The sequence below is a fragment of the Falco rusticolus genome, chromosome 2, assembly GCF_015220075.1.
Source record: "Falco rusticolus isolate bFalRus1 chromosome 2, bFalRus1.pri, whole genome shotgun sequence".
Classification (NCBI taxonomy): domain Eukaryota; kingdom Metazoa; phylum Chordata; class Aves; order Falconiformes; family Falconidae; genus Falco; species Falco rusticolus.
This window is the reverse complement of record NC_051188.1, coordinates 31592179-31651304: the sequence shown is the minus strand read 5'-3', so window position 1 is coordinate 31651304 and position 59126 is coordinate 31592179. Positions and strand designations below refer to the sequence as shown.

The following is a 59126-nucleotide window of genomic DNA, read 5'->3' as shown; positions in this document are numbered from 1 at the left end:
TGCACGGTGGGGCTCAGTGTCCCAAGAGCCAGCCGGGGGGCAGGAGAACAGCAACGGGGAGGGCTGTATGGCAAGGTGCCTGGCTCCAGTGCTGGGATGCTGAGGAGGAGGAAAAGCAACCCCCTTGACAAAACATGCTTTGAATAGCAGCGTACATCACCTGTCGTCCCCCTCCGAGCCTAAGTTAGAGGCAGGTTTTGATCCCCAGGGCCCCTGGAGTCTTACATCTTGCCTATGGGAAACCCATGATGTGTGGAAACCTCTTCTCCCTGCCTCTCTCAGCAGGCTTCTCTAAAAATCCTACCCCTGTGCAAAAAAACTGAGCCGCTAAGGGCTGCTTAATGGGAAATACCTGACAATCTTCTTCTCTCTGGGGATAGCAAATGCCTACATTTATTTCGGACCAAGGGAAGAGCCCCCTTTCTCACCCTGGTGCTGCTGCGGTCTCCCATCTATCATCTACTTCATCCCTCATGTCCACCCCTGAGTCTGGGATGAGGACATCTCTCCAGGCAGGTTTACCTTGCCCTCTCAGATCTACACTGTCCATCCAGCCAAAAACGGCCCCTGCGTACATGTGCATGCCACACACGCAAAATACACGGTCATTCCACCCGAGGGAAATGCTGCGTTCACAGTTTCTGCCTGCAGTTTCCCCTCTCTGGCTTACCTCCGTAGGGGGGTGGACTAGATGACCTAGGGGGTGGACTAGGTGATCTCCAGAGGTCCCTTCCAACCCTGACCATTCTGTGATTCTGTGACTCTCGAGTCAAACAACGTAAGGGAACAGCAGCTGCCTTTTCAGAGCCACCCCTCACGTAAGGCAACAGCGGGTCCTACACCTGAAAAGAGGAGTAAGCAGTGTAGGGGCGATGATCTGGTAACTCCCCCTTGCTGGGCAATAAGCTGGGGTGACATCTCCATCGTTTAACACTCGAGATATTCTCCTTCTCTGCCAGCACTGGGAAATGCTGTGACCAAACCGAATGGGTCCTAGGATGCTGTACCTTTCCCACCCTGTATTAACTGTCTAGGTTCACGAGAGGAACAGGGCAGCCAGATCCGATCAGGAACAGGATCTGACCATTAGTACCAAAACAAAGTAGCGTGTTTGCATTGCAGAATGCTTAAAGAAGCAAAGTCTATGGGTATATGAGCACAGGAAGAGGGTAACTGATACTGAGCTGAATTGGAAAAATCATATTGGGTCAGGCTGTGGGTCCAGCCCACACAGTGTCCCATCTTTGGCAGTGTCTCAGTGGCGTTTTCAGAAATGGCCTAGGAAACAATTCTTCCTGCCTTCTGCAGTCTGTGAGTTCAATAACAATATGGAAGACACATCCTTAGCGGGGCCACAGTTGGTTGTTTTTTTTCAAATCTATCCCTATTTCAGCTAGATGATACTCACTTCCCCATCAGCACATGCATTATTAAAAGCAAAGACTACACATTTGGCTTTATAGAACTTTTTATTTGGAGACACTTCTCACGAATATTGGTTCTTTATTAAGGCAATTCTGAAAGGATTGAAGGGGAGGGAAGGGGAGAGGGAGGGAACTGAGACTGTCAATGGGATTGCATTAAGGCAAAATTCCCTCCTTCTGTATTTCACCACAGTAAAATCCACGTGAAGGCCAGAACAGTAAATGACTCATTCCAAGGAAGAGATTCAGTGCAAATATATCCCACTGACTATCCGTAGATGGGGCTAGGCCCTCGACTGAGGCAAACCCACAGTCCCTTGTTAGCTGCAAAGCTATGCTGAATTAGCTCTGTTGAGGATCCCTTCCCAGTGGGTTCAGGGAAGCATTTTAGTTTGTTTCGTATGCAAGCACAGGTTTAAATGCTTTCCTGCATCAGGGCCACAGCCCTTTGAGTGCCAGTCTGTGAAGTTAACAGAGTTTAATTTTTGTTCACTGCATAAATACGTCATTCTGGGTCCCTTTGGTTCACTTCCTATTGTATTGCTGCTAACTGAGTACATCCCCTTAGTTTCTTTAATATGGTTTTCATTTCTATCACGCTTTGCAATCTGCTTAAGTTTTAAATGTGTTATGACATAAAAATGAATTATCCTCTGGAAAGCATTCCTTGCAAAGGTTCCAGAGTTTGGGTGTTCTTGGAGGACCAGGTTATGGTGTGTTTTTTCCAGTGAGTAGTAATGTGCTCTGTGAGTAATGCCAGGGGTGGCAGAGGCATAACTTGCAGGGAACAATACTGCTCAGTTCACATACCAGCAACACATTGCAGACCCCAAACGCTTCTCTCTTTCCACAAGATTTCCTAAGAGGATCCTACCATTCCAAAAATATAGTCACTAATACTTGCGTTGGCTTGGAGAAACTCCTTTTGTTATCCCAGGTGCAAACTGAAGGAAAGTATGGCAGAAACGCTACCAAAAGCATGAAGACATTTTTCAGGCAGAAGTAGTATATAACCTTTCACAGTCCTAAAAGCTGTCTGTGCTTCCCAAGACAAAGATCTCCAGGTGACCCCGGACAGAAAACTCTGGTATCCATTAATAAAAGGATATGTATAATCTTTGCTATTGAAAACTTATTCAGGAATATGAAATGGTTATATCTAGCAAAGTGGAAAATAAGGCAAAGAAATCAAGCACATATTACTGTTCAAAACAAGACATTTCTTGGATACACATGGAGACTTTTGTATGAACTGGAACCACGTGTGACATTCATGCCTTAAAAGCATGAGCACCCTGCATATTTCCTTGATACAGAGAGGAGCATCCAGTTTGAGGGAATCAAAAGGGTGAATACCAGGCATCAGTACAAGTCTTTTATGCTTTAAACTTTCTTCATGCCTTTTCCCATAAGGCAAGCAAACACTGTCATGACCATTTTGGGCTTTACTTCAACCAGGTCTTCTGGAAGGGCATAGACTCTTGCTCCAATTTTTCGTGCCATAGAGATGGCATACCTGCATTGCATGAGTGAAAAAAAAATAAAAACAAACAAACAAACAAACAAACAAAGAAGTTAATGCAGTAGCATTAATTTTCCCTCTACTAGAGTAGGTTGGGAACTTTCTTACTGACTCATCAAAATCAAATTTCTATAGAAGTGTATGAGACAGGTTCTCAGAGAACATTTCTAGTAAAAGGTAACAGTGTATTCCCTGATGGTTAGAGCACTGATTACTGCAACACAGGAGACTGCAGGTCAAACTGGTATAAAACATTTAGTCTCCCATCCCCTGAAAGATTATCCTCACAACCAGCCATTCTGGTCTTGCTCCCCCTCCATCTCTGTGACTGTCTTTGCACACAAACAAATTCACAAGGGTTGAAAGCGGAAGGCTGATGTTGGTGGACATCAGTGTTGTTGGAAATCAACATTCAGGGGCTTCTCTTCAGCTTGAGTCATACTCAAAACATGCAAGCTAACCTTCCCATCTCCCTGCTCAGAGTGCACTGTTGCATGGCTACTACTGACTGTTCTCCAGGGGGTATGTCTCTTCAATTTTTAATGAAAAAGCTAGAAAATCTCAGGTTATTCCCACTGCAGAGCACATACATTTCTGAAATTCTGTGCAAAATGCAGAAATATGGGGGGGGGGGGGCGGGGGGAGCAGAAAGAGACAGGGAAAGAGGGAAACATCAGTAGAGAGATGAAGAAATTAAGTATGAAGAAAAGTACACATAGGACTGCAAGGAAAGAAAGAGAACAGATGGTAGGAAATGGAAGGGGAAAAGAACAGTGGAAAAAGTCTATGGAAAAATTATGGCAGTTCTGCTTGCCTTACCGTCACCCTTTTCCCTTTTGTAGTTGCCACATAGCAAAGGAGAAGCTAAACTGATAATCAGACTGAGAGGTGATCTGTATAACTCTGAAAGAGAGATGCCCCCAGGATTGCCTCTCTGCTAGGAAATGGTTTCCACCCAGGAAAAAAAAATCAATATCCACATCCATAAAAACAGTTTTTCAGGCATGAATCCTGTCCTCCCCCTTCTCTCTTAAATATGCCCTTGTCCCACCTGTATGTGACTAAAAGAGGTACCATGACCTCTAATCACTGGTTTCCATGGCTCACTATTGTTGGCATTGTTCCCTGATCTCTGAATGAGTTTTAAATTTAATAAGAGAAAATAAGAGCTTGTGAAGCCAAGTGATTTTGATCCCTTCAAAGGGATTATAAAGCAGGAATTATAACATTACACACTTCATTTCCATTGATAGTGGGTTTTACTGCCTAACTCCTAGTCTTCGTGCTTTTAGCTCTGGAGGTATTTCTCTAGTTGAGGTTGTGCCAGATGAGAGTGATAGCAGAGCAGTTCTCAAAGACAGACCCAGGCAAGCCTTAGCAGGTAGCTTGTCTTGCATGCCACTTAGCATGAACGTACTTAGCATTGTTTAGTTTCTCCTCATCATTCAGGTCCTCTGTCTTCAAGAGGTCATATTTGATTGACCCTGGTTGAATGGCATCAATGAGATCCAGTACTGGCATGCTGGTGCTGATTTTGCTATCCTGCATAGATGTAAAATAAAATTAGATACAAGAACACGATGACAATGGACAGCTCAGTCAAATACCATTCAGGTCTTCATGAAGGGCTGCTTAGCATAATTTTTCATCAAAGGCAGACTAAGAAACCTTTCAAGGATTTCCCCCCCCCCCAATGGATGAGATATCATGGAATCGTAGAATCATTTAGGTTGGAAAAGACCTTTAAGATCAGCATATCCAACCATTAACCCAGCACTACCAAGTCCACCACTAAACCATGTCCCTAAGCACCACATCTACATGTCTTTTAAATACCTCCAAGGATGAACACTTCCCTGTTCCAATGCTTGACAACCCTTTGGTGAAGATATTTTTCCTAATATCCAGTCTAAACCTCCCCTGGCACAACATGAGGCCGTTTCCTCTTGCCCTGTCACTTGTTACCTGGGAGAACAGACCGACCCCCACCTGCCTACACCCCCCTGTCAGGCAGCTGTAGAGAGCGATAAGGTCTCCCTGAGCCTCCTCCTCTCCAGGCCGAACAGCCCCAGTTCCCTCAGCCGCTCCTCACCAGACTTGTGCTCCAGACCCTTCACCAGCTCCGCTGCCCGTCTCTGGACACGCTCCAGCACCTCAGTGTCTGTCTTGCAGTGAGGGGCCCAACACTGAACACAGGATTCAAGGTGCGGCCTCACCAGTGCTGAGTGCAGGGGGACGGTCACTGCCCTGGTCCTGCTGGCCACACTATTCCTGATACAAGCCAGGATGCTACTGGCCCTCCTGGCCACCTGGGCACACTGCTGGCTCCTGTCCAGCCGGCTCTTGACCAGCACCCCAGGGCCTTCTCCACCGGGCAGCTTCCCAGCCGCTCTGCCCCCAGCCTGTAGCGCTGCCTGGGGTTGCTGTGACCCCATGCAGGACCCGGCACTTCTCCTTGTGGAACCTCATACAATGGAATCAGCCCATCGGTCCAACCTGTCCAGATCCCTCTGCAGAGCCTTCCTGCCCCTGAGCAGATCAACACTCCCACCCAACTTGGTGTCATCCGCCAGCTTACTGAGGGTGCACTTGATCCCCTCATCCAGATCATCAATGAAGTTATTAAACAGGACTGGCCCAGCACTGAGCCCTGGGGAACACCACTTGTCACCGGCCACCATCTGGGTGTAACTCCCTTCACCACCACCCTCTGGGCTCGGCCAGCCAGCTTTTTACCCTGTGTAGAGCACACCTGCCCAAGCCACGAGCAGCCAGGTTCTCCAGGAGAATGCTGTGGGAAATGGTGTCACAGGCTTTACTGAAGTCAAGGCAGACAACACCCACAGCCTTTCCCTCATCCACTAAGTGGGTCACCTTGTCATAGAATGCAATGTCATTAAGCAAAGATGGGGTGCTGGGCTGGTGAATTTGCTTCCTGTGAGGAGATAACACTGATACACAACTACTGATGGGAGGTGCAAGGGGCCCCGACTGTGTAACTCCTGAGCTTATTACATGAATTCTGATGGAGCCATCCTTGCCTGGTGTAAACTGTTGATTTACATCCACTGAGTGTTTCCCAGCTTGGGAAGCGTTGCAGATGCATTAGCAAAAATAGAAGCCCTCTGGAACTGGTCTGTCTTTCTGGTTATATGGTACCTTGCAAAATAGGGCAAGGTACACCTGCAAGGTACTACCAGGTTATAAGCATATTTCCATTTTTTTTTATATACTTTAATACTGTTTTAGTAGAATTTTAATATTGACATTTGTAATTGCTGTTGTTTAATAATCAACAGCACAGCAGCTCTTGCTTAATTTTGGTCATCATTCCTGGCTCCATACTTTGATGTCCTATGTCAAACTGGCATTCAAGGTGTTTCCTGTTACGTTCATATCATGTTTCTGTTACCTTTTCATAATAAAGCCTCTTGAATAAAATCTGTATATTTGAACATGCCTTTAAAAGGGAATGAAAAATAATCACACTGTGTCACTAATTATATCATAATGTAAAGTGTGCATGTATATGCATATATACATCTATATACAGGCAACATATATAACATACACTCCAACACATGGAAAAAGAGATTCCTAAGAGACTTCTAACAAAACTATACCTTGAAACTGGAGATGGTTGAATCCTTCCCAGCTGCAGTCAGCGTTTCATTGACCCAGCTGACAATGATTTCATCATTGACCTTCTCTCCACCACCAATGTCTTCAAGGATATTCAGGGTGTACCTTAAGAGGGTAGCCAGGATAAGTGCATTTGCTCAAAGTCTACTATAACCTCAGAAGTATCCTGTATGTGTGCCACTTGACTGGGATCACCCAATGGTCCTCTTAGACCTGATACTCTCCTGCTTCCCACACACTCACAATGTATATGAATTATATTATAACACGATAATTATACTAATGGGTCTGATTCATCCCCAATTCCGTAATCCCTGTTCTAGGAGTGTCAAAATCTTTTGACACTCAAAACTCCTAGAAGGTCTCTCTTAGTGGATCCTGGTGTAAATGACTAATTCTCATAGTGTTTTAAAAAGTAATCACTGACTTTCAGGCCAGAAGGGAATTGTTATGCTCATCTAAGACTGACTTTCTGCATAAACACAAGCCTGGAATATTTTGCTTGCATGTCAGCATACACCTTGGAAAGACATCCCAAACTGATGGCAAGTAATCCACATCCCTAGATTAATTATCTGCCTGATAAACATATACCTTGCTTTATAGACTGAATTTAGTCTCTGTTCGGTTCCTAACCACTGGGTCTTCCCCCCGCCCCCCCCCCCCCCCCCCCCCCCCCCCAGTTATGATGCTCTTAAACACACACACATACACACAGAGAATTACATTAAAGTGGAGACAGCTACTGAACTGCATCCACTTCAGGTAGCAGATTACAAAACTTCTGCATCAATTCCTTGTTTCCAGTACGTTCTCCCCATTTCCTGATACAGAGACCTCGCAACTTCTTTTTCTCTCTTCCATGCAATGGACATTTATTCATGCTATACAGATAGTGACAATAATAATCTTCTGCATGAGCTGATTGCAATGGCCTTGCCCACAAGATAATGTGCTCCTTGATTGCATCCTTAACTAGGAGTGAACAAAAGGTTACTCTGTCTTTGCATATATGTGCAAACAGAGGAGCGAGAAAGCTGTAGCCTGTAAATCCTTCTCAGTGATAGCATCAGGAAACTATTATAATGCAAACTGAGTATACCAAAATGTTCTAAAGTTTGTGTCTGACTGCCATACCTTCTCATCAACTGCCAGACTAAGGCCAGCGTGAGCGTACGGTTTCCTTCATTCAGATCTTGCCCAGCAATGCCAACAAGGGAAAATTTGGCTTGATTCTTTCCCAGTTCCACTGCGTAGTTGCAGTTCTCAAGCTGTTAATGACAGGGTCAATTAGTGCAGCTCAAAAATACAGCAAAAAAAAAGAAGACAAAACACTGTGACTTTAATTTTTTTTTGGATCACTTAGCCCAGATCCTTCTGGGCAAACAGGAGCTTTGGGGCTCTGTATAATACAGCTGTTTGACTACCAGCAGCCATCCATCCCAAAAATACCATCGTAAAGAGTTAACACAGAAGGAAATGTTATAGTTCATCATCAGGGACTGAAAAACAGATTACCCTGGAAAATACAATTCTAAGCTCATGGGTACCTCCAGCACCATGGCATTGCTCTGAGGCAAAGGATTAGTGTCCCAGTCAATACTTTAGGTCAGTTAATCAGTCTGGCCTAACTGGATAGAATTAGCCATCCAGGTAGCTGGGAGAAAGCTTTGTATTTAGCAGCAACTCTGTGATCGGTTCTTGAGGCATCTGGTCAAGAACACTTATCATCACTGTCTTCCTTTGTTGTGGAGGGCAGTGATCCAGACAGCTGCAATTAAGCTGGTGCCATATGACTCACGGTCAAGATGCATTATAACTGGTGACTGAGACAGTAGTAAAAGTGGTCTGCAAGTACAGTTTTTAAATATTGACACAAAAAATTGTCAAGTCTTTTTACTTCACAAATATTGTTCACTTGTCAACAGAGCCAGTGAGTCAAACATCTTGTTCCTTTTTCAGGACAAAAAATTATTTATTGACGGAAAAAAGTAATTTAATGTGCTGTACTTGGGACTTGAGAGCAACATGAGTGGCCACATTGCTGTTTGAATTGATACAGACATCACTACTGGAACTATTCCAGCTTTTTGTACCTTCTTCATGTTGCCACCCAGTTTAGGATATGGTGGTTTGTTCACTCTGTTCCAGTCTACTGGCACTTTGATCTTTTCATAGAGCTGGAAGATAACCAAGGCATCTGACAGGTCACTGAAAACAATAAAAAAGATGTATTGTTAGACAAAGAACAGGGGAAGGGAACTCAACTAAGCTATTAGTAGAGGTAAACTTAGTTTCCTTAAGAAAAGGAAAAAAAAAAGTAGCATATATTCTTATAGGGTCCAAATGTTTTTATGTTTTTGTAAACAAATCGCTGGCTCTTTATTATCCGATGGAAGTGCAGTACCTCCTCTTACCTGTATAAGTGATTTACACGTGGATTAACACCGAGGGAGTTCATCCAGTTTCTGAATGTCCTCTCTTCCCTTGTCTCACCTAAACCAACAAATACATCAATCAACAGGCCTGCAAAAAGACAACTGTCCAGTAAAATCGGTGTCTTGCGATGAAACTATAACTCAGAATTTACAGCGCACTGAACCATAAACAGAAGGCGACCCTGGCTGACAGGTGAAATAAGAGAGTATGGTGCAGCATGTAATATTTCTTCATGCCCTATATATTACAGTATTTAGGCAGATTGGCTTGAAACACCTTCAAGAATTCAAGAACAGCCTGTGCCTCAGCATGAGCAGTTGCACTATGAGGCGGGGAAAGGAGGACCTGAAGCTCAGCAAATGATCCATACAAGGGTGGTCCTGACCCCAGCCCAGAGCAAGCAGGCAGCATGTTAATGCAAGATCTGATTTTTAAATTATATTCTCAATTAAGGGAATGTGAGATTAACTCTAGATTCCACTAACAAGCATGCTCAATAGTAGGATGTCTAAACCAATACTGGTTTAGACATCCCACAAACATTTTTGTCTTTTAACATGTGCTATCCATAGGACAGACCCCTAAAATGTGAGAAGTTACACACAGGTAAAGAGCAGCTTCCCCTTCTCAAGGCTGCCTGTGCTAATGGTGCAGTGAATATATGTCTGAAGGACGTAAGGTTAAGTTAGCGTATCATCGACTCAGAGCTGGGGATACTGTGGCACAGGTGGCCAGAAACATCCTTTATTTGCATTTTCCTTACCTTCAATGGAGCTCCAGTCGATGTCCTGGTTCTCTGGCTTATGAAGGGCAGGGTATTTGTTGAACAAGTTGGCAATGAAGGCCAAGTTTAGCTTCGGGTTCCCCCGGACGACGTCGGTGGCTGTGACGAACTGCCGGCAGCCCAGGCGCTCTGCCTGCTGCAGCATGCACTCTGCTCGCTGGACGTCATCCTTCTCCTGCACCAGCAAAAAGTGGGGCCATCAGCCTCACCCTACCGCCTGGCACTGCACACAGGACCCGCTCAGGATCTCTGCATGTGAGCAAGGTGTGGGGCTGTTCAAGCAGGTCCCTGTCAGATCTATAGCTATTTCCTTTCCCACTTTTAGTAATGGCAGGTCTGTGTTTTCAAAAGGGCTTTACCTACAATGCAGAGCCATCTCACCGTATTGCTTTTAGTTATATTCCATATAAAAGAGGATGGTTTGATGAAACTCCCAAATAAATGTATTTAAATACACTTGTTACATGTTAGTAGTTTAGCAGCATGGTTCAATGGTTGTTAAAGTTTCAGTGATAATATCTAACAAAAGGCAAACCACATCATTTAATTATTTGAAAGTTTGGATTTCTGAAATACAAGATCATGTTGCAATGCTAAAAAGAGTTTGCTTGTTCTGACATCCTGGTGCAACCCCGTGTTGGCCAGCAATGCAAGTAACAGACAGAAAATACCGGCATTTACTCTAAACTTATCTCATCTTACCCTTAATCCTGACATGTCAATAGTGATAGCTGGAATGCCTTCTTCATCTCCCTTGGGGGCAACTTGGTTCAGCAAATGGTAATAAGCTCTTGAGTCCTGTGACAGACAGAAATTAAAGGGAAGAAAAATTACATCTAAAGCCAGGTTTTGCATGCCAGTGCTCCCCTGAACAATGGGCCTGCATGCTTTGTTTTTATTACATCAATCATTGGGCTACATAATTAAATTAATTAAGCTGGAAGCACTTAGCAGTTCCTACTTTATGCTGTATTTGCTGGATCTGATTCTTCCCTAAGCCAATATATATATGCTGCAGAACGCTCAACACACGAGACAAAATGCTGTGTGTTGCACTCACAAAAAGGACAGCAACAACAAAGAGAGATTAGAATTGAATTAATCTGAACATTAAATTAGAGATAAGAAAATGCATACCTTTATAATACTGTAGAAGTCAGGCTGCTGAGCATTTAATAAAAGAAAATGCAGAAGGAGAAAGCAGATGTTTAAAAGCAGATTTCAAAGCAACACTGGAACAGTTATGGAAGAGAAAGCACAGTATTCACAGACAAAGTTAAAACTGACAACAGTATCAGCATTTTTCAGGCAAAAGAGCAGGAACCAAGACAAGGATTTAACATGTCGTGTCTTTAATCTTTTGTGAAATGTAATGTTGCTTCCCTGTGTGGAAAATAATCTTATTTCAGAAAGAACTTAACTGAAAATAAAGCTACATGTTAGTATTTAGGGACTTGACTAACTAACCCATACTCTTCAAAATATAAAGCTGATTACCCGAATTGTTTTAAAACTTATACATATGCATTACAACCCACATATCAAAAAAGTGGTTGTTTGAGGTGGGGAGACACAGTTAGAGAATGACTATAAAGGCTAAAGGCTTGGCCTCTAAGAGGTAAATGTGCCTTATTTCCCAACTGTAAATATGGTAGGTGTGATTTAGTGATTTATCTTTCAGCTGCAGATAGGATTTAATCAGTTGCATTATAGTCCTCTCGGCCAGCATACAGAAAGATGGGAAGACTCCATTCCCTTCCCTTTCCATCGATATTCTCCAGTCACTTCCACCCAGTGAACCAAAAACCTGTTACAATAAAAACTGTATTGTCAAATGTGACTCTCAGACTCTCCTGTTGCCTTCCTGGGTGTGTTTTTATGTATGTCAAGTAAGTCACGGTAAATGACTTCTTGTGCTTCAGTCCCTGGTGAAGCTTACAACCAGGCATCTCTGGAGTGGGGCTTTTCCCATGCTCTGCTGGGAGTGGGAAGGTCAGGTCATGGCTAGGGAGGTCGGTGTGCTGGCTAGCCCCTGGCTTTCCTTCAAGCCAGCTCAGACACCCTCCCTGATACACCCCCCACAGCCCTGGAAAGCTGTCTGGGCCTTTCACTGTAGCTTCAGTGCCTGCAGCTCATCAGTGTGCACCATTCAGGTTCAGCTACCTCTGTCTGGGAAGAGTGAAGGTCCTACAGAGAAAGCTCTGCACCCACAAGCCCATGAAGTCCCAAGTGCATGCAATACGCTGCATGGACTAGGAATGCATCCTTGCAAGTGCCTCCTCATCTAGCTATGTTATTTTGAATAGTCCTACTGAATTAAAACTTGCAGGTTAGTGCATGCAGGTTTATAGCAAAGGCTGGGAGGTAGAAGCACATAACCCAGGTGCTGTAGTGAAGAAAAGATCAAGTGGGGGAACTGGAAGAGCCCATCCTCTTCCCCTACACCTGGTTACATGTCTGGGTAAGGTCCAGCCTTTCCAAACCAAAGCCAGGTCAAGAAACATTTAAGGACATTTAGGAAGGAGGACAGCAATAGCGGCAGGGAACTGAAAATACAGCAGTAGAGCGCGTATGCCCTGTCCAGAGCCAGCCAGCCATTCCTTTCCCAGGCGTTTGGTGTACTAGGGCTGGCCGTGATGCCTGGGAGGTCAGAAGGAGGAATACTACTGAGTGGAAGGGTAAACCCCGCTGAAATGATTTTCTGTGCCCAGCTCTATGTGTTTGGCAGAGCAGTCTCAGCTGCTTGGATTGCTTCAGTGCACAATCCCTGTTTGGAGGACAGGGATTTGGGAGTGGACCTGCTGTTTTGCTGTTGTTGGTCAGTGTTTCTCATACCTTGATGTCTGAGCTGAAGTTGTTGACTTTGTTGCATCCTGCATTCTCCAGGTGATAGTTTGCCCACCTCAGCAGCAGTTCCTCTGGAGACAACTTCATGAGATCCTCCAGGCTCTCTCCTTCTCTCAGAAGAGCTATCAAGGCTGAGCGAGGAAAAAAGAAAAGTAATAATGTTGTGAATACTTGTAGAGGAGAATGTGGAAGTATTTTCTCTCTTACACATTTTGCTACCCTAGTTTCTAAAAGTGAGTAATCAAAGCGTTGACAAAACCCAAGCTGTGTTAGGATGACAGAGGACATAAACAGAAAAAGGGTCTCATCAATAAAATGAAGAAAAGGCTGATAGTTGTGGAGCTAGTAGTGGATCATATAGAAATGCAAGACAATTTCAGTGTGGTCTAAGAATGACTCGATTTCCTTGCTTCAGGTCTTAATGAAAAGATGACCATAGAATCATAGAGTAGTTTGGACTGGAAGGGACCTGTAAAGGTCATCTAGTCCAACCCCGCTGCAATGAGCAGGGACATCTCCAGCTAGATCAGGTTGCTCAGAGCCTCGTCCAACCTGACCTTGAATGTTTCCAGGGATGGGGCATCCACCACCTCTCTGGGCAATCTGTGCCAGTTTCTGCACCCTCATTGTCAAAAATTTCTTCCTTATATCTAATCCAAATATATCCTCTATTAGTTTAAAACCATTTCCCCTTGTCTGGTCACAACAGGCCCTGCTAAAAAGTTTGTTCCCGTTTTTCTTATAATCCCCCTTTAAGTACCAGAAGGCTGCAGTAAGTTCTCCCTGGAGCCTTCTCTCCTCCAGGCTGAACAAACCCAGCTCTCTCAGCCTGTCTTCACAGGAGAGGTGCTCCAGCCCCCTGATCATCTTCGTGGCCCTTTTCTGGGCCTGCTCCAACAGGTTGATGTTTTTTCTGTGCTTATGGCTCCAGAGCTGGACACAGTGACATTGAGTACAGAGGTAAGATGGGAATGGGAAAATGAACACAGACTCTCTGCAGCTTAGATGAAAGAAATCTCAGTGACCTTCACAGTGAAACTGGATACACACAGGTATTCTACAGATTTTGCGCATGACTTCATGGGTTCATGGGCCGGTAGAGTTAACTCACCTGTCAGTTGGAGAAGGTAGCCTATTTGCATAGAAAAATTAACACAGCTACGTTCATAGAAGGAGAAAGAGGCAGGAGGGAAGGACTGACCCTTGCAACTGCAGGATGTTCAGCTGATCCTGGAGCATGAAAGACTGGAACAAGTTTCAAAAAGAACAACTAATAACATGGAAACTTATTGTTAATGTGATAAAAAGGGAGAGTGTGTCACACTACTGTGATCTCCTTGTGATATCTTTTGTCATTCCTTGAAAGAAATATGGCTTGAAAGAAATACGGATTTGCTATATAAAGGAAACAGTGAAGACCTACTGTATCTGGAATTCAATAGATAAATTGATATAGAGTGCTTTGGGGTTAAACTGAACCAGAAAGGGGATAATAGAAGCATTTGAAAGTAGGCAGTGGATTTTATGAAGAGAACAATGTTAACATGGAGAGAAGTAGGCTGGAAGAAGGATTCTTGTGCAGTCTTGATCATGGATTGATTTTTGGATTAATGTTTTTCTTTTTGCATCAATTATCTTGGCACAAATACTAGCAATGTGCTAAAAATTTGATGAAGATATTCACTAGGTGGCATGGTCAATACAGAGGACGATCAGGAAGTCACACAGAAATAGCTAGATGACACTAATAAAAACGGAATGTAATTTAATAGTGCCATGTTCAAAGGCATTCACTAGGGAACTAATATGAATAACTGCTGTTAGCTAAAAGCTTATACAGACAAAGGATGAGAACAACTTGAGTGTATTAGATGTCTCCTGAGCTATCTGAGCCACCATGTGATGTGACCAGGGGAAAACCAAACACAATATTAGTGCATCCTAGTTATTTCCCATAGAGGCTGGGATGTATTACTGCCTTGATACCATGTGCTCATGAGAGCTCTTTGGAAATACAGTGTCCCATATTCAAGAAAGGGCAGTTTCACCTGGAACAGCTGCAGAGAAAGGCTATCAGGGAAAGAGAGAATCTGAAAAGAAATTTAAATTATCTTGGCTTATCTACCCTGACAAACTGAAGTCTGAGATGAGAAGTGAAGGAGAAAATACCAGAAAGGGAAAAATAGATATAAGGTGGATAAGGCTACCTACAGAGGAATGGGGACTGGGAACTCTGGAAACTGGTGGCTCTGGCTATGAAAGGGATAGAAATGTGGAAGGAGTGAAGCAATGAAGGTAACACCTGCATGGTAACTGGAGGAAAGAAGTGTCACTGTTGGTTGAGCAGACTACCCAGAGGCACAGGGGACAAAGCAGCAAGATGAGGTATGTGTGGACTGCATGTACACATCCACAGCCTCATGCTAAAGCTACTTCATGGAAAATTTTGGCATCAGGAGTACTGTGTCCAGTTTGGAGCTCCCCAGTACAAGAGAGACACTGACAGACTGCAGCAAGTTTAGTGGAGGGAGACAAAGATGATTGGGCTGGAGTACATGATATTTGAGAAAAGGATGAGAAAACTGGGTTTATTTAGCTTCAAAAGAGGTCTGAGAGAGGAACAAGTATTGTCTTCAACAACTGTAGAGAGGCCAGAGCTGTGTTTCCCCAGTATGTTACAGTCACAAGGTGCAGGAAGATAAATTCAAACTATTAAATGTAAGAAAAAAAATGTCTCAGCAAGAGTAGTTTGGCTGTGGAACAGCCTCTCCAGAGAGCACTGGAAAAAGCACTGAGCAACCTCATCTAACCTTGAGACTGGTACTGCTGTGAGTGAGTAGTGGGATGGCTGAACCAGAGGAACTCCAGGGTGGACCTCCAGAGGTTCCTTCCAGCCTTAATTATTCTGTGATTCTATAATTCTGATTTCACAAAGAAAGAGGAGATGTTTGGCAATCAAGAGCAAGAAAAGAGCAAAGCTTCCTGAATGCAGTGTAGCATTTCCTTATCCCAGATTTAGTGCCCAAACACCAATATACCTGGGTGTAGACCATCATTCCTGACCCAGTGAACATGAAATTAGCTCTGCACATGCAAGCCTACACACACCCCTGGACTTTGGAGTGCTGGAACTTGTAAAGAGCACGGGAAATTAGAGAAATCAAGAAGACAGGTAACAAATACTTGGAAAAAAATTCAGCTCAGATTTTTTTAAAAAGATCTTTATCCTAAAGGCTGTTCAGTGACAACAGTAGAGCTATACATACCTTCATTCCTGCTGATCTCTATGTCAGCAAAGAGTCCAATTTTGATGACTTGCCATAAAAGACCCAAAACCAGGTAAGGTTTCCCTTCTTTTAAGTCTTCAGCTCCAATGTTAACAACGTGGCACCCAATGGCTGAAGCAGAGTTCAGGGCCAGGTTCAAATTTTCCTAGAGAGAGAAGAGAACTTCCAAATGAAGCAGTGACTGGAGAGCTGAGGATACAGGAAGGGAGCACAGCCCAAACTAGTAAAATCTGTGAGCAGTTTCACTGTGAATGCATTCACATACCTAGAATCATAGAATCATAGCATAGTTTGGGTTGGAAGGGACCTATAAAGGTCATCTAGTCCTGCAGCCCCCTGCATCAACCCCCTTGCAGTAAGCATGGACATCTCCAGCTAGATCAGGTTGCTCAGAGCCTCGTCCAACCTGACCTTGAATGTTTCCAGGGATGGGGCATTCACCACCTCTCTGGGCAATCTGTGCCAGTTTCTGCACCCTCATTGTCAAAAATTTCTTCCTTATATCTAATCCAAATACATCCTCTATTAGTTTAAAAACATTTCCCCTTGTCCGGTCACAACAGGCCCTGCTAAAAAGTTTGTCCCCGTTTTTCTTATAATCCCCCTTTAAGTACCAGAAGGCTGCAGTAAGGTCTCCCTGGAGCCTTCTCTCCTCCAGGCTGAGCAAACCCAAGTCTCTCAACTGTTTTTTCTTCACAGGAGAGGTGCTCCAGCCCTCTGATCATCTTCGTGGCCCTTTTCTGGATCTGCTGTAACAAGTCCATGTCTTTCCTGTTGTGCTGGTTTTGGCTGGGAGAGCGTTAATTTTCTTCAGAGTAGCTGGCATGGAGCTATGTTTTGGATTTGTGACAAAAACAGTGTTGATAATTCAGGGATGTTTTAGCTACTGCTAACCAGCACTTACACAGAGCCAAGGCCTTTGCTGCCTCTCACCCCACCCCACCAGCGAGGAGGCTGAGGGGGCACAAGAAGTTGGGAGGAGACACAGCCGGGACAGCTGACCCCAACGGACCAAAGGGATATTCTGTACCATATGATGTCATGCTCAGCAGTAAAATCTGGGGGAAGAAGGAGGAAGTGGGGGACATTCAGAGTGATGGTGTTTGTCTTCCCAAGTGACCGTTTAGTGTGCTGGAGCCCTGCTGCCCTGGGGATGGCTGAACGCCTCCCTGCTGACGGGAAGCAGTGAATGAATTCTTGTTTTGCTTTGCTTGTGCACACGGCTTTTGCTTTACCTGTTAAACTGTCTTTATCTCAACCCACAAGTTTTCTCACTTTCACCCTTCTGATTCTCACCCCCATCCCATGGCAGGTGGGTGGGAGGTGGGAGGGAGTGAGCAGCTGTGTGGGGCTTAATTGCTGGCTGGAGCTAAACCCTGACACCCGTGCTGGGGTCCCAGGGCTAGAGGCAGTGCTCCGGGTGGATCTCACCAGAGTGGAGCAGAGGAGCAGAATTGCCTCCCTCAGCCCGCTGGCTATGCTGCTTTTGGTGTAGCCCAGGATATGTATCTGACCACAGGGACCTGGGGAATGCATAATCTGCTGGCATTACTGGTAAATTCTGAGTGCCAACACAAAGATGGAAAGGACCTCTTTGGCAAAGGTGAATGATGCCATGTCACAAGGCATTGAAGCTCAGAGCATACATCTGCGTTCACAGTGATGTCCTGGCTCAGTCCTGGTTGTCAAAGCCAGGCTTTCCCTATAGCTAAGGCGCAAACACGTGATCAAGTGCAGACTTAGCTTCAGCATGGGGCAAGCTCTGCTCTGCTCAGTCTTGCACACATGGAGGAATGAGGTAAGTTATAGCCCAATCGACTGGCAGATATTCCAGGTTCAGCTCTCCCTAAACAGCCCTAACAAAAGCCCTAACACCTAAGATACAACTAATTTGCTAGCTGGCAAGGTATACAAAAAGCACATGGTCATAGGAATCAGTATGAATAGACTTGAGGTTTTTAACCTTGCAGTTCAGCCAAGGTCAGAACAGGTCAAGCCTGGGTATTTTCTTTTTGAACTTCGGAGCGTGGGGTCCTGGTTTGGGAGTATTCAGTGGAAGCAGAGAGATGCTGTGATTCATAGTGAGGGGTGGAAAGAAGGTGAGGTTTCAAGAATGTTACGTTCCTTTTCCACTTCCTTCCCATTTAAAACAAAGAGTATAAAAAAACCTGACCCACAGGTCTAAGCTATTCAAAAAGGTGGCTTGGTAAACAGAGGATAAGTAAAGCAGACAGAAGTCTTGAAAATATAATTTATCACACAGATTCTCAATTTTTCACATGAATTTCCTCACCACTGGTGTGACAGAGAGATTTGATTAGATATAAAATGCAGAGACATAGTGTAAATTCTCATAAGCTAGAAAAAATTGGAGCATTTCAAATTAATTACCTTTTCTCCACCAGACAGCTGTAAAAGGGTTAAGTTAAAGTGGAAGCTGTATTGATCAAATCATGTCTATGTGTGACAGGGATTGATCTGAGCTGCATCACTAAGCTATGCTGCTGACCAAAATGATTAGAACTGAAAGATGTGGTAGACAGCATAAAAATCCAATTTAATGGCTTCTGAGCTTACTTGAGCCCGGCTAATGTTCCATCAAATCAGAGTAGCTGAGGGCTAAACTGGGTTAAGTTCATATCTATTCCATATATCTATTTATATTCTGTATCCAGATATATAGATGCTGTTCTTATAAAAATATTTCTCTACGTACTGCTGCGTGAGAAACACAATAAGCTTTATAAAGTGAAAGTTTGCTTTTTTGTCCAATTTTTAAATCTTACACATGTGCATGTAATAGAAATAAAGAAGGGATTCAGCATTCAAGGTGAAATAGCATGGATTGTAAAAGGCAGGCAAAGACTATGGTCCCGTCTCAGGCACATTGCACATCACAGTGCTTCCTGGATCTCAGTTAATATTTTGGTGAGGACATCAGACTGCAACACAGCAGTTGTGAATTCAAGTCCATGGCTGTGCCTGTGTGACCTTGTATGCAGGGTTCAGCCTTCTGAGAGCTGCTCCGACTGAGACTGGTCACCACATTATCGAGTTGCTCTTGCATTTGTACGGCACCTACTGCAAAGGTATCTCAAGCTTTGAACTGGTAAACATACATTGGGTTAGGTGCAAATATAAACACAGTTTGTTTAATGGGATTGCTCACATGTTTGGAAAGAAACAGAAATATAAGTCTTTATGGGTTTACGATGTGGACCTGAGCATCTCACTTTGGCACAAACAACTTTGCCTGACTCTGTTGGGCAGGACTATAGTATCCCCAGCCTTTGCTCTGAGTATATCAGAGCATCCTAAAGGAAAAGCAAAGAATCTTGTATTTCAGTACCTGTATTGTGAAGGGTGTGAGTTTCTTTTTGTTGATTGTTCTCTCATCAATGGTATCTGGCACTGAAAAGTTGATCATCTTACTGGAAATAAAAGATAAAGTAAGAAATACACTACTAGCTATGTGAACACAAAATACAGATACAGCTTTTATCACTACTCTGTAGGGCAAGCCAAAATGCTGGAGAGTTACTGAATTGAGCAATTCTTTTGGGTCACGTGCAGATTGCACTACACGTGTGTGGCCAAGAATGCCACAAGGTGGTGTGAGAAGTTTATTGTGCAGAAAATTTCTGTGAAAGCACTCACTATCTCGTGCTGCCACGTGAACCCCTAAAATTCCTTGGACAAAAATAAAACCAAGTAACTCCTCAGATTTCACTGTATTGCAAGGCTCCAGAGGCAAGGAAAAACTCTCGTTTAACATGAAAGAAGCTTTATATTTTTAAATATGAAAGAAACAAAACCCCTAGCATTATTAAGGCCCTAAATCAGCAAAGATTCATGAGCTTAATGTAGTCAGCAGCTTCCCTTTAAGCAGAGAGGTGAGTTTCTGGAGGCTCACAGTTCCCATTTGTGAGAAAGACAGGTATTATTTACCAAAGCACTATGCCATCACCGACCGCCTGGAAGAGGTCATCTGTTTCTGGATTCATTGGGACCACGTGCTTACAGTCAGGGTCCTTCTCAAGAGCTTTATTGATCCAGTTGACAAAGGCATACTTTTCTTCCTCTGTAGACACAACATCAAATCCATCAGTTTGCTGATATGGTAGCAATATGTCTACCATCATATTACTTACAAAGGCAGAGCTCCTTGCGGGGAAGACTATCCCACCAGCGTGACTGATCAACAAACGCCTACAAGGGAAGAAGGCTCTAGGGAGGCAGGCAAATGAGCCGAAGACAGCAATGGGTTTGAGCTAGTAATACTCATTCCATACTCTAACCCATTGACAGGGGTTGCCCAATATCATGAGGGCAGGCACATTACAGAGACTGATAATGAAATTCTCATGATTCAACTGCATGTTGCAGTTGCTACGCTCTGCTAAGGGTAATACGTACTTGCACCGTAATGTGAGTGCATTGCTGTATCACTCCGCTAAATCCAAACCCCACATAACTTCAAATAAGTTCAGATAAGTGATTTCTGTATTGTAGATTACACCCTCCACATGCAATATTTAGAAGAGCGTGGCCAGGGTTGGATTCTGACAAGGAGCATTGAGAGGGTAATGGGCAAATATTGCCTGTAGTCCAACAGGGCTGAAATGTGGCTATCCTGTACCAGCAGCAGCTCACACAGCCCCCAATAGCTCAGAGATGGTGTCCCCTGTGATCAGCTGGGTGGAGGCCTTGGTAGCATCCTCCACTCTCCCTTCTCTGGAGAAAGTCAGTTCCTCACCCTTGCCCATGGAGAAGACAGCCAAGGGTGGGACTTCTTCCCTGTGGAGCTGCTTCAGAGTGGGCTGTACCCAGGAGGCAACAGAAGCAACCATGGCTGCCCCAAACTTTCAGCTTGGGGAAACAGGCTTGGAGAAAAGCCTTCTTTATAGGGGTCATGCCATCTTTAGAAAAAGGTCAAGAACCATTTGGTTACAGGTGAGTTTACAGAGAGACTACCAGACTACTGGTAAAATGTACAAGGAAATGGGTCAGCAGCAATGGGGAACCCATGCCATGCCTCCCTGTGAGCAGGGACAGCAAGGGGCCAGTCTCTGTGCTGCTACAGCCGTGCCAGGAGGCTGTTCCCCAGCAAAGCTGCAATGCATTTAAGGTAAGGGAAGCGAAGCCAGCTGGAGCTTCCTCCCGTAGCTACAGCTTTGCCTGCCCCAGTAAACCAGCTCACATTATTTTTTACAAAGACCCTGCTCCAGACCTTTGTCACCTTCAGAACTCTGCCTTGCACCAGCCTTGCCTGAACAGCCACCAAAGCTCACCGAGGCCAGAGCACCTGGGTTTGCACTGAGATAAGGTGCAGATGATCTCTAAGGGCACGCTTGTTTGTTCCTCATTGCTGTCAGTGTAGGACAGCTGTACGTACCTGAGTAAGAGTGTTGTGTGCCGGCACTGGACTGCTCGGACGTCCCACCGATAGCACAGATCCCCTCCTTTTTGTTGATTTGTTTTCGGAACGACTTAGCAACATCATCACTCTTCAGGTTTTGGAAAATCTTTCAAGCATGAGAGACAATTTTAAGATTTCAGAGAATTGAACCAAGCTAAAACAGTGAGCTCTTGGGCCAGGAGGCACATCCTCTCTGCTTCATATGTACATAGGGAAGCATGGCTTGTGCGTTATTCAGTGGTATATACTGGATAAAATCTGTGTATTGTCTGCCATGGTAGAACAGGATCGTGTGCAGATTTTTGTTTTCAGAGCAGTGAACAAAGATCAGCTAAGTAACCAACATGTGTATGGTATGAAACAACAGAGCTAAAATGTGCAGGAGGAGGGCCTTTAACAGTTTTGGTTTGAAGACAGGACAAGTAAAAATCTATTTCTCCATCCCAAGGAAAATCCACTTCTATTTTAGCATTTGCTTTTGTCCTAGATCAGACCAGGGAAAGAAGCTTTTTAAATAGAAAAAATGCCCCATAAAGTTTTTAGTTTCAATCTGCTGAAATTTTTCATAACCATATATCCAGAACATAATCTTTTTGCAACTTATAACTGAAAAACTTTATGCCACTGCATATTCCAACCAAATGGAAAGGTATTAAATGTATTCAATACACAGCTGCATTTATGTACATAGAACTTGTCCCAGTTAATTGCAGGATTTCTAGTTTGCTTACCTTCTGCTCTCATCTTTTCCAACCAGAGGACTCCTTGGATTAACTAGGTGCCCAGGATACCCTGTGCTTGTGCCTCTGCTGTGCCCTGGGGACAACCTTGAGTATCCCACCTGGCATCTTATTGAAATAAATAACATCTTACTTACTGAAATAAATTCATCAAAACTGATCCTGCCATCCCCCGTGGTTGTCAAATTCTGAATGAGTTCTCTGGCTTTGTATCCTGGGAGAGGGAGGTTGGCTGCCTTCAACACGTCTGTTAGGTCATTGGCGTGGATGAAGCCGTTCCCACTGATATCTGCAAAGATTGTCACCAACATTTAGATTCTACATCAGCCCAATGAAATTTTATGCACACAAAGGCTGTTTTTATTTTACCTGGGGAAGGGTACATTATATATAAAGGTTTGGTTCCTGAAATTCAGTATTTTCAACCACTGTGGTGTGTATTTTCAACTATTCAGCCCCATGAAGAAATTGCAATCACCGTTTAACAAAAAATACCCCACCTCACAGTGATGAAATTATATGGTTTAGAATATAGTAATACTTTAACAAAGCTAAGTTTAGATGGATATAACTGACTATCCAAGGTTTGCATATAGACAAACATGTGATTCATAGAGGGAGTATCCTGTCTACAGAACAGCTAAAGAAAATGGAGTTGGTGCAATACAGTTACACCTTACATGTGTATATATTTATAGATATAACTGGTGATTTTAGCCTGTTTTCTGCACCTAGTATCATTGGAAGTCATGAAGGTTTGGAATCGCGTATGTCATCCTTAAAATAAGAACATGGGTGTTTCTCTGCAATGGTGCTAACACAGATAGTCCTGCTGAGCCTGTTGCAAGATCCAGGGTAGGATTTTATGAGATCACCAATACAGGTTAAATAGTCCTTTGTTCTCCAGCAGTCTGTGAAAATCTCCAAGATAAAGAAGTATACTGAATTTATTGTATGGAGAGTTTCTGTTAAAACACTATGCTTAGGTACATAGTGTTATATAGATATGTATATGTATATGTGTCTTTCTTGTTCTGCAGGCTCTTCTTCCTCAGCCCAGAGGCTGAGGTGATTTTAAAGAAGTGTGTACCAATTTTCTGCGTGGTAAGTTGCAATATGAGTCACTCCTTGCACGCTGCAAAAAGGCACTCGGCTCTTAGCATCAGTAGCACGGATTAATACAGATTGCAGAGAGCATCCTATCCATTTCTGCAGTCATACAACAAAAGGATCTGGACTTGGAGAGCGAAATATCTGGGAGAGGAACAAAAGCCTCCATCCAGCATTTGCCTTGTCAGTACATCAGGTGTACGGGGCACACAGTGACCAGATGCTTAAGATTGCCAGCCTGGGCTACTGTGTGCTCAGAAGCTGAACAACCATCACCTGAAGCAGCAAGGACAACTGGTTAACACATAATCCAGCCAGGCTGACAGATCTGCTAATAAAAGTTATGTGAGCTGTCAGAAGCTCAAGGACCTTTTTATAGAATGTGGGCAGACAGCGATGGGTCTGTGTGACTTTACAGGAGACGAATCAGATGATAATTTTAAAGGCTTGGGAAGGAAACACACAGTTTAAAAATATATGGGCTTGAAAGGTCATAGTAAAGGGATGACAAATTTTGTAACCATTTGGACATTTGTCTTCTCCAGACTCTTCCTCCCCACAGGGAGTACTCACTTGAGAATTATTTACAGCATGGTTTTCTCTACAGCTTCTGAGATTATTTCATAAATGCTGCTTTCATCGCCTTGCCATCTCTCTCCAGCAAGAGCCATTGCTCCGCAGCATGCTGGTGTGGTTTCACCCAGGAGGCCCGCAGTGGCAGGAAAAGGAGTTTCTGCGGTTCCTGTGACACTGCAGCAGCGCTGGAGTAAACTGCATTTCCTCACAGCTGGTCAGTACATCAGAAAAGAGCTTGCTACAGCTTCACACTTAAGCAGTGCCTTTCCTGTTTGCCGTACTCACCAACTTTGCTGAAAGCCTCCTGTAGCTCTGCCATCTCCTCCTCCGAGAAGTGTGCTGTTGACGCCATTTCCTATTTCTCCAAGTGGCGGGTCTGCAAGAAGAAAACACTTGGTTTTATTTGGTGACTTTTTGGGTTTGTTATCATGATGAAAAAGGGGGGGTTTCACTTGGTTTTTGAAAGTCTCGGAACAGCTCCCCATAGCTGAAAACCCAGTTCCTCTGTGCATCCCAAAATCAAGTGAAGGGGTAAAATCCTGCGTACATGACATACAAATCCATGTCCCTCCTGTTGTTTTCCCAGGCCCTGCTCAAAATCCCAACAGTTTTATTTATACTAATGTAATTGGAATGAAATCCTACCTCTGCTAACTTTTGTTTCTCATGGAGAAAGCGGACAAAACTGTGCTGGCTCTTGTTATTCCCCCTTTGGAAACACAATTCACCATGTGCTTCTTCAGCAGTGCCGGCAGAGAAGCAGCAGCCCTGTCTGCTCCTGGGGGGCTGGCTTGGAGCTGAACCCTGGGGAATATTTGCACCGCCTACCTTCGGGTACCTAATGAGGAGGCTGGTCACCCTTACGGGGTGGGTGGATGGAGAGAAGCTCCTTCACAAGGTGTTCAGAGCACCAGGTCGGGCTTCCCAGAGGGCTACTTCTCTTCCTGGCTATGGAGAGAGTTTAGGGACTTGCCCACAGGGTACCTAAGTTAGTGCCTGGGGTCGGGTGGCACTTTAGGAATGGGTGGCTGGAAGGAGTTTTTTCTGCCTTTCCTCTCACCAAAGGTATAAAGCAGGAGGAAGGATTAGACTTTCCCTTTCTACGCACCTGTCTTAATAATCAGAAAGTGAAAGTTTACTTCCCTTTGTCATATTATTTAATAGACTGCCAAAAGATGCACGTTATACCCCTCTGCTTTTTTGTGCACCTACTGTCCCTTGCATCTATTCATGAGGAAACTGTTCAGGAGACAATCTATTATTCTATATTTGTCAGAATGTCTCTAGTGTCCTATGTCTCTTTAAGTATTAATTAACCAAGCAACTATTTAAATAGAATAGAATGGAAACCCGAGTTGATCCTGGAAAGTGGTTGCTGTAGCTACAGTGTTCAAATGGGGAAAAAAAAAATCAGAAATACCTCATTCCCAGACTAAAACCAGCATTGCATCATGGAGGCTTAGATTCCAAACTTTATAGAAGGATATACAGGGATAATTTTAAAAATTAGAGGTTTGCTACAGCCTATCTGGGCTTCAGGTCTAATGCTGTCTTGAACTCGTGCATTGATTCCTTGTATCTGTGAGAACCAATCTGGACATGGCTTTGAAAGCCCAAAGGCAATCTCATGGGGTTAGCTTTTTGTCTGCTGTCTCCCTGTAGCATTGCGCACCCTTTTTTTGCCACATCACTGTGGTTTTAGGGTAAGGACAGCTTCCAGAGAAAAATCTGTTCATTCACTCCAACCTTCATAGGCAGAGAAATGCAGCATAATCCACAATGCAGTCACATACTGGGGCACGAGAACCCATGTGCAGCTTTAGCACAACAGAGCTGCTGGTTGCTGCCGAAATACTAATATAATATTATAAATTTTTCTAACCACCTTACTTTCAAACATTACCTGTAAAAAGCCCTGTGATCCACTAGCAAAATAACGACTAGGTTATATATACTCAGGTAGAATTAGATCCAGTCTCGCTCCTTCGTCCTGGTACCTTTCCTGCCTCTGACTCCTCACTACCAATCTTTTTCTGTTGCATGCTGTGGTTTTTTGCAGTACGTGGATTACCTAAAATGCACCTGGACACATGAAAATCTTACACTATCAGCAAGAAAATCCATATTCCACTGCAAGATCATCCCTTCCAGTCCAGTCACTTGATTAAGCAACGTAATTTGCGACATAACTTTTAATAGCATTAAGACTGTTCTAGAGCTTAACAGATAGAAACACCACAGGCTGTTGCCTACAACATTACTGTTGCAAAGAGTTTTACAAACTTGAGGAAAAATTATCACCAACATAAAATGGACTTTTCTTGATTGCATAATTTGTTGCCTCTGATCAGTAACTAACCAAACTGTTAAATACAAAGAACCCTACTAATAGTACATATATTTACGTGTGTGGGCATTTATACTAATAACACATAATAGGATGAAGGGCTTTGCTGTAATGAATCCTTCTGACATCTTTTTTAGGTCAATGTTATCCACTGTGCTGTAAAGGTGGTTACACTTAGCTGAGAAGTCAGATGAATCTGTACCAAGCATGAGAACTGGTCCTGAGGACCTAAGGAGTAGTTGTACTCGGGTGATGGAGGTATTGTCACTCCCCACCCCAACACACAACTGGGTTTCTTCTGCATTTTCATGTCCTTAGTATCTCTTCATTCCAGCCTGTCAGCTCCAGCATGTAACATCACCTGGTGCTGCTGATTAAAAACCAGCTCTCTGTTTAGGCAGCAGTGAGATTTGGACAGGCACCCTCTGTCAGCCAGCCCCGTCCTGTCATCTGTGCAGCTCTTCTGGCAGGTCAAGTGCATCGTAACTCATCACCTCTCTGAGGGTTTGACAGTGGGGCCCATCACAGTACATCTGCCATGTAAAATCCATACCAGCAAGAAAATCCCCACCTCTACACAGTTTCAGGGTTACCTCTACTCCTGGTTTTGGCAAGGGACATAATAAAGGCAGCAAAAGTGTTAGAAGTCTTCGCTGCACGTTTTCCAGGCTCACCCGTAGCCAGAAGATCTCTGTGAAGTTACTGAAAGCCCTCACATTTACACTCAATTAATCAAAATCAGAATTTGCAGATTAAAGATTTCAGGGTTATTCACAATTAAAAACAACTGTCATTTTTTTAAATTGTTCAAGTAGTAAAAGCAAAACATAGGGAAATCAAGAGAGTAAAAGTCCAATGCTTTAGCAACACACAGCAAAAAGGAGCAAACCCACTTTCAAAAAGCTACTTTTCAGTATATAAACTGCTTATTTTGCTTAGATCATTACAAGTAAATTATGATATCTAGGCACATAGAAATGTAAAATGCTTCTGGGTAATGGTAGGGGAGGTTTGGCCCAATATTTTCTTACTAATGTTATCAGCCAAGAGCAGGGTCATTTGCTTCTAGGGGTCAAGCACTTCCAGCACTTCATCATCCTCAATGCAAACTGAAAATACCTCAGGCATCCCATCAAGAGGGCATCCAACAACCCTGGGTGAATAGTCCGATTACTGATAATCCACAAGGCATTGTAAGCATATGGTGCACTGCTCTGCTCCAAACTGTTTGCTAAATCAGTATGACAAGACAGATGCCGAGAAAAAAAGTGCAGAGGGTGGTATAGCAGCAAAGTATGTGGAGGTGACAGGTAATATGAACTAGTTGAAACAGCTTCTTTGAAGGGAGTGGCTGTTGAGGTGCTGAGAGAGGAGCAAAGGGAAAATCAGCAGATGAGAACCTGGGGATGGCTTTGAGCATGGAGATGTAGAGCAAGAAGCAAAGAGAAGGCTGGGCAAGGGTGAACCACAAGCAAAAGGGAGGGGAGTTTGAGAAGGAACAAATGCAAATGGCTTAGCTATCAGCACAAATGAGATTTTAAAGGTCAGCAGCAGCTGGGAGGAAGGATCTTGAACTTGGTGTGATCAAAGATCAGTGAAAGAACTGAGGTTCTTTAGAGAGAACAAGATGAAAGTCAGCACATGCTTGTATGTGGAGGCAGGATGCTGAGGAGGGGAATACAGCTCCACAGGTCAGAGCAAGAAAGCAGAACAGCCAACAAGAAAGAAAGGGATGGTAATAAAAATTCAGAAGGAAAAAAATCACTCCTTCAGACAGACTGAGCTTCAGATGGCATCAGGACATCTGGATTACACATTGCCTGAAAGTGACGCTTCGTTCTTGTTTGCCAAACAGCATAAACCCACTATTGCAAAAGCAAAAATAAAGTTGTGCAAACTACTTCTTCCTCCCCAGAAGGCTGTTGATTTACAGATTAATGTAAAAAAGGGAAAATAGCCTCACCTAAGCTGCTGAGAATCGTACCAAACTGATATCAAAAGAGCCTCTACGAAGCACTGCCTTTCCTGCCATCATTTCCAAACCAATACATTACAGCCATGCCGTAAAGCTTCCTTTTATTTGACCTTATCCTCAGAAGGACCTACTATCACACTAATATTTTAAGAGATCTAATAACAAACAATTTTCAGTATGGAATATAAAGGAAGAACTAAAATAATCTCAAACCTGAACGTTACCTCTAAATTGAAACACAGCAATATTGATGTTCTTTCATCTCTTTCAATTTTGAAACCATAGCCTGAGAAGCTGCCTGGTTATGCATTAGTTGGCAAAGTGTGCACCCACCATGCAATATAAATAATAAATGGCAAATCCATTAAAACCTCAAGGTTTCCAAGGCTTGTATTAAATGGTTACCTTGTTTCATATTTTCTTCCACTTCTCTGGTGTTTAAGCCTTATTGCAAGCAAGGCAATGAAAGCCTTGAAGGTGTGAAACTGCACTTTACAGCTAGACATGAAGCTGTACCTTTCCCCAAAGCAAAAAAGTAAATTTCATGGGGCAACATTACATTTCACAAACACATACTTAAGTTGTCAGGAATGATTTAACTGTGAATTTGGTGCTGAGAAAGTTGAACAAATTACTAATATTTACTCACTTTCTACCATCAGGGCTTTATTATGTTAATGCACTAGTGCTTTGTTAGTAATACAACAACGCCTCTAGCTGTTGGAGTGATCAGATAAAGAACTGCATATGTGTTCCCCATCATATATACATTCCCCTATTTCTTCTGCTGTCTTCTCTTCATACTTTTTTTTTTTCCTGAAAGTGATGCAGCAAGAGGCACATGCTGTTGCGAAACATAGCTGTTAGGGTTGCATGGGGCAGCGTAAGACTGTGTCTCCCTCTGCACACGAAGCTCTGCTTTTTACTTTATCAGAGCTCACAGCTCCAGTTCCTTTTCTTTTCTCTTTCTTGTCTCATCCACAAATTCAATTTCCAAATGTCCAGCTTTCCATAAGGGTTGGGGGATACTTCTCCAGCTCCTTTCTGCATTAGCCTTTCCCTCCTAGCTGATAGCAAAGAGGCACCACCAGCAATCCTCCCACAACACGCAGCCCGCCCTGGACAGTGCCACCAGTAGGCAGGAATAACAGAGGTGGCCTCAGAATTGTGCAGAAACTCTTGTGATAGATCTGAAGCATCTTGCAGGCCAGAAAAATACAAGGGAAAAGAGAGTATCTTGAGCATAGTCGATCTTTGTTCCATACCTCTTGCACCTTTGGGGCCCTCCTCATTCCTGTCACTCATCAGAATATCGCTGATAGTATAATCCTCCCTAGAAATATTTCCCTCTGCCTTTCCCTCATAAGGTCCCACATGTAAATCTACATATCCGTATGCATTTCTGTTCAAATTATGTCTCAGTCTGTTGATTTTCTACAGTGTGGAAGGGCTGAGGGGAAGACAAGAAAAGAGGAGATTTATGAGTTAGGCTCTGATAAATATTTTCCTTCTGGAGACAAGTTTTGTTATTTTAGTTCTCACCAAGGGGTGAGAAAAAGAGAAATTACTCAGTGGGTCTCGTGTTGAAAGAAGAATCAATGCTATAACCACAACAGCATGGCCTAGAAGTTCCCCAATTTTAAAGTTTCATCCTGTGCTTATTGGCAAAAATCTTAAATTAAAATGCAACAGGCAAAGCTATCTTGTTGGCCAAACATATGTCAAACATCTTTTTCTACATAATTCAGAATAGTTTATCTCCCAGTTAAACTTCATATTTTCAGCATACTTGCTATTATCATGCTTCTCTCTCTTACAATTATTATTATTTGTTGTTATTCTTACAGTTTTGATCGAAATAATGTGTTTGTATCCCGCCACTAGCAGGGTGATCCATAGTGCACCCACAGCAAAGTAGGACAGTAGCATTAACACTAAACTTCCCCAGCCTTGCTGCCGGGTTGGAGCAGTGATAAATTGCCACGGTGGCTCGAGGGCATCCAGCCATCTCAGACAAATAAACAATCCCACACATGTCCTTTATACTTGTTTAGCATCACAGCTTTCAAGCAGATTGTGTGGACGTTTTTTTGTGATAGGGCTTTTTTTTGCTAATGATATAAGATAAAAACTAGAACCCCTATATTACTTCCTTGCTGGTGAGTGTCACCATCTAGCCAGCTACTCACCATGACTGACAGCATCAGCAAATACCATCAGGTTTTGAACCATTTGTCAATTAGATGCATTTCTTACACAACAACTTTGAAAATTACTTAAGAAGCACAAATTGCAACATCTTTGAACACCTGAGGTGGTTCATAAAAAAAAAGTTTGTTTTTCAAGTTGTGCACTTAGTGGTTTGACTATTTCCCTATTTAAATAGCTATAGTTATACACATGGATAAGAGGTTTTTCTAATTTCCTCAAAGATGCTGAGCTAAATTTTAAATCCTAAAGTAGACAGAAACATGCTTGGCTCTGTTAGCAATATGTAACTTGGATTACAGTACCTTCAATTGGGGTGGGATCTCACTGTTTAAACCAGCATACAAAACACAGAGAAGAGTCTTTCTGAAGTTATGGCAAACAGTTCCTCCCTGGTACATGATAAATACTCACAGTTTAGCCCACATTAAATGACAATCTTTGCCTCAAAGGCATTTTAAGACAGCAAAATCTCACCAAGTGTGCAGGCACTGAAATTAAGTTGTTGCACTTCACATATTATTTCATATACAATTTGAAAATACAGAGAAAATACATTTATCACTGTTCAGAAAGCAACACAGTGATGCCCATGAGTTATTTTCTTAATGTTCCATTTTATAAAGGACCTTGTTTGTCAATGTGATGCCTGAGTCCTAAATTAAATACGACTCAACAGGGCTTAGGAAGGGAAAATACACAGGGTTTGTAGAGAAATGAAGATCTCTTTCCAATATACCACTCAGTGGCAGGGTGTACTAATCCTTCAAGGAAACCGAAGAAACAGAGCTGTGAACCCATAAATACTCTCCTTATGTGTCTTTTATCTGTCAGATAAATTCTACCAGGGAGACAGCATATCTGTGCATATTATTTTTCAGTCAGAGCCTGTAGAATTTTTCTTACAAAAGAAAAAATTGACGTAGTACACTACATTTTTTGTTGGGTCACTTATCTTTTCTATCCCTTTATCCACACAAGCTAGCTAGCTTTAAAATGAAAACATTTTTATATAGAAAAAGAAACATTTTGATTATCAAATGTTTCCAGTGATTTTTTTCCCCTCTTTTTTTGGCCAAAGCTGGTTTTCAAACCAAGCCAAATTGACAAACAGCTTCTGTCATTCCACAGATGTCCTACTCGACAAGGAAAGCCCTGGCCCACCCAGTTCCACCTTTGCTAACTAAGGTGGGGGAAGAGGGGAGCACCTACAGAGGCTGCTTTGGATACAGGTATGAGGAGCTACCCCACCTCTGCCCCATCACGACTGGGATGGCAGATGTGACACAAAACCCAAGGCAGACAGATGAAAACTGCTCTTCCTATTCCTGTGAGGCACTCATTGTGCTGCAACCCAGCGGCAGAAGGTCAGGTCACAATGTACTGACTCAGTCCCAAATGCCCTGTGAAAGCCCCGTAACCGATACAAGAAAAGGAGAACGTGGCCTCTTGTTTCCAGCTTGTTAGCAGGAAAAGAGTTCCTCTGTGCATGGAAAGTATTAAAAACATGTTCCAGCTGTAAAAAGGAGGTGGGTATTTTATTTTTAGATGCAAACTTTATATTTGCGTTTGACTGATTGCACCTGGTTTTATGAATCTGTTACTGTTGCTCCAACACCAGCAGCTGTATTCTGCTCTCAGTTTTGCAGGACTCCTCACTGATTTCAGCAGGGATTCATAGGGGCTTAGCAAGCCCTTGAGTGATCAGGCTCTTCCACTCACCAAACCAGACCAGAACATGGAGAGCACATCTGAGCATAGCCCTCCTTACCAGCTGTCCTGCTACTTTGGACCCGCTCCTGCAATGGTGCCATGCTGGGAGATGTAAGGTCTCTTGAGTGTGCAAAGGGGAACTGAAGCAGGAACCGGAGCAGTAGGATGCACAGTCCTCCTGTGCCACTTTCCTCTGAAGAATAATTTGGATTTATGGCATGGTTGCTGAGTCCCCACCACTGGGCAGCCCTCATGGCTCACATGCTGTTCTCCCTGTGAGCGCTGCCTCCATGTCCGGGACACCCCGCTTGTCTCATCTGGGGGTGGCGATTTATTTCCCATCCTAGTTTTCCCCTTTGATAACTGCAAAGATGCGCAGAGAGATCAATGCAGAGCCTCCTACACTGTCTTGTAGCACCTAAATACTATTTCAGGTTTTTTCGTATGTATTTTTCATTTTGATAAACGTTTTATGTTTTGTATCAGCGTTTTACTGGAGTCTGCTGTTCTGCATGAAAGGGCTAATAGTATGAAAATCAGCTACATTTCTGAATGCATTGTACTCTCCTGGTCGCCTCCATCTCCTTCCTTCCCCTTTACTCAACCCCTTTATAAGGTTCTTTCATACTTCAGAAAAAACATACGGTGATGACTTTTGCTGTAGGATTTCTATCAAGATAGCTCTGCTCCATGCTACGCAGATGCATTTTAAGCTGCTTGTGAATGAAATCAGAAGGAAACATGATAAAAAAAAAAAATTTGGTAGCATTATACAACATGATGGAGTGCATGGTAGGTTCTGTGAGCAGGGTGAGAGAAGTGTCACCACTGGACTTGTTTAAGTATGATGAGTTTCATATAGTTTCTCAAACACTGCATAACCGTAGCAGTATTCAGTCCAAACCCTTACTCAGTTTCCATTCAGGAAGCAGATTCAAAACCAGCAACAGAATACAACCTTTTTTTGACCTGTTGTGTGAACACTGTCTTCAGCTTCTGAGCTAAGCAAATCTGGGTCTCACAGTCAGGACTGAAGCAGAAATCCCCATCCTTGCTACCAGCAAGCAGGGAGGTACTTCCCAGTCCCTCGTGGCTCTAGCATCTCTCCTCAATGGAGTTTCCCACCACAAAGGGGGTTTCAAAGTCTCCTGTCCACTCCGGAGAGCTTCCCCAGCCCCACCCCTGACCCTGCACAGACCCTCTGGCCCCATCTCGGGAGGGCAAGATCATCCCTGTGTGAGAAGCAAGAGGGGAGGGAGGCAATACATGCCCAAACCTCTCTACATGAGATGTTTCAGGGTGTGATCTGCTTTTATCAAGACAATCAAACCGCTGAGCATCCATCTGCACTTCTCATGGCACAATCTCACCTGCCATTTGCTAGAGATCGTCTTCACTTGATATCTGCAGCAGTGAGGCACCAGCTGGCCAACTTTGTCTGTGGCTTCAGTGACACTAACAAAGGCTTGAGGTCCCATTTGCTTGAAAAGTCAAGTTGCTCACAGATTTAAGGGTCAGTTTACAGTGTTTAAACCAAATCCATGTGCTGAGGAAGCCAGTATCTGACAAAAACAGCAGTCTACTGCTCTTACGGAGCAAAAAGTTAAGCCCAAAGGCTCCTGTTTACAATGCTACCACCTAAACCTTCTGTAGACATTTGCAAGACACAGTTGGTCTACAGCCTGAGCTGAAATCCCAAAGAAGACAAGGGGCAAGCCTGACCAGCTTCAACAGTCAAGATCTTAAAAGGCAAATACAATGTTAGAACCTCCTCATATCACTGTTTTTAAAGCAGAAGTCCCTACTACACTCAGGGTCCTTCATGAATCAGTTTTATTTGTTCTCTGAAGAGTGAAGTTACATTTATAAAAGCCTAAGATAAATGTCTTAACAGTCAGCAGGGTAGATTGTAAACACTATGGGCCAAAATACATTAGCTTTCTGAATCAGTGTTTTTCATCACTGGAATGAGAATTACCTCCTTAGAGGGATCCACTCTGTAATCTAAATAATGGCTTCTGACTTTATCATACCCTGACGAACCAACGCAAATTCAAAGACTACCACCCTACTCAGTCAAAGACCACTCTGCCCAATTAAATCCATCAAACACTTCCCTGAAGGTCAGTAGAAATGCTGTGCACAAGACGATTGGAACATGCTTCATGCTGTACAGACCTGCACTGCTTTGTCGTTGTGACCACAATTTCCTGCACAGTTAAACTGTTCATACACTCAACGAGGGCTGCTCGCTAAAAGAACAGCGTGTGCTGTGATCTTACCTCCCGGGCTCAAGCGGTGGGTCCAAACTGCGGGCACAACAGCTCGACAGCTGCAAATCCAACAGAAAGAGGAGAAGTTCTTAAAAAACCCCAAACTTCTGGTGGCTGGGGAACTGCCAAGTAGTATGTCGAAACAGGTTGCTGCGTGACGAGGAAAATCTTCCTTTTCTGCAGAGCAACTCGTCAAGCCCAAGACTGTAAGCCCAAGACTGAGCCCAGAGCGGGAAGTGACTGGTGACAAAACATCATCGTGAAATAGATTGTCTTTATAAGGAAATTCTCTGGTCTCCCTCGCGTCGTTACGCCTACAATAGGTGCACTGATGTGTACTGCTTCCTCTCAGTTTTACCCTCTTTGGTTCAGTTCTCTTTCACTAAGCAGATGTATACGCACCAAACACCTTCTCTTTTTGGTGATAAAAGCAGCCATGTTTTAAATTTGCATGACAACAAGGTCTGCAGTCCTACCCTGCGTTCAATACAGGGCTGGCTGCAAAGTCAGGCTGGGGCTTTTGGGGCCGCATCTCCAGGGATGGAGAGTCCTCAGCATCTCTGAGCAACCTCTGCCAACATTTGACTGGTCTCACTATGAAAACTTTTTTTCTTTGCATGTGGTTGGAATTTCCCTTGATGCAACTTCTGACCTTTTATTCTCAGTGCACACTGACAAAAGGCTGGGTCCGTCTTCTCTGTAAGTTCCGATTAGGTAGGTGTAGGCACCAATAAGATTCCCCTCAGCCCTCTCTTCTCCAGGCTGAACAAGTTCAGCCTTCTCTGCCTCTTCTTGGATCTCATGTATTCCAGCCCCTTGACCACCCTGGTGGCTCTCTACGGTTTGTCAAAGCCTTTCTTGTACAGGGGAGCCTCAAACAGGACACAGTGCTCCTCACGCCACCTCACAACTGACACTAATTTCAAGGGTATGTTTCCCAGCTACACTGAGGGTCAAGGGTAAAAGTGTGTGATGGATGCAAACATTAGCTGTCTTTCAACCCTGGTGATGCAGCATTGCAGAAGCTGTAGCAGAACTGAAAACACAACATCAATAGATTAAAATGATTCATCAGTCCCATGGGGATTTTAACAAATGTCCTGCCTTAAGAGCAGAATTCCCACCACTTTCCATAGGCTGAAGAATCATCCTTCAGCTTCTTTAACAACTTCTATTCTGACTTTTACTACCTCTGAAAACAGGCAGCTGAAAAAATAACCCAACTGAATGGGCTTTAATGAAAAAGCTGTCATTCATGATTCTTCAGACCAGCTGAACCATCAGCTACAAGCTTCTGTCAAAGAGCTTCAGGAAAACCTTCTCATGAACAAATCCCCATAGTTAAGATCTATCCTTGAAGCACACGTACATTTGCTGTATTCAGAATTACACTGAAATATGTTCCAGGCATTTATGATTACTTCCTTCTACTAGAAAAATACCTCCTGTGTGGTATTTCGTTATTTGACAGACTCCCCTTCTTTGTTTGCTAAGATATTTAACACTAGCCTGATGATTTGCCCCAACTTTTTTCTTACAGGCTTTTTCAAATCCTTAATTATTTCTGTTGCACTCCACAACACCTCCTTAGATGCTGCAGTACCTTTTCTGAGATAGGGAAGAGGGCACCAAATGGATGCATACCTTAAATCTAACATCTTACTTGCACAGGAAAACTAGGGGTGGGCGTTTTCTTATCAGAGACGTTTGCTAAGCACTCTTAACATCCTCCCTTGAGTTATCATAGCTGTTGCAGAAGTTAGGTGAAGTACTCAGATTTTCCACCCTAGCGTATGATATTTTATATTCATCTCAATTAGACTGAGCTTAATCCTGTGTCATCAGCACACAGTACTGATTCATACCAGGACATATCAATAAGCACCAGCTGTGCTTAAAAAGTGCTCAAACAGCTTAGAAATATGAGAACAGTGGGGATGAGATTTAAAGTATGATGGATTTATAAACAACAAAAAAATTATATATTTGCCATATGGACCATGAATCCCTTTTCCTTTTGCTGCTTTACTGCAAGACCTACTAGAATGTCACTGTGTATACCTAAAAATGCTGTCTCACCAAAATTCACTAAACTTAAATAGTCTTTACAGACAACCTGAGCTGAAGTCCTGTCATGACAACGCACTATTTAAATTCTGCACTGTGCATCCTTGAAGCATCACACAAATAACAATTTTATTGGGCAGCACTGAAATACACTGCATTGGTACAGTGCAATAGTTAACTCCCACCTGTACCTGGTTAACTTGTACCTATGTGATGCTTGTTTATGGTATTGCTGGCAATATATGATTATATACCAATGATCTCTCTAATGTAATTTCTTACACAGGACAGGATACTGCAGGCAATCATTATAGTATCTATTTCCTAGAAGTGTGTTGAATCATAACTCTTCAATATAAATGAAGTACGCTTACAGTTAGCAACAGACTGGTTGGTGTTACGATAGGATGTGCTGTGATACCGAGTTCAATGTCCATTACTGTCCCCCATTAGAAAAATAATACATTTGACCTACAGCTCCAGTCTTAGGGGCAAAATCTCAGTGCAGCTACTGTGAGATTTACTTGAATGAAAGGCAGAGGAGTTAGAAGGGTGTTCCTCCAGTTACATGCAAGGATATTAGGAAGCAGCTAAGATGACTATTAAGAACCATAAATTAACATGCACTGTGCCTAATCACTGACAGAGAGAGGACTATAATTATGAACAGACTATGCCCCTGAGCCACAGCCAAACAGGTTCAAAACCAATCCTTTCCCCTCTGTTGTCACCACTAAAACACATCAAAAGCCTTGCCCCTTATCATCCCTGTGCCTGAAGGACCTTTCTTTCCACGTACCTTTTGCAGCACTGATACTCTCATCCTGCTGCCCGTGCAATGCAGCCACGCTTCGCTGCAGGTCAGGCAGGCTGTGTCACTGCAGGCTTCAAACCCTTCCACAGCTTTTGTCCTCCTCTCTTGCAGCCTTGGCTCTCCTCTGCCCCTGCCTCAGCCCTGCCAGCCCTGAGCAGCAGCAGGTGTTCACTCCTGCCTCCTCGCCTGCCAGCGGGCTCTCACCTTCCTCCCCTTCACCCCTGGGTGTCGTGGGGAGCCTTAGCAAGGGCAGCCACTGGCCACCTTCTCCTGTCATCAAGCTTGGATATTTCTTAACAAGGTAAGAGGCAACCCAAAAACCCTGCAGGAACCATTGATCCCAATTGGTTTCTGCCAATGAGTGGGAATTAAATTCAAAGGAACTGGGGCATCTGCCTAAGAAAAGGTACAGCAGCAGCTTCAAATTACTTGGCAATATTGTGTTCTGGCAGCCCAGAGGGGGTCTGCAGGGATCCCCAACTGAGGAGAGATTTGAGGTCTGCTGTAGGTGAACAGTTTCCTTGTGGGAACTAGGGAAGAGTATTCCTGCGGTGGCCTTTTCTGGCACGACCACCTCTTTCTTGGCTCTTGCATTTGTAACTGCTCACTGCAGTCTCCCAAGACCCTCTTCCTTGGTCTTCCTGGAGACTGCTTCTGCTTCAGGGAATGAGTTGCTCCAAAGGCCATTATTTTGCAAAATCACATTCGTATCACACACCACCTTCCCTTGCCGCTGCTGATACAGTCACAGGTTGTGGACTGTCCTCCTTCCAAGAACATACACAGGATGGGAAGGGCGTGGTGGGGAGCAAAGCAGGGACAGCAGCACAAATCTTCCAGACTGACAGTGGCAGCTTCCTGTGGACCTTGCAAAGTGTCTTTGTTTTAATGACAGCACAATTTTAAATGAACCCTTTGAGAGGAACCTCCTGGTCCATGAAAAACTAGGGCAAATCAAAATTAATGGAAATTATTTAAAAATGATCTCATTTAAACAAATAATATCTTGCTTTTACGTAAGTACAGAGTACCCAGTCTAATTCCCACTACAGTTTGATGCAATCTAAATCACACCTTTATTCCATGTGACCCCATTCTTGTTCCTATTGAAGTCAGTGACACTTCCAGTAGCCACTAGTGATTTAGATACTGAAATAACCTGCCTTGCTTCTGAAAATGGACCCTGAGAACTTAAATGCTGTTGAAAGGTAAATGAGTCCTTGTGAAGCAGGAGCCATTACTCTGATGGCATGTGCTCAGGTAGAGGGGAGGTAATCTGATCTACTGCTGGGACTGTCTGCGTTAGCAATGTATCTCAAAATGCCACTTGTGATCTCTGTGGGAGAGAGAATACTAAAGACTGGGAGCTTTGCAGAATGCATGTGAAAATAAGACCTTTTGTGCTGTATTCTTCCTGCATTACATCTGCCAGAAAAAGCCTTGAGAATACGAAGCAATAGTGGGTGATCCCATTGAATTGTTCACAACCTGGAAACCAGGGTCTTTTGCAGCTGGAATCATGATATCATGAAATACTTGTTGGTGCAACAAGAGCATCTCACTCTCTGTCTCAATCTGTTCGTGCAGGAAGGAGTGGGGCAGACCTGTCACTGCAGGACTTCACCTCCAGCTGGAGCCTGCCACTGAGCTGTCCCTCCCAGAGACATGGGATCCCTGACCCTCATGCAACCACCACCCTCCATGCCAGGACCCCTTGTACCGGCACTCCCAGCGGTGCCCTGCACAGCCGCTGCACGGAGCCAGAGGAGGAGGGAGAAGGCAGCGTGGAGGGTGCTGGCCCACGCCTGCGCAGGTGTGAAGAAAATGAAGGGAAACCTCTGCCACACAGCAGGGCTGGCAGCCTTGAGCGGGAATCGGCAACAAGGCATTTTTACCTGGGCAGGAAGGGAAGCCTAGGCTCATATACTGGCACGTCTGGAGATAGAGGAATGTAGAAAGAAGGTCTCTCATACTGAAAAGCATGCTTTTGGCAGGGTCATTCTCAGGACCAGTGGCTCTCCAAACTCACACTTTCCCTTGGAGCTGGGCACAGGAACGACCAGGAGGATAATGTCCTGTTAAACTTAGGCTGGGAGACTGGTTTATGGTTTTACATGCTTGTGCAGCTTTTGGTTTCCAAACCCTTAACTCTGAAAACCCATCGTAGAGCCTTTTAAGGAAAACTTTATTTCAGTTTCACTGTCAAGCTGTCTTATTTAGGAGTCAAGATGAGCCACAACGCTCAATTAAGCTACGAGTAGACTGTTTCCACATCACAAAGCTAAAGATCACTCCTAAGCAGGGGGTACAACCTACAACCAGCCTAGAAAGATCTACACATCTCAAAACATACATTCAGGGCTCTGAGAGAGAACAGTGTCTGCTGGCAGAGGGTGAGACAGGGCAACAGTCAATTGTAGGTCCTGGAGCAGGTTGTTTCCTCAGCAGAAATAGCCAAACATCTCTGTGAAACAAAAAGCAGATAGCTCTGAGGCCATGGATGAACTTTGGGTTGTCGGGCTTGGTACCGAATTCCCAGTCATTTGCTTGAAAGTGATTTCCTGCACTGAAGTGACTGAATGTGTTTGAAAGTTTTCCTTATGGCCCAGTCCCAGGTCCTTGCAGTGAGAGCTTAGCCTTACTTAAAAGGCATAAGGAACAAGATTAATTTCTTGCAAGTAGCCTGAACTTTGAAGGAGAGGCATTTAAGCAAGTGAAAAATGGCAGGGAAGAAAACACCCTGTAAAATGAAAGCAATGATAAATAAATAACAGGAAAGTGTACACCCCACTACAAATTTAATAGGCTACACCCAGCCATGAATTATTGAGCAGAACCATCCATTTGCTGCAACGGCGAGTACTGGTGAAATATTAATAACGGTGCAGGAACTAATCTTGGGTTTTACTTGGTGGGAGAGTGAAAAGAAGAGGCTGGAAAAGCCTGGCCACTGTTAAGCAGCAGAGCAGCCACGGCCAGCAGCCAGCCCGCAGGTCTGACTGCAGCGGGAGGAGGAGGGCACGCGCCCTGCCTCTCCCAGGAGAGCACCCAAATCCCACGGCTCGAACAGAGACCAGCGGTGACTCCTCCAGCTGATATATCCGTTTCCAAAAGGATATGGGTCTAGAAGTGTCATTCACAGAGGCTGTTGCAACAATACTGGCTCTTGTGTATTTATTTTTTTGGGCAATCCTATGAAAACCAGAGTCTTGGTTAGACCCTGACTCAGCCCAAAACCTGTTTCTGAGCTGTTCGGGTTTTCTTTCAGGGTCTGGAGCACAAGTCTGGTGAGGAGCGGCTGAGGAAACTGGGGCTGTTCGGCCTGGAGAGGAGGAGGCTCAGGGAGACCTTATCGCTCTCTACAGCTGCCTGACAGGAGGGTGTAGGCAGGTGGGGGTCGGTCTGTTCTCCCAGGTAACAAGTGACAGGGCAAGAGGAAACGGCCTCAAGTTGCACCAGGGGAGGTTTATATCGGGTATTGTGAAAAAATTTCTTCACCAAAAGGGTTGTCAAGCATCGGAACAGGCTTCCCAGGGAGGTGGTGGAGTCACCGTCCCTGGAAGCATTTAAAAATGCATAGATGTGGTGCTTAGGGACACGGTTTAGTGGTGGACTTGGCAGTGCTGGGTTAATGGTTGGACCTGATGATGTTAAAGGTCTTTTCCAATCTAAATGATTCTATGATTCTACAATTTCATCTTTGTGATGAGGGAAAAAGTATGAAAACGTGACTTCGGTGGCTCAACTCGTCAGAGGCTTACAGGAGTAAAAAGCATGGAGAAACAGATGGAAAAAGTATTTTATTTTTAATTATAATTATGACACTTGATTTTGCCAAGCTGGGAGGAAACAAAGTCATGATTTCTGAGGATCTGAATTTGTCAAAAGCTGTCTCACTGTAACTTATCTGTTATACTTACAGTCTATCTCACCCAATTTTTGCTGAATAAACCATAGGTGGCTTTGGCTTAGCGGCAAAATGGGCTTCCCCAGACCCACCTGCCCTGCCTGCTATGTGGGCACAAGGCTCTGCCATGTGCCTGGGGCAGCTGTCACGGCAAAGATAAAGCACTTCTGCTGGGAGCCCAGGCGCCGCCATCCCACTGCCACAATTTCAAGTACCTGTCTTCTGCTGCAAGCTGGTCCAACTGCAGGAAAAAAACCCATATTTGTAAGTGAAGCTGCTCCCCTCAGACAAGTTCTCCACAGGCAGCTTTTTGCCAAGAAAAATGTAATTCAATTTCCTTTGGGCCCAGATGGAAATCTGCACATGAACACTTGTAGGACTGAACAAAATATCATGTGCACACAGGCTCACTCGCACACGTACCTTCTTGAATACTACATCATTATATTTATATTTTATATGTTTTTACATTTTGGAAATTTTAACCTCCTAGGCTGTTTGCTTTCCTTTTAGCTTATTTTTCATTTTTTTAACTCAGCTTCTTTAAAAGCTATATTCCTGTATCTCTTCTTCTTTTTGTTGGCATTTTCCCCTTTATTCTCTCATTTTCCCTTTGCACATTTTCTGTAAGTTTTTTCCCTTTTCCCTCCACCTCTTGCCATTTCCTTACTCCCTGGCTCATACCCTGTTTAAGCTCTCTCGCTCTCACGCAGTGTGCTTCTGTGAGCATTCTTCACAATATTTCTAAGGGTATTTAGCTCAGAAGCCCCACTTCTTTTTACAGCCTCTTGCCTGCATTTTCCAAGCATGGTGGTCAATGGCCTGAAGTTCTGCACAGAAGCTGCCACTCAGAAACCTGTACAAGCAGTTATTAGTTCCCTGTTGGGAGGGGAAGTTTGCCTCCCGCAGGAGGAACTTGCTGCGTTTCTACAGAACATAAAAAAAAATAATAATTCAGTACAGAATGTGGAGAACAAATGCCCAAACCGAGGGCATTTCGTTTCCAGCCTTGCCACGGCTGTGTTTGCAGAGCCAGCCCTGCTTCTGGCTCCGCAGCAGAGGGACTCGCCATGCTCCTGCAGGTGGAGGTGAGAACCAGCGCTAGGCTGACCGTGTGCTGCACTGGGTGACAGCCTTTCACTCAGAAGGAACACGTCCTGCATCGACTGGAGCTGCAGGAAGACAAAAAAAGATTGGGTGGTTTGGGTTTTTTTGATGGAGGCATCGGTATGGAAATTAAAGACAGGAGGTATCTGAGGTCAGGCTTTCTGCAAAGGTCCTGAATCCAACAAACTCTTACCTGGTACATCTCTATTTTTGGAAAAGGAATGCTTACAAGGCCACCCTCTTTCCTGACAAATCTAGTCCCAATAATGTTTTTACATGGTGATTAAGAAAACCTCCAATCAGAGCTTGTATTTGGGATTAATCCCTTTCATGATATACATAAACTAACAAATATGAGGGGAAAAAGCTTGGGAAGCGGGAGACACTTCTGCCCCTCTCTGCCTGCTAGCAATCGTGAGCACCGATTACAGCTGGTCTTACTTGCAATTCTGCTTCAGGCCAAGCCCCACAAAAACCCAGTTACAATTCCTTCATGTTTTCAGTATCAACTTTGCTTATCTCAAATAAGCAAAACCAAGCTTTTCCTTGCTTTTCTTGTTCTGTTTGTTTTTTCACTTTGCTGGTCAAACACCTTCCTGCCCTAGTGGTTAGCATTGACACCTCTTGGAAGCTCAGCTGAAATAAGGCTGGAAGCTCAGCTGAGATAAGGTTGAAGAGATGTGGATGCGCTCTGCAATTGGAGGGTATGCATCCAAAGACATGTTCCTATTCTATAAGTCTATACAGAGCAGTAGCCAGGCTTTGACAGTAACGGTGGCCAAGATTGTGAGGCTTTGCATGCCTAAGCAAAAGTTTGAGGCACCCTGGACAAGTTTTAGCAATCAACATATTTAACACCTAACTAAAATACGGTCAGGAAGACCCTCTGTATTGGGACAGTAGTTAAGTTAACAATCATACAGAAGGCGCATGTGGTAAAAGTGAAAACCAGACTAATTTTGCTGACTGCTTAAAGTGAAAGACCTTTGAGGGAACACAGAGAGATGGAAGGATCCACCACTCGAAAGCCAGTACCAAGTGTGACGTGTCAGATACTTGTCAGCAGCACACAGATGCTGCTTGTGTTGCTGCCAGTGGGTACCATACAGGAGCTGCCTGCACTGCTAGGAAGCAGGCAGAGCACATCCTCAGACATGCAGGGGTGTTCCTCGGCTCTGCATCCTCATTTAGCTGCTCCGTTTTCTGTGCTGCTGTGGCAATGCACACCAAAAGCTAATGAGGCAAAGTCAACAGGTGTGTTTCCAAATGTCAGAAGACTCAAAAGAGCCCCTAAACAACTGTTCTTGAAAAGGAGCACAAAACATTAGCTCTTGCGTGTTATCTAAAAGACAGATAAACTTGAAACAAACATTAATTGCTCTTTTGACACAGCATTCGAGAGACACAGGAGAAACTGAAATGTTAAACAATTCAGCAGCAAATGAAAACTCCACAACTGTATTGATCTTCTCTGTGTGTTTGTCAGTGGTGTCAGGAATTTAGAAACCAAGGCCTTCTGCAGGGCAAAGCCAGGAGATAAACCCTGTGCTACCCAAGTGACACACACCAGTAATCCCAGCAAATGCCCACTTCGCTTTCACATATCATGGAAAAAGAACAAACCCTCCCAGGCAGCTGCCCAGAAATCCCCTGCACAAACAGCCCAAGGAGCAATAGTGGTTGGCCATATCCAGCTCTGCATCCCACTAAAAAAATGCACAGACCATGTCTTCCTTGCAGGTCACCCACAAGTCAACAGTGAGTCCATTTTCCCAGGCACTCATTGACCTGTAGGGAGCAAAAGCACACAACCCACCCCCTAAACCTAAACCCCAAAGGGACAGTGTCACTAGTCCTGCTCCTAGCCGACTTTGCTGCCCAGTTTCCATCCCTCATTCTACAGCTGGGCTGATGAGCGGGACAGCTCTGGAGATGATCTCGGGCAGATCTATTTAGCCTCTTCTCAGATAACTATCCGTGCCTCACACAATGAATGGCAAACACCCTCACCTCTGAGCTCAGCTGTTCCCAAACAGCAGGGACAGAGACCCTGAACACATTCAGGATGAAGGAAACCTTTGCAGATGATACCACTGGCCAGCTTATGTCATGACCTGGAAGTGAGCAACTGGCCAGTATGGACAACTGAGGCATGGCCAGCAGCCCTGCTGTCACTGCCCCTGGGTAGGCAACTGAAGTTGTTCCAAGGACAAGACATGGGCATGCAGGGAGTGTGGGGCTCGATTGCCCTGGTGAGCTGATGCCTGCCCTATGGCAGCAGGAGGGAAGGGGGAAAGCAGGTGTTCCATGGACACAGGGAGGATGGAGCCAGACAAGCTTCCCAAATAGCTGAAAGCCATTCATGGAACCTTACCCTCTGCCTCTGTCTCCTCTGCATATCCCACACAAGATAACTGAGGGTACACAGAGGAGAGATGGGCACCAGGAATACCACCTGAGCAGTAGGATTTCTTGATGCATCATCAGTGTAAGATGATTTCCTCCTGCAGTTTCGACACCCTGCAGTGCTGGTGACATTTTGCATGCTCCATGGGCACAAGGAGCAAGCCAAAGAGGCTGCAGTGTAAGTCCTCTGCAGATCTCCACAGCCAGGAGTATCTACATATCCACCCTGGGGGTTGCCAGTCCTGTTCTACCAGGCCCGTTCCCACTGAAGCTGGTGGCAGACATGCCTGGCAAGCACTGCCATGGCCAGTAATGTACAGACTGGCCACAGAGTCCACTCCAAAATTTTGGACCAGGTACAATAAGCCATGTTATTGCTCAAGGATAAAAATGGCCTCAGTCACTATGAAGTGCTGGCCAGAAACCATCCTCCCTGGCACCTCAAGTTTGTGTAGAGGAATGGGTAAGGCAGCCAGGAATTTTTCTTCCAGAATGGTCCCAAGTGCTCAGCTTTTTTCCACTTTGCAGCTTTGTGTCTTCTTTGTTGCTAGGGCTAGTTTGTACAAGAGCTCCTGGAGCCTCTGGGTACTGTGGTTCCAGGAATGAAGAAAGATAGAGGGTAAGAAGGCAAGCTGCCCCAAAGGGCTGGCACTCTCCCAAATGAAACAGAGAGGGAGGTAAGAGGAACCAGATATAACAGGCAGACAGGATGGTTTGCTCTACCACCATCATTCAGGTAGCTGCAAAAGCATGGGGGAGAAGAAAGCAGGAGCACCTTCAGTTTTTACTACAATCCCCTTTGCTAGCCAGGACTGAAGGAATAAGATTGAGATGAAAGTCTAGCACAAACCACCAAATAGCTCAAGGGAAAGAGCGTTCAGTGTCAAGAGTGCCAGGAGCAGTCTGCCTGCTTGCTTTGGCTGGTTTAATGCTCCTTCAGGCATTTCTTTGCCTTTTCCCACCTGGTGAATTATGAGCTTCACATGAGCAGCAATGAGTTTCCTACATGACAGTAACTCTAAATCCTTTTCCAAGCATTAGTGTGGAAAGTATCCAAGTATCCAAGTTTTAGCTATAACAAAATATTTTCTTCATCTCTTCTACATATTACATGTACTGAGTAGTGTGTAATGAAATATCTGCTTTAGCTGTCACACACACTGCACAGCCAAACCATAGGAGAGCCAGGCAAAGACCTCCCACTGCAGAAAATCCCATCAGTTTGCCTGGTTCCTCTCCCTCCTCTGCACATGAGCTGTTCCTGCAACTGCAAAAGGAACAAAAACTAGGGGGCAGCTCTGATGGCCTGCAGCGATCCCCTACAAACCAGTCTTCTCCTGATTCATTTCGCAGAGGAGACCTCCCGTGCTCCTGTGCAGCACACTGATTAAGGGCATCCTCAACTGCATGCTGCAAGCTGTGACTCACACATCACATTTAAACAAGAGGGTTTGCAGGCACTTTTGCAAAGACTAGATTTAGTTCAGCCTGTTTGTATTTCCTCAGTAGTTTCAGCTGTATGTTGTAATCTGTTTCCTTCATGGCTGAAGATCTGTTACCTTTTATTTTAAAAATAAGTGCATTTCCACACCCCAGTGAGATTTCAGTACTGTGGGCTTTCTCTACTTAAAGCTCAGGGACACCTTTGGCAGGTGTATTTCTGGCCATGGCCACATGAATGAGGCACCGTGAGGACAGCTGGCATGTGAACTATTATGCTTCAGCTACTCTATGGCCAAGGGTTTGTTCCAGCAATGAATGGAAGAGATGTTGACTCATCAGTGAGAGATAAATTACTGTGCATTTACTAAGATCCTGTGTACCGGCTGCGCTGCAGCCTCCCCACAAAGCCGTGTGGTCCCCCTTCCTTCCCAGCACACAACTGTCTGCAGCCACAACCCCAGCTTTTACTAAAGGCCATCTTTTCAGCAAGTCTTCCTAGCTGCCCTCGCAAAACAAGTCAGCATTTAAGCAAAGGCTGTGCGCTTCTGTCCAGAATTTCTAGGACATGCTGCTGCATGGGTTCTGTGCACCTGGGCCAATGCAGGAGTCCTCAAATCCCACCACAAGAAAGGCTCTAAGGGGAAGGATGAGAGGATAAATACATGGCAGATACATGGTAGTTCCAGCCTAAGGGGATACTTCTCTTGCAGCTGCAAAGATTTCTGTTTACCATTGGTTGCACAAACCCATTTAACTAAAGGTATGTAGATGCCGAAGGCAGAGTAGTGCAGAAATACGATTTGCTTAAAAAGCTAGCTTTAAAATTTGCTTAAAGAAGCTAGCTCAAATGCTGGTAGTAACCAAGGTGCCACTGACTAATGTAATTAATTAATTAATATTCTACTTCTTTTATTTAAAAAAAGACATATTTTTAATACATGTATCTTGGAGACATCTCCTATGGTTTGAAATAGTGGTCTAACCATCAGACATCCTTCCCCTTCTGACTTTCTGCTTGTCTATATATCGTACGTAATTGTGAAAGTAGATGTTGAAGATGTCTGAACATTGGGATGCAAACGAGAACTGCAGACAAAGGCTAATGCTTGGGCACTTTGCAGCAAGGGCAGCCAGCAGGGGTTATCTGAAAATCAGTGTCAAATGCCAGTCCTCACCTGAGGGCTGCTTTTGAATTGGCTTGAAAACTGGTTTTCTAATTCTAGGAGTGTAGCATCCACACAAAAATACTGGGGCTATACCAGTGGGTATATCACAGCATTGAGAAATCAGATGTAAAATGTGTCAGCTATCCTTTAAGGTGGGTCTAAAGGATCTTTAGCAAGGGTATTTTCCTTCTCTGAGTCACTATAAATCCCTGTCTCATTTTCTGGAAAGTATCTCTCCTTTGATACCTCTTTTTTGACCTAGCAATCTCTCTGAGGCAATCGGACAATATAAGAACTGTGTTTGCAATGTAAAAATAAAGAAACTGATTACTGCCTCATCCTGTAGAACAGTTACCATCATCAAGAAGCAAAACATTATTTTCTCTTTTCGGGATTTTTTTTTTTTGCTAACTAATTATTTGTCCCAAATGCCTTGTGCATACTGACATGTCCAGTGCTACCTCAAACCCAACAACTTTTGCAAATATCAGGCCTCCTACAGACATGCATATTCAAAGACAGTTTCTTTTTAAAGAGTTTATGGTTGGTGTTAGTCCTGAGAAACACACTCTCATGAGCACGGGAGACTTTCAGCAGCTGATGACCCCATCTCATCAGGAAGGGAGTTGCACAGTGTTACTTCCTCTGCCCTATTTTCCCCTTGCACCATCTATCCATGTGATGTCTATGTTATTACTGACCCACTTCACAGGCAGCAGATGACCCCAGGCTTGGCACTTGGTGGCACCACAAGTCTTTCCCACCGGGTACAGGGGAGCCCGTTTCCACACTCAGAGATGGCTTCTTTATGGGGCAACCCCACCAACCAACTTGGCAAGGCATTTGGCTTTGGGTACCTCGTGAGGAGGATGCTTTCCTTCTGCTGAGTCTTGGTCTTTTTAGCAAGGGGAGCTCGTCCAAGCTAGGGGCTGCTCTGCCTACCCTTACAACAGAGCTGTCGGTGAGGACCCTCCTGATGAGCATGCTCATGGAGTTTCAAGGTGGGTATTTTAAAAAAAGAGTCGTTGGAGAAACTAAGGTTTTTTTAAAGAACACATGAACTACATCATTTTAATTCATAGGCAGCAATGAATATTTTTACATTGTTGCTCATTATGTGTCCCTGCTCACACTTCCTGTGTTAATCACAGTTCTGATTAACTCTGCTCATTAAAGCCAAGCTGATCAAGTCACTAACATGCAAATGACCTCACTGCACCTGCAAAATGTAATTCAAGCAAATTTACACTGTATGACCTTTGCCATTTCCCTTAACCCTGAACGGGTCAACTCTGAGATCCAGAACCTGAGGACTTCCACAAACTTCTGGTCTGCAGGTCTTGTAGAAAGCCTGGATGCATCTTCGTCCCTGGGACCTTAAGGTCCAGCTTTCTGATGGTAGCTGCTCAGCACTTTCCTGAGACTGCTCTATTTTTTTCATGTCTTAGACTGGCTAATCTGAAATCTCAGTTTTATTTTGAAAACTCTGACCTGGATACACAGGTGAAAAAACTGAGGAGCAAAGTCATGACACTTGCCTGTACAAAAAGACAGCAAACATATGGGGAGGGAAAGAAGCGAAAAATAGTCTACCAAAGCTAACTAATGGGAGCCAGTTACATATTCAAGAGTTTATTACTAATATTTCATGATAGAAGTCTCACAAACTGAACTTCATATTTCTCTTTACAGAATGTCAGGCAAGCAAGGACTGTATACAAAACAACAGGACATAAATGCTAGAAAAGTTTGCTGACACTTAGGAGTACAGATGTTTTCAAATGTAAAAGTAGGGTAAAAGTTGTATAGCTTGTAAAGATTTTGATATATGGTATAAATTACTTATTTTCTTGCAAATGGAGAGAGGCATTTCGTCTGTAAGGTACACTGAAATATCACCCTTTGAGTTCTTCCCATAAGCAGTAGAATACAATTATACTGACAACTTCCTAGAGTCAATCATTCAGACATTTGTTTAAATAAAAATTAGAGAATGTTCTCATGTGTCTTTACATAATCAGGAAACAAAGAAGATGTTCTAATGATGCTATTTTTAAGTATCTCTTCAGTGATTCAGTTTGAGTCTTCTGCTTAACAGCAGACACTAGGGTTTGCATTTTTCCTTGCTGTTTAACGATGACCCCATAAAACTACTGGGGGCGGGGGCAGGGAGAAGCAGTAGCTCAGTAACTCTGGCTTTTTTTCATTTTTTTTTTCACACAATTCCACTCTTACCCAGCACACTGCCTCCCTTTTACCTTGTGTACACTCAAGAAAATGAAACTTTTTTTGCACTTTTTTTCTACAACACTGGGATAGGCAATTCAATCCCAACATGGTAACAAGCATTTATAAAAAGTTAACAAAACTGCTTTCATTTCAAGGTTAGGAAACATAACAGCATAATGACAGGAACAGTAATGAGGAAAGAAATTCCACTTTGGTAAGAAATACAGCTATTTCTGCTTAGAGGAACAAAAAAAAACTTTGTAAAATACTCAGGTCTCTGAAACAAATATTTTTTTACTGCAGTTTTACAGTTCTTCATCTCTGGGGAAATCAATTTCAGAATGATGCTGACCTTTTCCAAAAACTTTGGACTCGTCGATTTAAGTGTGCTGTGAAAGACACGGGCTGCCACTCTGCTGTCCCAAATACTCCAACACCAGAGCTTTAACCATGCTTTTCCATCCTGTCGTACTCAGCTTAGACTGAGAAGAAAGAACCGTGGGTATGTTGGTTGCAAAGGACCTCTGGAGTTCACGTACCCAAATCTCATGCTCAGTGTGTTACATTAAAACGCAATGCTACGAGGAAGGAAACTTTCCTGATCTAAAAGCATACCTGCTTACTTAGCTCATACGTATGAGTGTTCCCAGCTAAACCAGTCCGCTTTCTGCAAGATAAGGCCTTGCAAGAGCAAAATTAAACACGTTGAGATTTTCTTTAAAGAAAAAACTCTACAGAACAACCTCAGAAGTTTCCTGAAACAGCAGCAGCAAGGGTGTACATTCACAATCTAATAAAGGCCTACTAATGCTAAAATATCACAACAGGAAAATAAATATTGAAGGATCAATAATGAAAATCAACAAAAATAAATACATTTTAAACTAGGGAAATATGTTATATACTGATTCAGAATAAAAAAAAAAGATCACAATAGAAAGAGTAAATATGAATAAAGCAGATTAAAAAATATATTAGGTTTATTCAAAATACTGATTAAGTGGAATAGCTACCTTCCTATAAAAGAGAAGGAAACTGGACTAGCTGTCTTCCTGCAAGTGAGAAGGAAATGAATGCACTGTAAATACTAAGGGTCACTAGGTAGGGTAGGAAGGAAAAACAGGCACCTACAGACTGCAGATGTTTACACAGGGACTATTCCCCTCGCTAACGCCAAGCATCCGGACTCAGGCTCCTAAGCCTGCACATAGCAGGACCAACTTCAGGGCTCCTGAGAGCTGGCTGGGTCAGGGTTTCTGCTTGGGCACTCTCCAGAGGGTCTCTGCCCACAGGCAGCACAAAGAGAGCCTGGAAAAAAGCAAAATACTGAGAGAAAAAATAATGTTTTCTTTGCAGCGTCCACCACTAGTTTAGAAAACCATCCCTCAAGTCCGCCTTGTAATGCTATTACCAATTGCTGAATTTTCCAGTTGTGTGCTATGTCAGCAATAAATACTAAAGGTCAGCAGGAGGACTAGCAGCATGGTCCTAGCTTCTTCTTGATGAAAATCATTCAATTTTGGCAACGCACAGAGTTTCATCCAGCCCTTAAAACTGTAATGTGGTTTCTCTAATAGCATGGAAGAGACTAGAATTTCTGATGAATTATTGTAATTTAATGAAAAAAACCCTGCAGATTATCTGTAAAATAAATACATGAATAAATAAGTATGGTTATTTAGCAATAGTACAGGTTACACTTGTGCATGCAAAGGAGCAGAAGACGTGTATCTCTGCGTTTCCTCCTCTTGATCTCCTGGCATGTGCTCCCAACACAACCCTGCCTGTGGTTTTTCGCTGCTCCTTTCTCTTGATTTTGTGTGGATGATCGGAGGGTATGAGTTTTCTAAGGGCTTATTTTTCAGCAAGGGCTACCTGAAGTGAGTGTTGCACATGGGAAAATTCAGGAGTTGCAGGTCTGTTACAGAGACAGTGATGGGATGCGAGAGGGTAAGCATTAATGGTGAGAAAGCACCCTGTGATGTGGAAAATGGGGTTTCATCTGAGTTTCATCTTGTTTTCTAACTCAGGAATACCGTGTATAGCATACTCCATTATTGGACTGCCACCATTATTGACCTTCTCACTCACAATTTCTACATCTTAATGACTGCTAAAGGAATAGAGGAGATAATTTTGGAAGCAGCCAATGAAAGTACCGTCCAAACGGTCACCCATAACAGATCATCAATGAAGAACAGTGCCAGACACTGCTGGGGATCTGGGCCACAGTCCCTCCCATGTGTCTTGTCACACCAGACACCTGCTCAGGCGTCTGTGCCACTACCCAGCTGCTGTCACAGCCCCTGCCATTGCCATGGGAAGGGTCTGGAACAGAAAATGGAAAAAGGCTCTTTCCCCACCAGGGAAAACACACAAACCTCTGAGTGAGATGGTGTTTTAAGTACAGCTCTTGTAACTTTCTTTTATGCTGAAACAAAGAAAGATAGGCCTTGGTCTTGCAAACACAAAGGCCACCTTATTCCTGAAAGGAGGAAAAAGCCAATCCCACTGAAGCCTGGAGAAGTTTTGCCAGGAGCCCCTATAAAAGCAAAAATTCATCCCAGAATGCAGGATGCAAAACTTCCTCAGGAGAGGAAGCCTAAATCACACTCCGGTATTCAACAGGTAGGATTTTTAGCCTGGGGTGCATGTACTAGCTAGCACTGGCCCATATGGTCATACAGACATGGCTGCAGAGCCAGGAGGCAGCGCTGCAGGAAAGGGTTCCCCGACTGTCCCCACCAGCGGGCACCTGGCAGAAGGGACCTGGCCAAGCCCAAGCACTGTACCATCATCTGCTGTGCCTGGACCGACCCCACATACCACTTGCCAAATGCTTGGCTTCATGCATGTTGGTGAAACTACCAACCCTGCTGAAGTCACCGCTCCAGTGGAGAAAACTTAAGAATTCTGGTAAGGGTTTGTTGGATTATCCCTATTGCCAGACATAAAGTGCCCCATTTACCTCCAAGAGAAGACTGCAACCCAGTATTTCGCTGTCAACAGCATGAACACACATAAAATGTTTCAGTAAGAGGTTTCGGGTATCCTTTGGGTATCCTTCCAGCCTTCCTCAGAGTGTCATCCTCAGGTGTGTCATCCTCAGGGTGTCATCCACACCTACATCTGACCAGGGGACTTGGGAGTGTGCCTGGGCGATCAGGTCTGGATGCTCACCCTGGTCGTACCCTAACTCCAAACTCAAAGGCAGGCATTAACAGCCCCATTCCGCCTCCCACAGAATGGGGTGCTGGGGCAGAAACTGAGGTGTCCCGCCAGCCCCAAGCACCACCACACCATGGTGGAGATGCAACCACCGCTACTGTGCCAAGACAGGGACAGTGGAAGTCCTGCCCAAATGAGCTTACAGCCTAATGGGGGAGAGCTCACGATTTCGCACGGTGTGCATGTAACGTGCATTTCCTCGTTGTGACGTTTTGCTTTGAATCTCGCACTGCTAAGCACAAAGGCCAATGACAAAATAAATCACTCGGGCACAGTATTGATTCTTGGATGACAATTACATAAAAAAAAAAACAAACTTAATGTTTCGGTGTGTTACATAAATATTTCCCCTCTGGCATCTATTATACACATTGCAGCCATACCTTTAAATTAATTTACGCAGTTTCTTTTGAGGAGAGGCATCCAAATTTTTGCCTCAGCCTATTCCACTCACTTTACGCAGTGGAGTACATGCAAAGGAAGAGCAGAAGCAGAGGTAAGAGAGGGAAATTGATTGCTGCCAGCCCGGTAGGGAAACGTTAACCTTGCAGGCAGGGGACAAACAGCAGAGTCATCTGCAACATGCAAACCAGCTTCTTCATTTCCATAGTGAGGCAAAGGAAATGCCCTTCAGAAATTCTCAACACTATTACCGCTATAAAGAAGTTGCCTTTAGTGGGACCCTGTGGACAAAAAGGAATTTAAAAAATAAATACTAAGATTAAATGTATTGGCTAAGCAGTTTTTGACACCAAAAACGGTGGTGGGTGGTCAGTGTTCGCCTGACACTGATGCAGACTGGTCGTCAGTCCCTAAACGCGACCTCACGAGATCGTTTTCAGCTAACAGAGATGCTAAAAGTGCCTCCGCTTCGGCACCCCCCCCCCTCCCTGCCCTGCCCAGCCCGCACCCTGACCCGTGCCACATCTCCGAGTCACTCTCAACCGACTTCACACCCCGGCGGGATTTCCGTCGCTCTCCAGCCGGCGGGGCTCACTTCAACCAGCACTGCGGTGCCAGGTGCATTTCCGAATAACCGTGTTGCCGAGATGAATTCTAAGAGGTTTGGCTCAGCCCGACCCAGTTTGCTGAAGCAGCACCAGGTTCACGCCTGCCCGCCCCCCCCCCCCCGCGGCCGAGCACAGGGCGACACCGAGCGCAGCGGAGCCCCGCTGCCAGCCCCGTTCCCAGCCCCGCCAGCGATGCCCGCTCCCGGGGCACGGCTCCCCGCCCGCCGCCACCCCACCCCCCCGGAGCCGCCGCCTGGTGCCGAACCGGCGCCGGGACCCCCGCGCTGCTCCCTGCCGGCACCGCAGCCCCCGGGGTCACCGCCCGCCCGGCTGCCGCGCCCCCCGGGCCCTCCCTGGCGAGCGGCGGCAGCTCCGCTTCGTTTTAATTTTCATTTTTTCCCGCCAGCACCATAGGGGGACATCAACCATCACCTATTAAGCATAACCGACAGAGGATAGTTACCAGCGAGGAGCGGCGCTGCAACAGGCGATGCCGAGCAGGGGGCGGGCGGGCTGCCGCAGCCCCTCCGCCTGCTCCCACCGCCGACGCACCCCGCGCCGCCGCGGGAGCCCCGCCCACGCCGCGGGAGCCCCGCCCACGCCGCGGGAGCCCCGCCCACGCCGCGGGGCCGCGCCCCGCTCCCCTGGGCCCGCGCGCCGCCGTCGCTGGCGGCCGTGAGGTGTCGCCGGCTGGGGCGGCTGTCGCGGCTCGGAGAAGGGGAGCCGGCGCCCCGGGACGCCCCGAGCTCTCCTGGGGGCTGTGGGGGCCTTACAGCGGGACGCCTGGCCGCCCCCGGCAAGCCCCGGCTCCCGGCGTCCTGTGCCTGAGCTCCCGGGGGCCCGCGCCGCCCCTGGGGAGGGAGGAGGGTGCGTTCCCTGGGGGCCTCGGCCCCGGGAGCGCCTCAGCCCCCCGGCCCCGGGGCCGGCCGCAGGGTCCGGGAGCGGCCTGTCAGGGACCGGCAGCAGCGGAGGTGTCAAAACTACCCTGTCCTCGAACAGAGGCAGGAGCTGCACCTGTGGCTGTGGTGCTTGTGTCCCCCAGCGCTGCGCAGGGCAGCCTTTAAACAAAGCTATAAAAACAATGATAAGGAGGAGGGGAAATTTCAACTTAAACTTGGGAAAGATTCAGAGTGAAAAACAACAGCAAGCATAATGTTGTACTTGGCCAGTATTGCACATTACACTGTAAGAAGGGTGCCTCTGTAAAGAGTTTTGCCCTGCACTGATAATGCAGAACCAGATTCTTGCCCCTGATCAACATTCACCTGGTTTTGATGCCGTGCAGCAGAAAGTTCCTGATATTTGGCCATGGTTAGAACAGAACACAACCATTATCAAGGTTTGTTTTGATCCACGTCCGAAGGCATTCTGTGCCACTCTCCCTCTTTGTGCTGTGCTTGTTGTAAATTGTTGTCGTCCCCCACCCCATCTGCCCCTGACTTTGCTCTTCTCCCATTGCAAGGTCTGAGCCCAGCAGGGTTCGTCAGGGATGGCCCCTTCCTTTGTTCCTGTATCCAGTGCTCTAGTGCGTATTCACCGGGCTGAATTTCCCCGCTACTAATTTTCTTCCCTTCTTCAGCACTGATGAGTCTTGTTGGCTCAACTGCCTGGTGTCTTGAATTAAGTAACACCTACAAAAGTGACCACAGCCATGTCTTTGTGGCCACAGCCTTTAGACTTTCATTCTGGTTTTAACCTAGATTCTCACCAACTATAATGGTCAATTTTATCTCATGAGAAAATAACATTCCCTCTCCCTTTGGCTTTCTTTTATCCTTTCTGTCTCTAGCAGCCTGAACAACTCTTATCTTTCTTCCCTGCCACAAACACTAGGGTTTCTTGTCTGTGCTGCATTTGCTCCACTGCCCCCACGCAGTCTCCTGCTTTCCTTTATACCCACCTTGCTCATCTCCATAACTTTAAGTTTCCTTTGGTGCTTTCACCTCCTTCCCTGACTCTAAGCCAACTGAATGTGCTGTCTACTCGCTGTCAGGACTTCTTTCACTCCACTTTCATCCTAGGCCTTCATTTCTTTCCAGTCTGTTCTGCCCCTGGGTGATTTGCTGGCAGTGCACCTCAAGGTACTGATGATTTCTTCTTAACAAATCTGTGAACATTTCTCACCATCCTTGATCTGTCAGCCAGTTTCAACACAGGTTGCCTATAAATGAGAGAAAACAAGAACATTTATCTATCTTTAGATGTGTTCCCTAACTGGGTGTGCACTCTATGCCTTGATTTTTATCAGTGATGGAAGGAGGCCCAGAGGTTGCCCAGAGGGGATGTGGTGTCTCCATCCTTGAGTAAAGCTGTGAGCAATCTACTCAGACCTCATAGTCAACCCTCCCATGAGCAGCTATCTTTAAAGTGGAATTGTTCCGTATGCTATGATCCATGTGGCAGGTGCCAGAACCCTTATCCCAAAGAGTGAGACTGGAATGATAACATGCAGTGTATCACAAGCAAAGTCCAGACATATCTATAGAGTGTTTTGTTACTATTCTTGAAACTCAGCTTCTTTGGCTTTTTAAGAAGTCCTGAATTGTGGGTTTTTTTGTTGTTATTGGGTTGTTGGGGTTTTTTTTAATGATATTTTATTATTCCTCCTGTGCCTCCAGTTTATTGCAAGGAAGCTGTCCACAGCCTCATGGTCATGAACTATGCCAGATTCCAGTTATTTTTGTGTAGTGGTAGCTCATCTTGTTGCAATGGCTGACCACTTATTCAAACTCAGCATGGCTATAAGTAAACTCCAGGCTTCCTTTTCAAACTTCCCCTGCTTCTTCCTGTCTCCATCCCCTTGTTTAACTGTCATTCAAGTCCATTAGCTGAGCGTCAAATCTGAACTCAGTCCTGCTTATACACTTCAGAACCATGTCCATTTATTTCATCACAGTATTTTTTTCTTTTCATCAAAGTTTATATAATGCTACAGTTTACTTAATCTTATCCACATGCAAAATTGCACTGAAGTCTAAAGTTTACTTATTTTCAAATTAGATTACTGAAATATTTTTTGCCTGGAAATGTCATTGGTTTTAGTTGTGTAAGGGCCCTTTCTGAGAAAGGCTTTGTTCATTGTCTGGGTGCCAGGTTGCAGAGTGATGATGTCTTAAAATGTAGTGCAGAAACAACTAACACTACATCTGGCTCTCTGAGCTCCCCTGCAAATCAGTTCTGTGCCCACCCGCCTGCAACGAGGGGCTGCCCAAAGCCTCCCAATGGGGGGTGTGCCCAAAGCCTCCCACAGCTTAAATACTGACCTGGGAAGAGGAGAGCTCCTCAGGTGAGCATGGAGGGAGCAAACAGCTCAGCGGTGTGTGAGCTGGCTGCAAGGGTGCTCTGCTGCGTGTAGGCGTATTCCAGGGCAGAACTTGGGTGGACAAGAGATTGCATATAACAAAGCACTTATGCATGCAATAAAGGATCTCACTTGGGGTCTGTGCCTTCATATGCTATGTAGCTGTATGTAACAATTTTCTTAATCTTTGTAAATGTTTGTGTGAACCATTAGTTTACTAATGTACTTTCAATTTCTCTTCCAAGTCACCTTTATAATGCTTTCCCTTCTGTGTTTTCCTTCTGCTTTCTAGTTCTTTAGGATTCAATCTTTATACTCTGTGATGTCTTCTATGTTTTCAGCCCTACAAAAAAACAAATCCCACCCAAACTGCAATTTAGGACATAGATAATCTTGAAAACTACTGCATATCAGAGATTTGCTATACTTGGCTACTAGTAAGAGGATTTCTGAAAACAAATCAAGGATTCTTTGATTGAAATCAGTATCATTGTGTGCATTCATAAACTAATAGGAAACCAGAAAGAAGGATAAAATTGCTACTTGCAGACTTGGCCTTCTGCCAAGGTTAACTGTTGCTCTTATTAAATCTGTTTATCCATCAGAAAACTCTTTCTGGGAGCTTTCAGAATGCTTGACATAAGGTGTTTCTCTATTTTACTGTTCCTTGTTTGGCTCAGATGTTTTAAACTCTAATTGCCTTAACTCTTGTGACAGAGATGCTGAAAAACATTCTTTAATGCAAGCATTCCAGTTAATAGAATGGCTCTTTTACTCTTTTTTTTCTTTTTTAATACTGTCACTGATTTATTCCCTGAAACGCTATTTATAACTAGAAAAACTGTTGAATCAGTCACTAAGAGAAAAAAGGTTCTTTTTGGCCACTTCTGTTTTGTGATTCTTTTATCAGCTGGTTTATCTGAGCAGACATTTATCGTTCAGCACCTTAAACTAGAGATTACTATTTCTTTTGTTGTTCCTTGTCCCATTTTTTCTGAATTTTTTAAAATATCTTCAGTCTTCTGAAAGAAACAGAGGCAAAGCAGAAGATGGTTGAGCAGCCCAAACTGCTTGGTAGACCTCTGCCTCCTAAGCTGCCGTCTAAACTGTCTACACTATTTGTACAATTTACCTTCACCAGCATTCTCCCTTACAGTTCCTCATTCTATGTGTTCTCTAAAATTAACATAGAATAAGATAGATTGGAAGTTAAGCTACTAGTGCAAAGCAGCCTGAGTAAGACTGCAGTATGACCCTTGTGACCTGCATCTCTCTGGGAGGCCCTTGATGTAAATGGTGGAAGAGTCATCGGGGCAGGTCATGGAACCTGGGTCTTCCACTAGCTAACAGAGGCATTCCCTCTAGATCATACAAAAATAAGTGAGAGAACTTTAAAAATGGCTGCATCAAGAAAAATTAAATTAAATCACATGGACTCAGACCATAAAGGAAGTAACATAAAATTTTTATTCAGACAAAATGAAAAAAAAAATGAGGTTTTGGGGGATGGTCCTCCTGAGAATATACATCCATGTAAAAAGACATTTCTTAGCTTAAACTATTTTAAAGGCATCAAGGATTTCTAATTGAAACAAAGGACTTGCAGTGCAGTATGATTCAGAAATAACTGTGCATTTTGTACGACTGTACAAGTGAATGAAATGCTCTTTCCAGTTTGTATGAAGTGGCTATTGATTAAATGTTTAAGAACTAACCTTTAAAAATAAAACTGAAAACAATAACATGATCTATAATCAAAATATTTTTAAGCTAAGTAATAAAAAAAATAAGCTGGAAACTAGGTACCAGTCCTGAAAACAGATCTGTAGAGAAGGACCCTGGCATCTGAACAGGTTCACTGACTTCTGTCAAAGTGTCAGGCCTCAGGATCTGCTGTAAAAGCATAGCATACAGGAATTTTACAATTATTTTTTTCCCACAAATCAGCACAGTGAAGTGGTAACATGAAAAACCAATGCTGTCACTATGAAATGGGTCAAAAAGACTAAAGCAAGCTTTCTTTTTCCCATCTAGCTTCTTAATTCTGTGGGAGTATCTAAATAGCTAAAACTTCCCAATCTTTACATAGTCAATAAAGCAGGCAAACAGGAAAAAAATTTCAACATTTTTTATGATGTTTGA

The 59126-nt window shown here is 44.3% G+C and overlaps 1 protein-coding gene across 3 annotated transcripts; it reads right to left on the bottom strand.

The window, feature by feature from the left end:
• Positions 1-1450: 1450 nt before the first annotated feature.
• LCP1 (lymphocyte cytosolic protein 1) lies at positions 1451-54168 on the bottom strand. Of its 3 annotated transcripts, none has more exons than XM_037376729.1 (16): positions 54147-54168; positions 24076-24166; positions 22242-22393; positions 21341-21470; positions 19894-20026; positions 19295-19376; positions 15925-16090; positions 12647-12789; positions 10514-10609; positions 9791-9986; positions 9006-9084; positions 8685-8799; positions 7726-7859; positions 6570-6693; positions 4364-4488; positions 1451-2940 (listed from the first exon to the last, which is right to left on the bottom strand). In XM_037376729.1, the coding sequence occupies exons 2-16, from the start codon at positions 24140-24142 to the stop codon at positions 2808-2810; spliced, it is 1875 nt and encodes a 624-aa protein (XP_037232626.1). In that variant the 5' UTR covers positions 24143-24166; positions 54147-54168; the 3' UTR covers positions 1451-2807. The 3 variants fall into 3 exon arrangements, with proteins under 3 accessions (XP_037232626.1, XP_037232625.1, XP_037232627.1); XM_037376728.1 differs by lacking the exon at positions 54147-54168 and adding an exon at positions 34316-34533; XM_037376730.1 differs by lacking the exon at positions 54147-54168 and adding an exon at positions 24436-24456.
• Between the last annotated feature and the right edge of the window lie 4958 nt (positions 54169-59126).

Bases quoted from the DNA above. Each gene is read 5' to 3' on its own strand.
- LCP1 (XM_037376729.1), bottom strand. From the start codon at position 24,142: ATGGCGTCAACAGCACACTTCTCGGAGGAGGAGATGGCAGAGCTACAG. The intron at 9,085-9,790 runs GTAAGGAAAATG...TTGTTGGTTTAG, and splicing joins CGACTGGAGCTCCATTGAAG to GTGAGACAAGGGAAGAGAGG. The intron at 8,800-9,005 runs GTAAGAGGAGGT...TATTGTTTTCAG, and splicing joins CGTGTAAATCACTTATACAG to TGACCTGTCAGATGCCTTGG.